The sequence below is a fragment of the Triticum aestivum genome, chromosome 6B (genome assembly GCF_018294505.1).
Source record: "Triticum aestivum cultivar Chinese Spring chromosome 6B, IWGSC CS RefSeq v2.1, whole genome shotgun sequence".
In the NCBI taxonomy this organism is placed as follows: domain Eukaryota; kingdom Viridiplantae; phylum Streptophyta; class Magnoliopsida; order Poales; family Poaceae; genus Triticum; species Triticum aestivum.
Genome location: NC_057810.1, coordinates 444,952,347 through 445,024,435, shown reverse-complemented (window position 1 = coordinate 445,024,435; position 72,089 = coordinate 444,952,347). Strand labels below are relative to the sequence as shown.

The window sequence follows — 72,089 nt, the reverse complement described above, 5'->3', positions numbered from 1 at the left end:
CACTATACACAAACAAGAAGTGAGCACAAAAGTTTTTCAAATGTTTATGAGTGACTCTACCTTTCGATATGCCGGTGAGAATTTTGTCAACATCCACACGACCGGCGACTCGAGGCATGATGGAGGTTAGGGTTTCTCTAGGTTCAGCTTCATGTCCATCATCCACGTCCTGAACATATGGATCATTAATGTGTGGTGGAAGATCTTCTTGTTCATATTGCATTTGTTGAGGTTCATCATCAATGATTGGACTTTCTTGTTCTTGCCCTTGATGATGATCTTGTTCTTGAAGATTATCATGAAGAGGAACTTGATCATCTTCTTGTACTTGGACTAAGGGCATCGGTTGAACAATAGGAGTTTGTGGTGGTATGGGTGTCGAAGTAGTTTGATGATGTGTGAAACTTCCATCTTCTTCTTCATCATCATGAGGTTCTTGTTCCATTGGAAGAAGTGCACCAACACCCATGGTCAAAATATCTTGAGAGGGATCTTCTTCACCTACATCACTTAGATCAACTTGCTCCCCATGAGAGCCATTAAATTCATCAAATACCACGTCACAAGTTTCTACAACACATCCATTGGATTTGTTGTAGACTCTATAGGCGTGAGAGTTTGATCCATAGCCAACAAATATGCCCTCAATTGTTTTGGATTGAAATTTTCCTAACCGTTCTCTTTTGTTGAGGATGAAACATTTGCACCCAAATACACGAAAGTACTTGACATTTGACTTGTTCCTAGTTAGGAGCTCATATGGAGTCTTTTCCAATATAGTGCGGAGGAAGTGCCGGTTTGATGCATGGCATGCAGTGTTGACAGCTTCGGCCCAAAAACTATGTGGTGACTTGTATTCATCCAACATGGACCTTGCCATCTCCACAAGTGTACGGTTCTTCCTTTCGGCTACACCATTTTGCTGAGGAGTGTATGGAGCTGAATATTGATGCTCAATCCCTTCATCACTAAGTAATTCTTCCAAGGTATAGTTCTTGAACTCAGATCCATTGTCACTTCTTATTGCCAAGATTTCTTTGTCAAACTTGCATTGTGCTTGCTTGGCAAAATCAATGAAGGTGATCTTCGTCTCGTCCTTGGACTTGAGGAAAAACACCCATGTATATCTTGAGTAATCATCAACAATGACAAGTCCATACTTTTTCCCACCAATACTATCCCATGAAGGAGGCCCAAAAAGATCCACATGAAGGAGCTCCAGAGGCCTTGAAGTAGACACAATGTTCTTGGGTGGGTGCTTTGATTGATGTTGCTTCCCGGCTATGCATACACTACAGACACGATCTTTCTCAAAAGAGACATTGGTTAGTCCAAGTATGTGATTCACCTTTAAGAGATCTTGAAGATTTCTCATGCTGACATGGGCTAGCCGGCGATGCCATAGCCACCCCTTGTCAGCCTTGGCCATTAGACAAATTGCATGGAATGTGCTCTCTTTCGAGAAATCAAGCATGTAAAGGTTGACATCCAACTCTCCAACAAAGGCCGCTTCAAGAGTATCTCTCTTAAAGACTTTCACATCTGTTAGTCCAAAGAGTGTATCATAGCCAATACAAGTCAATTGGCAAACAGAAAGCAAATGGTATTTAAGGGATTGGACAAGCATGACATTTGCAAGAGACATGTCATTTGTGATAGCCACCTTTCCCAACCCGAGTACATGTCCTTTTGAACCTCCACCAAACATAATACTCATGAATGGTTGAATAGCTTCCATGAAATCATAGAGCAATTTTCTATCTCCGGTCATATGATTGGTACATCCACTATCAATCACCCATTTTACTCCACTGGAGAAGGCAACCTACACACAATTATGACTTGATTAGAGGCACCCATTTTGCAATGGGACCTCTCAAGTTAGTCACAAGGGTCTTAGGAACCCAAATAGCATAGAATCGGAATGCATTTCGAGGACCAACAAATTTTGCATAAACTTCTCCATCCTTAGTCTTACGAAGAACATAGGATGGAGGCATGAACTCTTTTGGCTTGTTGAGAGTGGGCATGCCCCTTGTGGCCTTCCCACTAACAACCTTACCTTTCTTCTTGTGCCCTTCTCGCACAAATGTTTCCTTTAGAGGGGTTGCGCACTTTTGAGAGGACATCTTCTTCTTGCTTGTGCTTGGGTCAAACCCGAGTCCCTCTTTGGCAAACACCTCACTGTGTTGGCTCAATATCTCATTAAGGTTCTTTTGCCCTTGAGCACATGTCATGAGACCTTTCTCGATTTGAGCCTTGAGGAAGCAAGTTTCCTCAAGAATAGATGCTAGATCACTACTAGAGTTAGTAGTACAAGCATCAACATTGATAATAGGAGAAGAGTAAGCCTTGGCTAGAGTTTCAAGATAAGTAAGTTTGGTCGTCTCAAAACTCTTTGTAAGAAGGGTGAGCTCTTCTTCCTTAGACTTGAGGGACACGGATAGAAGCTCACAATCCTTAGAGAGAGAAGCATGATACTTCACAAGCGTAATTTTATCATTCATCAACTCTTCACAAGAGTCAATAGCTTTTTCAAGGAGGCAAGATCTTTAGTATGAACATCAATGTTTGCACCAATTTTTAAGCATAGTTCATCATTTCGTGCTTCCTCATATTGGACTTTCCGCTCAAGGATTTCACATTTTTTCTTTTCCTCAGTGACGAGGGTTTCGAGTTCCTTAATGGTGATGGTGTGCTTACTCACCATCTCCATAAGCATACGAAACATAGTGAGCTTCTTTCCTTTGAGGGAGCACATGAACTTATTAAGTTTAGCAAGCATAGGATCATCTAGATCATCATCCTCATAACTATCCTCTGCATCAAGATACTCATCATTAGGAGTAGAAGGAGTGAAAAGAGGAGGATTTTATCATGGGGTTACCTTGACCTTGTCAGGAGAGCTTTGGTCCTCTCCATCTTCTACCACGGCCTTTGCCATTAGGCACTTGTGACCGTTGCCCTTGTAGTCTTTCATGTAGTTGTAGGTGACCACATCACCACTCTTGTTCACTAACTTCAAAGTGTTTTGAGGGTCTTGAGCAACTCCGGCAACACCACTAACATCATCCGGATCGGATTCTTCTTGAGCAACCATTCTTTCCCATCTCTCTTCTTGAGCTTGGAGTTCAAAGGATTTGGCAACTTGTTCTTTGGAAAGGTCTTGGGAAACCTTGGTTTATCATCTCTCTTCTCATAAGGTCACTCATTGGAGAAGTGGTTGGTTTCTTCACAGTTGTAGCATTTTCTTACTTTCTTCTTTTGAAATTTTCCCTTGAATTTTCCCACGCTAAACTTCTTGACAAAGAGAGCCATGTCTTCATATGAATTTCCCTCATCGGATTCAATCTCGTCACCATCTTCATCAGCATCATCATCTTCTTCTTCTTCTTCACTTTGCTCATCTTCACATACATGTTTGGCCTTCAATGCAAGATTGATCTTTGATGTTGGAGTACCATGCATGGCAAGATGTTTTGTGGCATTTGCCTTTGACTCTTCAAATAGTTGGAAGGTGGATATGATGTCATATGTAGTCATTTCCTTGAAGGCATGGTGTTGTCTTATGTCCCACACCATTTGATGGTGATATGGGGCAAGAGCATGAAGTAACTTATCCACAAGGAATCGCTTAGTCATGTTGAATCCATCTTGTGTCTTGTCACACTCACACGACTCAATGTTAGCGGTGAGAGTCATGAGACGCGCAAGGAGTTGATTGGGGGTTTCACCTTTCTCCATAATTTTTTTTTTGCAATTGCCCCTTGGCAATTTCATATTGAGCACTCCAGAGGGTGGAGGTGCCGGTCTTGGATCTTATAATACTTTCCCATAGTTCCTTGGCACTTGTGATGTGTATGAACGGTCTCCTTTGCTTTTCAACCATACCTCTCCTTATACACATGGTTGCAGTGTCATTGAGATTTTTGTCATAAATTTCTCTTGGTGTAGGATTCTTTGGATCAACCACATGGTAACCATACTCCAAGATCTCCAGCATCTCATCGTTTCCATATCGAAGATGATCCTGCAGAGCAACTCTCCGCATGGCAAAACTGGAAGTGGCATCAAGTAAAGGAGGTTTGCGTTGAGGATTGTATTACGGTTTCTCAACATGGGGTCTTGCATAAAGCCAAGGAACACTGGAGTGTTCATTGCTAGGAGGTTGTTGACCAAGTGACGGAGCAGGCACAGTTGACCTCGAAGCCGCACCACCTGAGAGTGGTGCAAGCACCGTGGACAACGTGGCTAATCCAATTTGGACCAAGGCCTCAAGAGAAGCATCATGCTCCTCTTTTTGCTTAGCAAGGGCCCATTCCAGATCCTCGGAAGTAAAGAACTTGACTTCAGAAGAAGCCTCGCCTTTATCCTTTGGATCTGCAACAAGGGGAGTCCCATCGGGGTTCATCTCGCTCTAGGGCGGTTAAGCCACAAGAATAGAGCATGAGGCTCTGATACCAATTGAAAGGATCGAGATGGACCTAGAGGAGGGGTAAATAGGTACAATTATAAATTTTAATTATTACTTAGCAATTTTAGGCAATAATGCAGAATACGAAGGTGAGCCTAACAATTGCAAGTGTAGTACTAAGTACTAAGCAAGTAACACGAGTATGTAAGTAAGCAAGCACAATATGATATAAGTAAGTGCTAAGAGACAAGTAACCACAAGTAGAAAGTTAGGGTTAGGAATAACGGCAACTCCGGGAGACGAGGATGTATGCCGATGTTCACTTCCTTGGAGGGAAGCTAGTCACCGTTAGAGAGGTGGATGTTACCACAAAGACACACCAATGCCAGAAGGCTCACCCTATTCTTCCTTTGAGACAACACCACTGAGGCATTTCTCAACCACTAGTGGTAGACCTTGGGGTGGTCTCCAAACCCTCACAAACTTTTCCGAGGGTAATCACAAAGGTCGATTCCTCTTTGAAAGACTCCTACCGCCTAGGAGTCTCCAACCTCCAAGAGTAATAAGAACGATGGGGAAAAGCTCAAGACTTTCTCAAATCACGAATTCCTTTGGTGCAAAGAAGGGGAAGGAATGGATCTATCACTTGATTGGAGAACTTCTCTCAAATGTTCCCAAATCACTTGGGGATCTAGGATTTGGTGTAGAGGATTGAGAGAGAGAGAGAGTGAAAAGTGTTCTTGGCAAGCTCAAAGTGAATGGTCAACCTCATCCCGTGGAAGGGAGAAGCCTATATATAGTGGGTGTGGAAAAAGTAACCGTTTGAGCCACTTAAGTGCATAGAAGATGTCGGACGTCCAGACAACACCGGACGTCCGGTGGCACAAATATGTCCGGATGTCCGACAGATAACGGTCGTCCGGCTTCTGGGAACACATAAGCCACGAATCAGCACACAACACACGGATGTCCGAGACGTGCCGGTCGTCCAGAGCCCGGACGTCCGGAGAGGCCCGGAAATCCATAAATATTGTTCTGTGGAGGAAATACCGAACGTTCGAGACGTGCCAGTCGTCCGGAGACCGGACGTCCGAAGAGGTTCGGAAATCCTTGAATATCGTTCTATAAGAGAAACACCAGACGATCGTAGAGAGCCGGACGTCCGGACAGCTGAGAGGGATCGGACGCCCGTAGAGCACCGGACGTCCGAAGAGAAAAACTGGAGTTGGTGGGTTTGAGAAAATCTTTCACTAGATCCAACGATCCCCTCTTAATATTGCGGGATCCCTATACTCAAAAACAAACCATAAACAAAGCCAAAGCTAATGTCTTGTATCTCCGATCTTGAGTTATATGCATTTGTCCCTAGTCATGATCCACACACGGCCTTTGAGACATAATCCTGAGATATACTTGATAAACATGATTAGTCCCAACATGCATGTTGTCATCAACATCCAAATATGATTAAGGGCATGATTGCACTTTCATAGTTGCTTGGCAAATGTTAATCGCATGAACCCGAGTGGTTGCGGTGAAGGTGACTTGGTAATAATCATTTGCTCTTTATGAGTGCTTTCTCTACTTTCCGCAATTGTTGAAATGTTGACTAGTTTAATGATGACATGTTTTTCTTGTAGAAAATGATTGCGCAAGGCTTATTTCGAGAGAGGAAAACAAAGGAGAGAAGAGAAAGAAGAAAGGAAGGGCTTGCACTTTCCATCATTGGTTCAAAGAGCTCAAGGATGAGGAGAAGTGGAAAACTATAGAAGTTTTCGATGCTTCGAAGAAGAAGAGTTGGTGGCGGAGGATGAAGAAGATGTCCCCGGTGATGAGAGAGGGAGCCCCACCCCTCACTCGGTGACTAAATCGTATAGGCCCGATGGAACTAAGAAAGTGAAAGGAACCAAGGCGGGAGACAATGATCTCAAGGAAGGATTTGATGGCATCGTCATGGCGAGGAAAGAGTATGCGGAAGAAAAAAGATTGTTGAAGCTCAAAGAAATGGAGGAGAGGAGCGAAGCTGAGTGACGGAGGGCAGCGACTAATGAGAGAAAGGTTGAACTTGAGGAGAGAAAGGTGGCGGCCGAGGAGATGAAGATGGTGGAGGACACTCAAGTTTATGTTCATGGAATTATCTACTCTTGATGCCAAGGCAAAGGCATATGTCGAACTTTGTCACGATGAAATGCTCATGAAGAAGCAAATGCTCATGAGAAGCATGATGGGAGGAGGAATGGGAGGTGGAATGAGCGGGTACATGAACATGGTGGGAGGTGCCATGAATGGTGCATTTGGTGGAAACTGGGAGGTGGCTTTGATGGCAACATGGATGGTGGCTTCGGCGGCAACATGAGCGACATGGGAGGTGGCTTCGGCGGCAACATGATGAGTGGCATGGAAGGTGGATTTGGCAGCAACATGATGAGTGGCATGGGAGGTGGCTTCGACGACAACATGATGAGCGGCATGGGAGGTGGCTTCGACGGCAACATGAGAAGCATGACGTGACAATGAAGGTGCTTCCAGTGGAGTTCGCAGCAACGAGACTTCAACGCATGAAGACGTCGAGAAAGAAGTCATTGATGATGATCATACCACCGTCCACAATGGCACTAGTGACAACGGAGAGGACGCAAATTGAGTGATGTCTATGTGCATTTTCATTTGTTGGACCAACAACTTCGTTTGAGACAATTGACTTTTGCTTGTAGGATTTAAAACTTTGGTTCATGATGCACTTTTGTTGGTAGAATTATGAAAATCAAATGTGCAAATGTGGCTGTATAGCAGCTGAGATGCAAAAAGCTTTTTTTATCTTTGTTTTGTATCTTCTGTTGGAGTTGGCAATATTTTGGAGATGCAAAAAGCTTTTTTAATATGTAAAATTTTTACATCTCCAAATTTGCATCTTCTGTTGAATATTGAAGATGAAATTATCTCTTACTAATGTCTCCTGTTAGCAGGCACGCCAGGTTTCTGCTTTCCCTTCCTTTAACCATGTTCTTTGCATATGATATCTGGTACGACTAGTCTGACCATTTGCAGAAAAAGGGGCAAAAAGAAGCTACTCACACACTTTTTTCTCAAGAAGAAACAGTAGGAGAGTTTTCTACTACAATTTGTGGTGTAAGCACTGAGAGAGAACATGTGCTAATGCGGTTTTTGCACGATAAAGGCATCTATAGCCGGACCCCCATACCCACCTCAAATGCCCAGACGGCTTGTTTGGTTAGTGCCCGAACGAGTTTTGGCCACCCAACCGGGCTTTCCATAGCTGGGCCAAATGCCTGGACTGACTGGCACTCTTCATATAAGGCCCATATCTGGGGTGGATATGGGGAGGCTCGGACGCGCCTGGGCATGCCCGCCACATATGACTGAGTGATAGGGCCCACGCGGGGACGCAGAGAGACCGCTAGTCCGACAGGCGCCTCCTCCGCTCCACGCTGTGTGGAGTCGCTCCGGTGTGCCACCCGAGGGAGGAAGCCGGCTATTTAAGCCGGACGGTTGCAAGAAAAACCTACCCCGCCCATTTCTTCCCCTTTCTCCTCTCTACCGCCAGCACTTCCACTTTCGTCCGCCGCTTGCAATGTCGAGGCATCGAATCATCACCTACTCCATGCTCACTCCGGAGCGAATGGTGCAGCTGCTGGAGCAGATCCAGGCGAGACGGGCTGCTCGGTTCACCGCCGGCCTTCCTCCGGATTCATCGGAGGATCAAGAGGAGGAGGAGGCGGCGGGGGAGGAGGAGGAGGAGGAGCAGCTATCGGAAGCGGAGCCCATGTAGGAGGAGGAGGAGGTGTTGCCGACTGCGGGCTTTGCCATGGCAGACGCAGAGGTGGAGTACGAGGCCGCCCAAGCGATGAAGATGATAGAGCAGACCACCATCCTCGAGTCCATCCAGAACAAGGCCTGCGCCAAGGCCTGTAGTTCATCCGGTAAAAATAGACAGCGACAGAGGCGTTGTTTGCCGAACTGGACGTGGAGGCGCAGACAGAGGAGGTGCCAGAGCTTCCACAGGCGCAGGAGCTTCCGCACTTTCATGTCTACCCGACACCGGGCATGGAGATCGTAAAGATCTCTGATGATGAATAGTTTTACCTACGTAGAGTCTCTGGTGCAACTTCGTCTAAATCTCATTCCGATGGGACCATCCTAGTGAACACGGATGTTCGTTTTGTGGATGCCCAGAGAGTATGCTCGCACACACCCATGAGCACCATTGAAGAGTCACGTACAAGTAGCATTCCATCCATTGATGTGATATATGCAGATGAATTGGACGCAAGTATTGCTGACCATGGCAATGCACACGCAGGCCTGGACCTTCCCAGCCGAGTCCCTGCCATGCATCAGATTAATGGGGAGTTTTGCCCACCAGCTGCTGGCCTAGTGGAGACAATCGGCTCAGGTGCATGCCCAGCTGGTATGCATGAGGCTACATATCTCCGCTAGCGAATGGACGTGCCAGCTTAGCAGCCGGTTGTTGATGTGGTTAGCCCACCCACGCAGGCTAGTCTGCAGTCTCCGAAGTCGTCTCGCGATGCTATACCGATGGCGCCACGTATTCATCTCTCTGCACCGACTTCATCTTCAACACGTGTCATGTTCGCTGCTGCTTCATCACTGTCGACGGATCGTTATGTCTGAGGGAAGCTCTCCCCTTCGGCGTAGTAACCGTCACCCCGTCTCCATTGATGATTCTTCTCCGACCGACGAACATGCTATGGACAAGGCAATGCAACGTTAGGTTGCACGTAATTTAGACACCGCTCCATGTAACTTATCCGCAAAATCTTTTCTTTTCTTTTTAGATTCACGTATTTCTTCTAGATTAAAGAATGTTGGATGCTCTATCGGAAAGAATGATAATGAAATTAATATATCGGTTGGGGTGCTTAAACATATGGAGATTGGCCGATTAAAGGTTTCTCCGAAGTGTAATGCCTCCATACCTATCCCCGAGACAGAGGAGGAGGATGAAGCAGATGCCAAATATGATGGTCCGCTTATATCCCATTTGGTTGGTGAGGTTACCGAGGTTGGATTGGATGACGCAAGACCTAAGTCCATGTTTTGTGACTTCACAGCGTCCTTGCAGAAATGTAAATCACACTCCTCTAAAAAGAAACAAAACCCGCTCAACAAGCGAAGAGTTCCACACCGATCCGGGTTTTCCCATGAAAGGCATGTTTTGGAACAGTAGAGGTCTCACGGATTTGGCTAAACATAAACACGTCGGTGATTGTGTATGGGAACATGGATTGGATTTTGTGGCAATTTCCAAGGCTGGTAAGTGTGATTTTCGTTCGCATGTCCTCGATCACCTATCAGGTGGTTTCGACTATGCATAGCATAGTCTACCAGCTCGTGGAAGGACTAGAGGAATTCTTCTTGGTATTCTTACCACAGTCATGGACTTGTTGGCCTTTTCGATCAGTGCATTTCATATAAAATATCACCTAAGAAACAGAGCTGACAATTTTACGTGGACTCTAGTCGCAGTCTATGGGGCTGCCCAAGATGATCATCGACCGGCTTTCCTTCGGGAATTGGTAAACCTGGCTAAGGATAACCCATACCCAATGCTTATTGGAGGGGACTTCAATATCCTTAGGTACCTAGAAGAGAAAAATAATGACCGCTTCGACACTCATTGGCCCTTCCTATTCAATGATGTGATAGGTAGTTTGGATCTTCGGGAGGCGAGTATGTCGGGGCGTCAGTTCACATGGGTAATAACCGATCTATGGCAACATATGAGAAGGTTGATAGGGTACTCATGGATACCGAATGGGAACTAAAATTTCCTTTGATAACCATACGAGCCCTAGAGAGTATCGAGGCGTTATCGGATCATGCACCCATCATTCTAGATTCTAAGTCTATGAATCAAGCTGCACGGCGTCCTTTCAAATTTGAATTGGGATGGCTGCATCGGGAAGGATTTGTAGACATAATCAAGAATGTTTGGGAGAGGCCTGATGTTGGTCGTACACCTATTCACAGATGAAACTTTAAAATAAGGGCCATGAGGCAACACCTCACTGGATGGGTGAAACATACCAACGGGATATATAAAAACTAAAAACAACAGCTCTGTACCATTATTGATGACCTAGACAAAATTGCTGAGACACGCACCTTATCTCAACAAGAGATTGAATTGAAAAATCAATCTAATAAGAAGGTTGCATGTCTTTTGCAAGAAGAAGAGATCAAATATTACCAAAGATCTAAAGCTGATTTCATTCTGATGGGTGATAGTAATACAAGATACTTCCAATTGGTCACCAATGGGCGGCATAGGAAGAAATGTATTTATAGTCTCCAACAAGATGAGGGGCGGATCGAAGGTCAGTAGGAGCTCAAAAAGTATATCACCAACTACTACAAATATCTGTTCGGGGCGACGGCTGAAGGGAACTTCACCCTTGATTCGCCCCGAACAGATGATATTCCACAAGTCATGAAAGAAGAAAATGATATCCTTACAGCACCATTCTCTGAAGAGGAGGTGAGAGCTACGGTGTTCCAAATGGAACATAACAAAGCTCCATGTCCAGATGGTTTCCCCGTAGAATTTTATCATAATTTCTGGGATATAATCAAGTCTGACCTTTTAGAGTTGTTCAATTGTGTTAACACCGACAGACTTGACCTATTCGGACTTAATTTTGGTGAGATTGTCTTGTTGCCGAAGATTAAGGAGGCCGAACGGATTCGATAGTTCAGACCCATATGCCTCCTTAATGTTAGCTTCAAAATTTTCACCGAAGTGGCTACGAATAGGTTAAACTCGGTAGCTGACCATGTTGTCCGGCCATCTCAAACGGCTTTCATGCAAGGAAGAAATATACTCACGGCATAGTAATCCTGCATGAGGCCGTCCATGATATGCACCGAAAAAACATGAGTGGAGTAGTATTCAAGATCGACTTTGAAAAAGCCTATGACAAGGTCAAATGGTCTTTCCTCCAACAGGCCCTAAGGATGAAAGGTTTCTCCGATAAATGGAGCGAGTGGATCCATAATTTAGTAACAGGAGGTAGTGTGGCCATCAAGGTCAATGATGATGTAGGCCATTACTTTCAAATAAAAAAAGGACTACGACAAGGTGACTCCATGTCCCCAATGTTATTTAACATGGTCGCTAACATGTTGGCTATTCTGATTGAGCGTGCCAAGTAGGACGGCCAGATTGCAGGAGTAGTGCCACACCTTGTGGATGGTGGCCTTTCTATTCTGCAATATGTCGATGACACAATTCTCTTTATGGAACATGACCTGGACAAGGCTCGAAACCTGAAACTCTTGTTGTCATTGTTTGAGCAAATATCAGGTCTTAAAATAAATTCCATAAAAGTGAACTTCTATGCTTTGGAGAAGCCACTGAGGCGGCGGCCGAGTATGCTGGCCTGTTTGGTTGCGCACATGGCCAATTCCCGATTAAAAATTTGGGAATACGATTCATTATCGTCGTCTAACCATTGCGGAGTGGAATCATGTAAAGGAGCGGTTAGAGAAATGATTGAGCAGTTGGAAAGGAAAGTTGCTCTCAGTTGGAGGACGGTTGGTTTTGATTAACTCTGTCCTCACAAATATGGTTCTCTATATGCTTTCTTTCTTCCAACTCCCCAAAGGGTCCTGCAAAGACTGGACTATTTTAGATCTAGATTCTTTTGGCAAGGAGATGGTGAAAAGAAAAAAAAATACTGGCTAGCCAAATGGAGTGTGGTTTGTAGGCCGAAAGACCAAGGTGGCCTTGGAATTCATGACCCGCAGATCAAGAATGAGGCCCTACTTAGTAAATGGCCATTTAAAGTTCTTACTGAGGATGGTGTTTGGCAAACCTTGCCGCGCAACAAGTATCTAGGCCAAAAGGTGATGTCTCAGGCATATTGGACACCTAGCGACTCGCACTTTTGGGCTGGCCTAATGGTGGCAAAGAAACATCTCTTTCACTTTGGCTCTTTTGCGATAAGGGACGGGTCGGGGGTTCACTTCTGGGAAGACATCTGTCTAGGCAATGCCAGTCCTAGAGAACAATATCCAGTCTTATACAACATTGCTCGCGAAAAGAATAATACTATTGCGCAAGTGCTCAGTTCATCCCCACCCAACATTTCGTTTAGGCGGGATTTGATTGGCCCCCGACTTATGTCATGGCATAATCTTTTATCCCCTCTGGTTTCGATTAATCTTAGACAAGGCCGGGATGTGTTTCACTGGAACCTTACTACATCAGGATCATTGACAGTAGACTCTATGTACCGTGTACTCACTCATTTCGAGGTATTAGTGAGTAACAAGAAAATCTGGAAGTCAAAGATTTCACTGAAAGTTAAAATCTTCATGTGGTATCTTCGTAGAGGAGTTGTTCTAACCAAAGACAACCTCGCACGATGCAACTGGCCAAGGAGTAAGAAGTGTTGTTTTTATACTCATGAAGAGACAATCTAACATCTCTTTTTCCAATGCAAGTTTGCATGTTCTATGCGGTCACTCATCCAAATATCGTCAAATTTGTATCCGCCCACAAGTATCGCCAATAATTTTGGTCATTGATTGGACGGTATTTCAAATATATTTAAAACGCTAATACGGGTGGGAGCGTATGCCTTACTTTGGTCGCTTTGGCTATGTAGAAATGATTTGGTTTTCAATGATAAAAGTGCTTGTCCTTTTGCAGGTTATTTTTCGTTGTACGCACTCGCTTCGTATGTGGTTTACACTACAACGAGCGGAGTACCAACCGTTGTTCAAGACGGTGTGTACGCGGTTGGAGTAGGTGGCTATGATGGTTTTTGCCCAACATGAGTGGCAGCATAATCTCCGGATCGGTCCACCATCCCTTGCGACATAGGCATCGTGTCGGTCTATAGGCTCTACTATCGCCGATTTGTCGTTCTTTCCTTTCATTTTGTCAGATTTTAGGTGTTTGGTTCTGTGTATGCTAATTATGCAGAGGTCGGGTGTTACTCATAATGCTTTGTATCCGCTTGATGCTACATTTCGAGATAATAAAAGCGCCCTTTATCAGAAAAAAAATGTATGTAGTACGTAGTTTTCTATTTGCATGGGTATTATGATTTTGATGTATGAAATTTGAATTTCATGATTGTGGAAGACATTTTGGTGTGATGTCCGATCACTGCCCGTGGCGCGACCGTTGGCGTTTCGAGAGCCGGCTTTTAGGTATTGTGATTGCAGATGCTTTAACCACGGCGAGGCGGGACTAGAGGTCTTGCTCCCAAAGTTCCAATCCTTCCTGGCTTGTTCGATCAAGCTAACTGCCTCCCTCACACACAATAGGGTCGAGGCGTCCAGCTATGTTACATCTGAACGTGAGATAATACCTTATATCTAAGTATCATGCCAGCGCCATCTTACTTGCTCATTGTTTGTTTAATTTTGATTTGTTAAAGCCCAAAACAAATAAACCAGGTCGTCCGCATGTCCGCTTGGGTAGGCCTATATGTTCAACCACTGGTATGTGCTAGTAGGCTACCGGCAAGCACAAAGCTAGCTAGCGGTATCTAAAAAAAAAAAAGTAGCGCTACCACACATTTGTTCGTCTTTGCGTTTTATCGTCATCTTTTTACCCTTTTTTTTTCAGACAACGTCATCTTTTTACCTGCTAGCTTTTAGAAGGCTACTGATGTTTTATTTTTTTTATTTTTTTTTAGTTTACATTTTACACATTAATTTTAAATAAAAAGACAGAGTTTTGATCAAAAACATGTTCATGAATTCAAATAAGTGTTTTCAAATTAAAAAAATGTCAACGAATACGAATCTAATATATGGTGAACAATTCTTTAATATGTAATGATCATTTTCTGAATGCACACTAATTTTCTGTAATATACTTTGAATTTATTTATACACTGACATTTTTTATTACACACTAAAATATTTTTAATACACACTTAACCTTTTTATAATATACGGTGAACTTTTTTTTAATAGACGGCGAACATTGTTATACTATACACTAAACTATTTTACAACACATACTGAACAATTCATCGTGCATTCAAGAAAAGTTTATGGATTAGAAAATATTCATGATAATCAAAATTTGTTTGTGGATTCAGAAAATGTTCGTTGATCCAATATTCACAAATTTCCAAAATGTTCAAGAATTAAAATGTGTTCAAAATTTTGAAAAGGTTTAGAAAAAGGCAAAGGAAAAGAAGAAGAAAATTGAAAAAACAAACATAAAAATAAGCAAAAGAACTAGAAAACCAATAGGAAAAAATAGTTAAAAGGAAAAGACAAAAAGGCGGTTGCAACCATCACAAAACCACTAGAAAGGTTCCTAAATACTGGATCCCCGAACCCCAGATCGCTCTCAGGTATCCCCTAATCGCTTCGCAAAAAACCACTCGCTAACAGCGCAAACGGTCCGGCCCGCTAAGAGCGAATAGTGAGCGATTGCTACGCTTAGCAATTGTATAAGCCCCCTCCCCCCGAGAGGTCCTTGTTCTAGGTATTAGTGGGCTTCTTGTCTTATTAATGACATGCAAATAGGACAACTACGAAACTACGAGCTGAGTTACGAGTCAAGGGCAGGCTTGCAACTGGGATGAAACAAAGTATGGGCCTAGTTGCAAGTAAAGGGCCGACCTGCAACTAGGACAACTACATAAAACTATGCTACCATTTGTGAGTCGAGTGTGGACTTGCAAATGGGACACTAACAAATTGCAAGCCCAGTTGTGAGTTGAGCGTGGACTTGCAACTGGAATGAAAAACAAAACAGATACCCAGTTATGAGACCAGGGTGGACGTGCAATTGGGACAACTACGAGCCAATTTGCAAGTAGAGGGTGAACTTATAACTCGGACAACTACAAAATTACGAGGTTAGTTGCGAGTCAAGGGTCGACTTGCGACTGGGATGAAGCAAATCATGGAGCTAATTGCAACTCAAGGGTGGACTTGTAACTGTGGTGAAAAACAAAAACATAGCCTCCAGTTGTGAGACAAGGGTGGGCTTGCAACTAGGACAACTATGAGCTCAGTTGCGAGTCAAGTCTGCACTTGCGACTGCAACAACTACAAAGCTAGTAGCCTAGTTGTGAGTCAAGGATCGACTTGCAGTTGCGATGGAACAAACTACAGAGCACGGTTGCGGGTAAATGGTGGACCTATGCTACTTGTGATCTGTGCTGGTATTTCCCCGAAGAGGAGAGGATGATGCAATACAACAGAGGTAAGTATTTCCCTCAGTTATGAAACCAAGGTTATCAATGCAGTAGGAGAACCAAGCAACACTATGTAGGCAACACATGCACACAAACAACAAATACTTACAGCCCAACGCGTAAAGGGGTTGTCAATCCCTCAATGGTTACGAGCAAAATTAAATTAGGATTTGATAAATAGATCTAACTAAATTGCAAAATAAAATAAATAAAAGAAAATTTCAGCAAGGTATTTTTAGGATTTTTATATGATAGAAGATAGATCCGAGGGCCATAGTTTTCACTAGAGGCTTCTCTCGAGAAAATAGCATACGGTAGGTAAACAAATTACTGTTGAGCAATTGACAGAAAAGCAAATAATTATGATGATATCCAAGGCAACGATCATATATAGGCATCACGTCCAAAATTAGTAGACTGACTCCTGCCTTCATCTACTATTATTACTCCACACATCGACCGCTATCCAGCATGCAGCTAGTGTATTAAGTTCATCAAAAAACCGAGTAATGATTAGGCAAGATGACATGATGTAGATAAGATAAACTCACATATGAATAAACCCCATCTTTTTACCCTTAATGGCAATGATACATACGTGGCATGTCTCTTTCTATCACTAGGATTGAGCACCGCAAGATCGAACCCATCACAAATCACCTCTTCCCATGGTAAGATAAATCAATCTAGTTGGGCAAACCAAACCAATAAATCAGAGAAGAAATATGAGGCTATATTAATCATGCATAAAAGAGTTCAAAGAAAACCCAAATAATATTCATGGATAGATCTGATCATAAACTCACAATTCATCGGATCTCAACAAACACACCGCAAAAGAGAATTACATCAGATAGAACTCCAAGAACATCAAGGAGAACATTGTATTGAAGAACATCGAGAGAGATGAAGCTATCTAGCTACTAACTATGGACCCGTAAGTCTGTGGTAAACTACTCATGCATCATGGGAGGGGTAGCAAGGTTGATGAAGAACCCCTCCGTGGCACTACTGCAGGATACTGCTAACGCAACACTACAATCAGAGACCCTTCGATGAAACTGTGTGCGATGCATTAATCGCAAATGGTGATGTAAAAAAACCGTCAAAAAAGATGCAAAACGTTTGCTATGGTGGATACATGAAACACGGTTCAGAATTTAGTTGCGTGTATGATGCGGGGCATACGATTTATTTCAATGAACTGTTTGCGATGAGGAAGAAGAACAGAAACGGGTAGCCAAATGAAGGCGTGTGTGATTTATGGCATACAGTTCAGTCGGATTAACTATTTGTGATAAGGCGGACCAACAGAAATGGGCAGCTAGATGAAGGTGTGTGCGATTGAGGGCATACACTTTCGATGGATGAACTGTTTGCGATTAGGTAACACAACAGAAACAGTCAGCTAGATCAAGGTGTCTGTGATTGACGCCATACACTTCACACGGATGAACTGTTTGTGATTAGCCACAACAAACAGAAACAATTAGACACATCAACATGTGTGCGATAGATGGACACACATTCTAATTAAAAGAAGCGCGTGTGATGGTAATTAATAACGGGCGTGCACGGTTGTTGGAACAAGACGTGTGCTGACGTTGCCTATTGCGCTACACCCTATGGTGCAAACACCACGTACGCGGCGGAGAACGCGTGCCCACGTTATGCTGTCCGGGAATAGTGCCGCATTTAGAAATTATAGAACCGTCAATAAATTTTGAGCCTGCGTCCCGTCACATTCCGAATTACTACCACGCTATATTTAATTGCAAACTTGTTCACACCGATTGAAACCTAAACGGTTTCCCATTTAGGAGCGTATTAGTACTCGGTTATAAATACTACATACTCCAAGATGGTTGCGCATTCCTCCTCAACTCTTCATCCACAAAAACAAACAAGTCATTCATTGTCGTTCCCTTGCGTCTGTCATGGCTAGCGTGAGTTCTAGGTCGAGAGATTACTACCAGGGAGAGGCGAGCATCGAAGCGGAAGCACGAGAGATGTCCCGCCTCACCGCGAAAGCAGACGACATGTCCCACCGCACGGCCATAGCAGCACAGAGGTCCCGCTGTGCCGCTAAAGCAGCACAGAGGTCCCGCCGCACTGTCGATGCAGAAGACTGGTCCGGCCGTGCCGCGGAAGCAGCAGAGATGTCCCGTCGCACCGAGAATGCAGCAGAGATGTCCTCCCGCACCGTGGAGGCCTGGGAAAATGTCTCGCGGGCAGGCGAGGACTCTCAGAGGTGCATGTGCACTATGCTCGATGACCTGATGGGTCGGATCTCTGACTGGATGAAGCTATAGGACGAGATGAATGCCTCATTTGAAAATGCTACCAGCGTCATCCGGGGACTAGGGGAGGACAAGGCGAAGCTCCACACCGAGCATGACCTGCTGACGGCGAAGATCGCTGGAATGACGGCAGCACGAGGAGACCACCGACTTGTTGAATAGGAGCAGCATCATCGTCAAGAAACTTATGGACGTGAATCCCATGCTCCGCATCGAGCGCCAAAGGCTGGTGGAGGAATCCGTGGATGCTCTCAAGCAGTGTCTTGAGGACACGAAAGAGCTCATCACCGTGAGAACTAGTCTCTGCGGCCTACAGCAACACATCAAGAAAGTAGAGATCAGCGAGCCAGATCGTTATCTGCATCTTCCTTCTTCTTTTTCTCTTGTGTATTTCGGGCATTGCCGCATGTGGCTTTTTCAGTTATCTTCCTAAATATGCAAGGCAATTATTATCCACTGTCATCATCCTTATATTCATCAGTCTTGCTATAAGTCGCAGTCGATGCTATATAGGTCCGTCGGATCTTACATCAAGATCCGTGCAAAACTTTCTTTTCATATTTTGTTTTTTCTCTCTTAAATCTCAATCGAGTGAGACATAGTCATGCCATATACAGGGGCTCGAGCGCCATTAATGGAGACGTTGGGAGAGAGGTGGGCGGCGGATAGAGGTCAAAGGGCTCTCCTCTGATGAGCATGCGCAGGGGTTTGATCGCACGCCTCCCGTACTCAAATAGCTACCCCGCACGATACCTCCTAGCCAATAAAAAAAGGGGACACGTGGCGGCACGTAAATGGTAAGTAGAACGCCCACGGTTTCAATAATACTTGTGTTTCCGATTTGTAAAGTGACAACACTTGTTCCAAAATGACTTTGTTGATTGTTAATGTGTGCGCCTTTGCAAATCGCACACATTTTTTTACCACAACATGTTGGTTCCATGTCATGACACCATGCCAAGTTTCATGATTTTCACGCGAGTTTTGGATTTACGAGAATTTTAAAATCAAGTTTCTCGATGTTTCCGGCTGAGGCAAGACGCCCAGATGTTTGAATTCCATTCCCATTTCTTGCATGGGACCTAGAAATTCACCCAAGTACACATAAATAATTTTACATTTAACTTTGGCGCACTGGAGCATGTGCTTGTAGTTCAAATTTGAATTATGTGCATTAAATGCCTGGAAATTCAATTAATGTATAAAAAAGGCAAAACGAACCCAAAAAAATCCAAAATTTAGCATGAAACTCCTATTTGGTCTAAGTTGCATGTGTAAAAAAATCAAGGCAGGAGAAGGCAGTGTATGTCGTTTCGCACACGGAGGTGACACGTTCCCACTCGAAACCACGAACCTTCTTGAGAAAAGCTCCGATTTGCTAGAAGCTTATACCAAAGCCTGTCCCAATTCGACCAAAAAAATTACCACATCATGTTGGTTCCATGTCATGACACCATGTCAAGTTTCATCATTTTCATGCGTGTTTTGGATTTACAGGAATTAAAAAACCAAGTTTCTCGATATTTCCAGTCGAGCCACGACGCCCAGATGTTTGAATTTCATTCTCATTTCTTTCATGGGACCTAGAAATCATCCAAGGACACACATGTGATTTTTCAACCAACCTTAGTGCACTCAAGCACGTGCTTCTAGTTCAAATTTGAATTATACACATTACATGCCCAGAAACTCAATTAATGTATAGAAAAGGCCAAACCAACCCGGAATAATTCCAAATTTTAACATGGTACTCATATAGTTCTATGTTGCCTCTGCAAAAAATCAAGGGGGGAGGCAGCGTATATTGTTTCGCACACAAAGGTGACATGTTCCCCCTTGGGAACCACGAGTCTTCTTGAGAGAAGCTCCGGTCTGCAAGAAGCTTATACCAAAACTTGTCCCAAGTCGGCTAATTTTTTTACCACAGTATTTTGGTGCCATGAAATGACACCATGCCAAGTTTCATGATTTTCAGGCGAGTTTTGAATTTACTGGATTTTAAAAAGGCAAGTTTCTCAATGTTAACGCCCAAGCTACGACGCCCAGATGTTTGAATTTCATTCCCATTTCTTGCATGGCTAGAAATTCACCCAAGGACACACATGTGAGTTTTCAACCAACCTTGGTGCACTGGAGCATGTGCTTGTAGTTCAAATTTGAATTATTCACATTAAATGCCAGAAACTCAATTAATGTGTAAAAAAGGCCAAACGAACCTGGAATAATTTCAAATTTTAACACAACACTCATATATTTTTGTGTTGCCTCTGTAAAAAATCAGGGGGGAGGCAACGTATATTATTTCGCACACAAAGGTGACACGTTCCCCCACGGGAACCACGAGTCTTCTTGAGAGAAGCTCCGGTTTGCAAGAAGCTTATACCAAAACTGGTCCCAATTCGGCCAATTTTTTTACCACAACATCTTGGTGCCATGAAATGACACCATGCCAAGTTTCATGATTTTCAGGCGAGTTTTGAATTTACAGTAATTTACAGAACCAAGTTTCTCAATGTTACTGGCCGAGCCACGACGCCCAGATGTTTAAATTTCATCCCCATTTCTTGCATGGGACCTAGAAATTTACCCAAGGACACACATGTGATTTTTCAACCAACCTTGGTGCACTAGAGCATGTGCTTGTAGTTCAAATTTGAATTATTCACATCAAATGCCCAAAAACTCAATTAATGCATAAAAAGGGACAAACGAACCCGGAATAATTCCAAATTTTAACATGACACTCATATAGTTCTATGTTTGCTTTGTAAAAAAATAAAGAGGGGGGGGGGAAGCGTATGTCATTTCGCACACAAAGGTGTCACGTTCCCTCTCGAAACCACATGCCTTTTTGAGAGAAGCTATAATTTGCAAGAAACTTATACCAAAACTTGTCCTAGTTCGATAAAAAAAATTTACCACAACATGCTGGTGCCATGAAATGACACCATGATAAGTTGCATGATTTTCAGGTGAGTTTGGGATTTAGAGGAATTTAAAAACCAAGTTTCTCAATGTTTCCGGCCGAGCCACGATACCCAGATGTTTGAATTTCATTCTCATTCTTGCATGGGACCTATAAATTCACTCAAAGACACACATGTGGTTGTTGCACTGGAGTATGTGCTTGTAGTTCAAATTTGAATTATGCACATTAAATGCCTAGAAACTCAATTAATACATAAAAATGCCAAACAAACCCGGAATAATTCCAAATTTTAACACGACACTCATATAGTTGCATGTTCACTTTAGATAAATGTTCTAGCAAGTCAAACACCATCCTTTCCCTCCGTAACACCATTTTGTCTTTCAAAACAGAATGAAAAATCAGGTATACCACAAACAGTTTACTAGCAAGAATCATGTGGATGCGATATAAAATATCTCGGCGCATCGTCTTGTCTGGCTTACGCAGGAAGCTTCGTCGTCTATAGTCCATCGCCCGCGCTTGAACCACACTTGCTCGCCAGTTTCTCGCGACACCGAGCGAAATTTTTCTACCACCGCGGAAATATCTATCTCCCCTCCCCCTCCCACCAAAAGCCACATTTCCACTGTTTCTCCTTGCTTTCCAAGTTCAAACCTTCACTGCTGCTTACTGGCAGCTCAGCCTCCTTGCCGGCGACCCTTCTTCCTGCAGCGCCACCTCCTCGCCGGCGACCCTTCTTCTTGCAGTGCCACCTCCTCGCTGGTGACCCTTCTTCTTGTTGCGCGGCCTCCTCACCGGTGACCCTTCTTCTTGCTGCGCGGCCTCATCGATATGGTCAGGTAATCCACACCCCACCCACACCATCCTCCTCCTTCCCCGTCCCACATGCCCCGACCGATGGTGCGACACCTTCCGTCGAAATCACTGGCCCCGTCCTCCAATTAAGCGCCGCCCACAGCCATTTTGCACACAGCATAACGTGGAGCTCGGTAGCATCTGGTATCGGAGAAGCAAATCGCGGCCGCACGCGCGAACGAGGTCGCTATGGCTGACATGCGAGCCGACCGCCAGATCTTGGAGGAGCACCTCGTCTTCGAGGCCACCGTCGACACAGCGGCACGGTTGTCTACTTTAAAATACAGCTCGTGCTGTTTTCTCGAGGCCACCGCTAGTGCCTTCTGGTGATTTGTCCTCGGTAATGTTAATATGCAATCTGATATTCTGAAATGTAATGTTCAGTTACCAGTTTGGTCCAACAGTTGCTCCATTTCATAGTACTGTTCTCAAGCATTCTTGGTTTCGTTAATTGTCTTATCTTCTCGTACATGTTCTATTCTGCAATGTCGTCCTGAGCTAACTGTTTTGGTTCATTTGGTCTGCTGTCCATTTAACTGTTTGGTTCAATTTTGCAATTTGATTTTCATTTGTTGTGGGTACAATTTTGTATGTTATGCATGTGAGAAATAAATCAAATTTGGTCGTACTCAATACATATTCTACTGATAGTATGGCAACTCTCAGTTAACCTGATCAAGATCCTCCTTATATGTGTTGCAGGGAAACAATGGGAGACACTATGGTTTACCATCGAGGTTTGCTCATGCATGGTCCTTTCGCTAATAACACATTATTCTGCAGTTGCAGGAATCATTCAAATATTTAGGTTTCCTACAATTTGGTCTTGCACATGTAGGTCCTGCTGTCAGAGGCTTAGACCCACTGTTCGACCTATTTTTCATATCGGGAAATGAGATGTCCATGAATACCAGTCAAGTCAAGAAACTCAGAAAGATTGTTAGGATGAAGAAACTTGCGACAAATAACAGCAAGATCTTTGTTTTCACAATGAAGAAGACATGGTCAACTATAGGATGGTACTAACTCTTTTACCTTGTTTTTTACCCCTTGCACCATTTCAAAATTAATAACAACGATTTATGCATATCTTTGTTTTCAGTACTTTTCAAATCAGTTCACCGATGATTACCTCTCAAACCACCTACATGGTCAAGAGGCGAGGAAGGTATTCATTCAACACCCACGGTACAATATTGAAGTCTTCCTGAACATGATGAAGGTTAGGTGGGCAATTATCCATAGCCACTGGCCTAAAGTTGCAAGGACATTCAACATCACTGAAGGCTCAATATTCACCTTCCGCTTCTGAAGTTTCCCAGATGAGATTCATCTATCTATTTACCGTGTATGATGCTACTTTTCCAAAGGTTTTTGATGTTGCATGTGAAACTTGGTGCTGTTCTGTAATGGCGTAGCTAGCTATATCCCTCTTTGGTGCAACTGAGTGTTGAAGCTATCTGATGTAATTTGATTATGAAATCCTGGTTGCTGTTATACGGATATGAAATATCTTGTGTGTCTTGTAAGAAATGTAAATTTGATTACCACATGGATTATCAATAATAAGCTAATTACCCTGCTTATTCAGGTTTTCTGTTGCAGACGGTTACTCAGACAACACCGTGCGCGATGAACTCAAACAACCCACACGGTTTCTAGAAAGTAGGCGTATTGGATCAACTAACAATCACACACAGTTTCCGGCAGAGAACTGTTTGCGTTAGGCCACCTTGCACAAATGTTTCCACACAAAAAACTGTGTGTGATATACATACGAACGGAAACGTTTTTCTGGGATTCACTGTGTGGGATGTGCATACGAACGGAAACGATTGGGCTTCAATGCCTCGTCTGATCACACACGAGTTTACTTTGCCCCGCGTATTTGGCCGGTGGGCCTATCCCCGATGGTTTCTGGGTCGTATGGGAAGGACTCCCCTATCGCACCCACCCACTTGGTGATGGTTTAAAACCCCGTCACGGAATGGGGGTAAAAACCGTTTGTATAGCACGTCTCTGGACTAGTGTGATCGTTTCCCCTCCGGCAGAGTGCCGGAAAAGGCCTCTAGATTGGATCTCGTGGTTCTGGAACTTGCGGCGTCGGAAAAAGTATTTCATGGACTCCCCTGAGGGTTTGGGGATTTATGGGTATTTATAGAGTCGGAATTAGGACAGACGGAGCTTCAGGGGGGCCCACCACCATCAGAGCGCGCCCTGGTGGGTAGGGGGGCATGCTGCCACGTCTGGTCTTCTCCTGAAGCTTCTAGTGTTCATTATGTCTAGAAAAAAATCTCCAAAAAGTTTTGTGGCATTTGGACTTCGTTTGGTACTGATATTCCGCGAAACCAAAAACAAACAAAAAATAGCAACTGGCATTGCTCACTAGGTTAATAGGTTAGTCCGAAAAAATGATATAAAGTTGCTCGTAAATGTATATAAAACATCCAAGCTTGATACTTTAATAGCATGGAAGAATCAAAATTTATAGATACGTTGGAGACGTATCAACCTACAACTGGGAGGAAAAGAAAAACATAGACCGGGCTGCAAACAAAGTACGAGCCTAGTTGCGAGTCAATGGTGGACTTGCAGTTGGGACAACTACAGAAAATTATGATACAAGTTGTGAGTCGAGGGTGGACTTGCAACTGGGACAACTACACAAAACTAGGATACGAGTTGTGAGTTAATGATGGACTTGCAACTAGGATAACAACAAAACTCTGGGCCCAATTGCGAGTCAACGGTGGACTTGCAACTGGGACAACTACAAAACTACGAGCCCAGTTGCGAGTCAAGGATGAATGTGTAACTAGGATGAAACAAGCTATGTGCCTAGTTGCGAGTAAGAGGGTGGACTTGCGACTGGGACAACTATACAAAACTACGATACCATTTATGAGGAGAGGGTGGACTTACAACTTGGGACAATAACAAACTACAAGCCCAGTTGCGAGTTGAGCGTGGACCTGCAACTAGGATGAAAAACAAAAAAACACATTCCAAGTTACAAGTCGAGGATGGACTTGCTACTGGGACAACTATGATCCCATTTGCAAGTCGAGGGTGGACTTGCAACTGGGACAACTAAGAAATTATGAGGCTAGTTGTGAGTCAAGGGTTGACTTGGAATTGCGATGAAACAAATCATGGAGCCAGTTCCAACTCAAGGGTGGACTTGCAACTATGATGAAAAACAAAAACAGAGGCTCTAGTTGCGAGGCGAGGGTGGGATCGCAACTTGGATAACTATGCACTCAGTTGTGAGTTGAGTCTGGACTTGCAACCGGTACAACTACAAATATAGTAACCTATTTGCGAGTCAAAGATAGACTCACAACCTGGATGAAACAAACTATGGTCCTGGTTGCGGGTCAATGGTGGAGCTACAACAGGAACTAGGAGGAAATGCAAAATATAGGCCAGGTTGCAAGTCAAGGGTGGGCTTGCAACTGAGATGAAACAAACTACGAGCCTATTTGCGAGTCAAGGGGGGACTTGCAACTGCGAAAACTACACAAAACTATGATACGACTTGCGAGTCGAGAGTGGGCTTGCAACCGAGAGAACTACACAAAATTACGCTACGAGTTGTGAGTCGAGGGTGTACTTGCAACTCGTACAACAACAAAAGTATGGGCCCGATTGCGAGTCAACGGTGGACTTTCAGCTGGGGCAACTACGAAACTAAGAGCCCCAGTGTGAGTCAAAGCTGAATGTGCAACTGGGATGAAACAAACTACGAGCCTACTTGCGAGTCAAGGGCGAACTTGTAACCGGGAAAACTACATAAAAGTATGATATTTTTTATGAGTCGAAACCAGTTGCGAGTCGAGTGTGAACTTGCAACTAGGATGAAAACAAAACACATGCCCAATTGCGATCCAAGGGTGGAGCTGCAATTGGGACAACTACGAGCCCATTTACGAACCGAGGGTGGAGTTGCAACTGAGAAAACCACGAGTCGAGGTTGGTCTCTATAAATTCTTCACTAGGCCATGAAAAAAATGCATAATGAAAAGAAACAAGCGAAAAAGAAATGGGCCACGCTCCCCAAACGACGACATATATGGGATCATGTAAAAAGAAACAAGAGAACTAGCCGATAGAAAACAAAATGTGACAAGAGGATAGAGACAAAAAAGAATGAGCTAAGATGGGCACGAGTTTATGCAAACATTAAAACAAGCAAATCGAACAGTTATAAACTTAGATGAGACATCACAAAATCTCATTTAGATGAGATTTAGCAACTCAAAGCAAAACACAAATCTACTTATGCTCTCCTCTAGCTACACAGTTGAACCGAAAATTAACAAAACAGGAAATAAAAAGACACACAAGCCTCCATGAAAAAACTAGAGAAAAAAAAACAGGAAAAATGACCCACTCAAAAAGGTCATATCGGTCTTCACTGCTTCACGAGGGACGAACAAAGAACATGACACAATGACAGAGAGCCTCAGAAGCATGTATATCTAACGTTATATGAGTTAGATGAGATATTGTTAACTCTTATCCAGATGAGAATTAGCAAAATCAATCCGAAACATGACGCCAAATCACGCCGTGAAAACGACCCAACGAAAGATGCACGTGCGAGCAGGCCGGCAAGTAGACACCAGACGCAATACGTGACATGGAACCCGCGCGACCAAACAACGCGCGATCATGATTTACATGACATTTAGACAAAATACACGATAGAGTGAAAATTAAATTTGAAACAAATAAATAAAGAATAAAACAGAAAAAAAATGAAAAGGAGAAAATAGAAAATATAGATAAAAGACAAAAATCTTGAATTTAAAATACTTCATAATTTAAACAAATAATGAAACAGAAAAACAAAAATGGAAAGAAAAACCGACCACAAAAAGAAAAGAATGCAACGCCCATCGAGAAACAGAAAAAGAATACAGCCCATAAGTCGGGTGGGCTATGTGTAAAAAAACATGGACAAGGTGTGTATTGAGGACGGACATGGAACTAAGTTAGACGAGTTCTGTGTCAAAAAATATACATGTGACTAGACTAGATGAACATGTAACTGACCACAATTTCCTTTTGCTTCACTAGGTAACACAAAAGGTTCATTTATCCATTTCTTACTATGGAAAATATATATTCTAACAATGCTTGTGAGTTTGAAAATTTATTCGCAAATTTGTAAATATTCACCTATTTGATTTTCTTGCAATTAAAAAAACATAAATTCAAAACAATACACAAGAATTAAAAAATTAAGTTCAGGAAAGTTAGAAACAGTCACAGATTGAAAAATAATCAAGATTAAAAAAAGTTTAAGTACTGGAAAAATTCATAAATTTAAAAGAAGTTAATAACTTTTAAAAGCCCAAAGCCAAAAAAACAAACAAACAGCAGGGATGAAAAACGAGGGAAAAAGAACGAAGAAAAATATTGGTCCATTTGCATGTTGGAGGTTGACATGGAACTGGGACAAGCAGGTGCGGGCCTCTAGTTATGTGTCGACGATGGACGTGTAACTGAGACAAAAAATGTGTCGGGCCAAGTTGCATGTCGAGGGTGGACGTGCAACTTGCACAAAAAAGGTCACCCCCAAAGTTGCGTGTTAGTGGACTTGCAACTATGACGAAAAATAGGTCGAACCCTTATACATGTTGGTGGTGGAATTGCTACTACCACAAAAGTGTCAGGCTCTCCTTCTTCCCTAATTTCATATCAAGGATGGACTTGCAACTGAAAAAAAATGGGCACAACAACATGTCGGGAGTGGAGTTCCAACTGGGACAAAAATAGTTTCCCCTCCCATAGTTGCGTGTCGATGGTGTACTTGCAACTAGGATAAAAAAAGGCGACCCAACAATTGCATGTCGGGGGAGGATTCACAACTAGAGACAAAAGTTGGTCGCCCCCTAGTTGCCTATGGAGGGTGGACTTGCAACTAGGAAAAAATAGATCTGGTTGCATGTTGAGAGTGGACTTGCAACTTGGAACAACAAAAGGCGGGCCCGCAGTTACATGTCGGGGGTGGAGTTGCAACTGGGATAGAAAAGGGGCAGACCCCCTGTTGCATGTTGGGAGGGTACGAAACTAGGACAAAAAATGGATCGGACCCAGTTGTATATCGAGGATGAACTTGCAACTGGCACATAAAAGGCAAACGAATTGCATGTCAGGAATAGAGTTGCAACTAGGACAAAAAAGACCACTCAATGAAAATCATAAAAATCACAAAATCCCTAGATGAAAATTGGGGAAAGAGTAATAGACAAAATGGATACAGGTCACTAATCGCATCATCACTAACTACCATCTTCTTATCGCGAGGACAAAGATTAAACTCCTAGTCGATTGCCTTCTTCCTGCTCGTGTCGGCTCTACTGGATGACAACCGGACACAGGACGTACGACGAGACAAGAGACACACATGATAGAACAACCCGCTAGCAAGATTTGCACAATATTTAAAGAAAACATGCTCAACGGTCATGAACTTAGATGAGACATTGCTAAATCTGTTTTTAAGAAACACAAATTGGAAAAAAATGGAAACAACAAAATAAAAAAAAATTAAGAATCACGAATTTTGAAAATAAATGAAAAAGAAGAAAAACAAATTTAGTCAAGGTCGGTTGAGCTATAGATCAAGATGGACGACTGGTTCGGGTGAGTTATATGGCAAGGACATACATGGAACTCAGTCGGTTGAATTTCAGATAAACAAAAAAAGACATGTAATTGGGTTGAGTTGCATGTAAAAAATGAACATGGAAAAGGAAATAGAATAAAATATTCACAACAATCCTAGAGCACAAACTAGCGTCCCTTGCGTGTCGAGTGTTTAACTGGAGTGAAATAGAAAAACGAGAAGCACTTATAAGAAAGAAAAGATTTGACACCGCCCACCTTACAAAAATAAGCCTGCATGTTCAAGGCCCTATGCAAAACAGTTAAAAAAAAGGCCTGATGCAAAAGAAGGTCAAGCAACAGCAACACATGACAACGATGCACGACAAGGCCCGGAGTCGCGAATTTTGAAGACAAACAATTGAAGAATGGATGACTTAGATGTGAGATCCTACATTACATCTAGATGTGATATAGCAAATCTAAAGAAAAGAACATGAAAAGGTTCCCGCACATAGGTCTGCCTTTGCTTTGGATATACTAGCACATATGCCCGTGTGTTTCAACGGAAAAAAAATGATATTTTATGCAAGCATAATGTCCCACAGTAGCGGACTCACAATGAAGAACATGCTGCAACGCCACATCCTTCTACAAAATGAACATAAAAAAATACGATGAAATTTAGCCGTGTTCATATTTTATTTGACAGGCATAATCTTCCATTGATTTTATTTAAATAATCCTTACTTTAATTACCATGACGGTGTTCTCTTTAATAGTAGGTATAGATATGTTTGGTGTTCTCGTGACGGTTGTTGGACAGTTGGAAGCCGGAGAAGCACACGGGCAGAGCTGTGGCATTGCTCTTTACTGACGCGGACGTGGCCTCGGGTCGGCCCGGAAGGCACACAGGTCACACGTGAGCAGGCAGGCGGCGTTGCAAGGTAACCATCGTCAGGACGGAGGATGCTACAAGATAGAGCTGTGATTTCACGTGCCGTGAATGTTGTTCAGGCCCTTGGGGGATACGTATTGATCCTGCTGCAGACGGACCGGACGTCGCCCTCTTCTTGCTCTTGTTTTTCCCCCACGTCCGTTGCCGTTGTGAGCTGCTGTGCCGTAACCTTCGCTCGTGAGCTGAGGCTACGAATTTTCCAGAGAGAACACGCCCCAGGCCCCTAGTAGCGATCTTGTTAATTTAAGGAAAGGCCCATGCTAGTGACGAACGTTGTAAGGTTCTAAACCCAAACCCCGACACTAGCTTCGCTTCTGCGTCGCGCCCAGTGCAGTGCATGCTCGCGCTCCTCGATTCAGCTCTGCTTCACGCCGCCGCGTGACATGGTGAGCACGGCGCCCATGCCGCCGCCGCCGCCGCAGCTCAGCCTGGCAGACCTCAGGGCCATGTCGGTGCTTGGCCACGGCGCGAGGGGCGTGGTCTTCCACGTCGTGCCCGTTGTGGCGGCAGCTGCAGGCGGGGGCTGCTCCGCCGACCAACCCATGGCCCTCAAGGCCATGTCCCGCGCTGCCGCGCGCCAAAAGAGCGCCGCGGGCGAGCCAGCACCTGGCGGCGACGGCCTCCGGAGGATCTGGTTCGAGCGCGACGTCCTGCTGGCGGTCCGCCACCCGCTCCTGCCGTCGCTCCGCGGCGTCGTGGCCACCGAAGCCGTCGTCGGCTTCGCCATCGACCGCTGCGCCGGCGGCGACCTTAACTCCCTCCGCCGCCGCCAGGCCGGGCGGGCGTTCTCCGACGCCGCCATCCGTTTCTACGCGGCAGAGCTGGTGCTGGTGCTCGAGCACCTCCACGGCCTTGGTGTCGTGTACCGTGACCTCAAGCCGGACAACGTCCTCATCCAGGGCTCTGGCCACATCATGCTCGTCGACTTCGACCTCTCCACCAGCCTACCCCCTCCGTTGCCACCACCGCCGCCTGACACTAGTTCTCCATCTCCCAGCAGCTCGCTTTCGCCTAATTCCTCACGTCGCTGCAACTGCAAGCGCAAAAACAACAAGACACTGATTTTCGGACACTTCTCCTCTCGACGGGCAGCCTCGCCGGAGTCGTCATCGTCCTCCTCCACCACCTCCAGGGCGGCCTCTCCCGCCTCGTCGTCGTCTTGCTGCTCGTCGCCAGGCGCGCGGACGAATCCGGCGAAGTCGAACTCGTTCGTGGGGACGGAGTACTACGTGGCGCCCGAGGTTGTGGCCGGGAGCGGGCACGGCAAATTTGACAAATTTGACCTATAGACGAAATCAAATCATAGAATGAATTATCCGTAAAACTATTTCACGTGGCTGACCTTTTTGTGTGACGCCTGCCACGAAGGCGCCACACTACACTGTGTAACGCCTCAGAGATAGGCGCTACACGGCCAGCGTCGCACACGTGTGATCAGAAAATTACTAAGTGGTGTGCAGCGCCTGAGAGCTAGGCGCCACACTATACAGTGTAGCGCCTAGCTCCTAGGCGTTGCACTAGTGCAGCGCCTAGCTCCCGGGCGTTGCACTAGTGCAGCGCCTGAGAGCTAGGCGCCACGGGTCAACCGAGTGAAATAATTTCACGGACAGTTCATTCTGTGATTTAATTTCGTATATAGGTCAAATTTGTCAAATTTGCCAGCGGGCACGACTACGCGGTCGATTGGTGGGGCCTCGGGGTGGTGCTCTACGAGATGCTGTACGGGCGCACACCGTTCCGTGGCCGGAGCCGGCGGGAGACGTTCCAACGCGTGCTCACAGTTAGAATACTGATGTGTATTGTACTGTGTATTGTACGAGTGCGTGTAGTTTTCCGTGTCAACACGCACGACCTCCACTCAGTGGCGGCGCCAGGAATTTCTTCCTTGGTATTCATTTGTGCAATTTTATAGCAATATAACAACAAATATACAGCAAGCTAGCAGCAGTATACCAATGGATTGGCAATTCTTTGGTATTCCATGGAAGTCCAGGGAAGACCCCTGGCGCCGCCACTGCCTCCACTCCTCGTCATGGCCTTGCCACGATAGTGATCGTGGGCTCGCCTCCCCTGTATAAGTTCAGCCGAACCCTGTGAATACAAGTGTGTTCGATCTCTTCCTCTCAAACATGGTATCAGATACTTCCCCTTCCGCTGCTATGGACACCAACCCCGTCTCGTCTCCTCGTTCCTCCCACGACGGCGACGGCGTTCTGCACGCCGCCGCCGGCGCTACCCCCGGCGACGGCGTTCTCCACGACGCCATCCTCCCTGATGCCGCGGCAGTTGCCGCCGCCACAGCTGTCGCCCGGTGCCTCTGGCCCTTCGTGCCTTCCCCTCGTCTGTCCTCCAAACGATCGACATCCGCCATCACGTGCCCGTCGTCCTGGATCTCCACGGCGGCAACTACACCCAGTGGCGCCGGTTCTTCAACACCGTCGTCGGCATGTTCGGCGTGCGCGAGCACATCCTCGCCGAGGCTGTTCCTCTCCGCCAGCGCCGTGACCCTGAATGGGACATGATCGATCACTGCATCGTGCACTGGTTGTACGCCACCATCTCGCCGGAGCTCGTCGACGCCGTGATGCAACCGGAAGACACGGCGGCCACCCTCTGGGCCGCGATCGAGAGCGTCTTCCGCGACAACCAGCTCTCGCGTGCGGTCTACCTCGACGCCGAGTACCACGCCGTCGTCCAAGGCGACCTCACCATCATGCAGTACTGCGCCCGCTGATGAAGTCACGTACCTAGGGTAGGGTCACGGACCTGGCCAAAGTACCCTCCCCAAGGACACCTTCAGAAGAAACTGCCGTCCAGTCGACCAAGAGGGATTCCACTCGACAGACTCGAAGGCACTCGACCATGAAGATTCACTCGACCGCCAGAAGATCAAGAGCCACTCTGCATCCGAACGGTCTTTAATTAAATAGCCTTTTTGGTCATGATGACGCTTTATGTAAGACGTTACCAATAACGCCCATCTTTATGTACTTTAAACCCTGCATAACTGAGGGCCGGAGGGGTCTGGCAGACACTATATAAGCCACCCCCTCCTCAGTGTAAAGGGTTCGCACCCCTGTAATTCATACGCATATAATCCAGTCGACCGCCTCCGGACTCCAAGACGTAGGGCTGTTACTTCCTCCGAGAAGGGCCTGAACTCGTACATCCCTTGCGTATACAACTGCTCCATAGCTAGGATCTTGCCTCTCCATACCTACCCCCCATTCTACTGTCAGACTTAGGACCACGATAGTTGGCGCCCACCGTGGGGCAGGTGTCTTAGCGATTTTTGGAGAAGTTGCAATCGTTCCGATTGTTTTCATCATGGTTTCGGGTGGAGTTTTGGTCGAGGGACGCGAGATCCGTCTCGGTGCGCTCACCTTCATCGCCGAGGACTCCGCTTGGCTCCAGGAGGCTCCACTCGACATCGACGCGCTCCCTGTCCGCGGCGTGACGCATTTTCAGGCGTGTGTCTGCGGCGTTCTGCTGCGGCAACCGTCGACTCCGTATCGGACGACTTTTGTGTCATCCTCCCTCCCGGTCTCCCGCCAGCGCAAGCGCACTGGTCGGTCGAGGCTTCAGTGGTGGGTGAGGCACGCTGTGGCTCGCCAGTCGTCCACTACCCAAGTCGCGGCAATTGAGCCCGACGAATCTCTCTACGGCATGTTCAATCTGTCGACTGGCTCCGTAGAGACTGCATCCGAGTGCGATAGCAGTGATCCAGCGGCGGAGGTCCTGATGGTCAACGGGCCTCGTAGCCCTCACGGCTTCCCCCGTGACGACGGGGTGGACGGTGGGGGCGACCCCGCTCAGGCGCATGAGGAGTATCAACCCGAGCCACTTACTTCTCTGCAAAGAGAAGAACTTCGCCGCAGGAACATGGATGCCCTGCATACTCCCATCGCAGGAGAAACTCCCGAGGCGCGAGCCTTGGAAGAGGCGCATTTGGCCAACTTGGCTGAACGCACTCGACTGGAGAACCTCCAGCGAGCTCTTGACGAGCGTGCGCGGCAATGGGTACCCGACTCCAGTCGACGTCAACTCTTTCCGCAGCCGACTCAGGTATATCGAACCCCGATTCAGAATTTAGCAGCTGCAACCCATATAGCAGAGTCAATTCAGCCCTCTTAGTCAGAGGCTGGTAGAGGCTTGATGCAGATCAGAGACTTGCTTAGAGCAGCAGGAGATCAGAATTCAATCGTGTCACAGTCGCGCAACAGGATTCACAGTAGATCTGTCGCTGCGAATACTGTTCAGTCGGCTCACAGCCCAAGGTCACCTCCGAGGCGCGTGGGACGTGAAGGCCAGCGGGATCACTATGATGACCGATTTGATCGTGATGATAGGCGTCGGGTGCCCACTCCTCCCCCGAGAGGAGGGTCTAATGTCCATCGACAGCAAGATGACAAGCGCCAGCTCAGTATTGGGCGGAGAGCTCCGGTTGATCCCAGGGAACCAGGCTTTGACGCGAGATCCATCATCGTGCAGGGTTTGGTCGACCGGAACAGAGCTCACAGAGGTGGCCATGATAGAGATGTGCCCACTAGCAGTTGAGTCCATGTTTCGGGTCCAGAATGCTTTAGCAGAGCCATCAGAGCCGTAGTAATACCCCCCAACTTCAGGTTGGCGACTGGGGTAAGTAAGTTCACCGGAGAGTCCAAACCTGAAACTTGGCTCGAGGACTACCAGGTGGCGGTACAGATTGGTGGCGGTAATGATGAAGTGGCCATGAAGCATTTGCCACTCATGCTAGAGGGTTCGGCCAGGGCATGGTTAAACCAGTTAGCTCCTAGCAGCATTTACACTTGGGAAGATCTTTCCCGAGTGTTCGTCAGGACATTCGAGGGAACTTGCAAACGACCGGCCGAATTAACGGAGTTGCAAGTCTGCGTGCAGAAGTCGAGTGAAATGTTGAGAGATTACATCCAGAGATGGATCACTTTGCATCATACCGTGGAGAATGTGTCGGACCATCAAGCGGTCTGCGCCTTCAAGGATGGCGTCAAGAACAGAGAGTTGATCCTGAAGTTCGGTCGGACCGGAGATATGACCTTGAGTCGAATGATGTAAATCGCCTCAAAGTACGCCAATGGTGAAGAAGAGTACCGACTCCAGAGCGGCAAGTACAAGCCGAGTCAGTCGGAGAAAGGAAACTCCAATCGGAAGCAGAAGCGGAAGGCCGAGCCAGCTGCTCCTGGAGAGGCTCTGGCCGTGACTCAGGGCAAATTCAAAGGAAAGCCCAAAGGATCTTGGAACCCCAAGAAGGTAAAAGATAAAGAAGGAAATGACGTGATGGATCTGCCGTGTCACATCCACACGAAGAAAGACGAAGAGGGTAACTTCATCTACCCTAAGCATACCACTCGCCAGTGTCGGCTCTTGATCCAGCAGTTTCAAGGCAAGCAGCCCAAGGACAAAGAGAAGGAGTCGGACAAGGCCGAGGACAAGGAGGACAGCGATGGAAGTTACCCCCATGTCAATTCCACCCTGATGATTTTTGCTGATGTAGAGAGCAAAAGTCGACTGAAAGTGATCAACCGTGAGGTGAATATGGTCGCCCCGACGACGCCAAGCTATTTGAGATGATCGCAAACTCCCATTACATTCGACCAGTCCAATCACCCCACTCATATTGCCACCCCTGGGAGGCAAGCGCTGGTGGTCGACCCAGTCGTCGAAGGCACTCGGCTGACGAAGGTATCGATGGATGGCGGCAGTGGATTGAATATACTGTATGCAGAAACGCTCAAGGGAATGGACATTCCGATGTCCAGGCTCAGCTCCAGTAACATGAGTTTTCACGGAGTCATTCCTGGAAAGAAGGCTGAGTCACTCGGCCAAATAGCTCTGGATGTAGTGTTCGGCGACTCGAAGCATTTCCGCAAAGAGAAGCTGACTTTTGAAGTCGTAGATTTTCAGAGTGCTTACCACGCTATTTTGGGGAGACCTGCTTATGCACGGTTCATGGCTCGACCGTGTTACGTGTACCTCAAACTGAAGATGCCCGGCCCCAAAGGTGTGATCACTATCACTGGCAATCGGAAGAAAGCAGAAGAGTGTTTTCAGAAAGGCTCGAAAATTGCCGATTCCCAGATAACAATGGTAGAGCTGGAAGGATACAAGAAAAATGCAGATCCGAGTGAGTTGTTGCGGGCCAAGAAGCCTGCCACAGAATCAGCATTTCAGTCGTCTGGAGAGACGAAACCTGTTCACATTCACCGACCGATCCCAACGCAGCTCCGACCCATATTTCCACAACACTCGACTCCAAATAGGAAGAAGCGCTCATCCAGTTCCTCCGTGAGAACTGGGATATCTTCGCATGGAAGCCAGCTGACATGTCGGGTGTTCCCAGGGGGCTGGCTGAGCATCGCCTTAGAGTCGACTCAAAAGCGAAACCTGTTAAAGAACATCTTCGACGGTCCGCCGTTCAGAAGAAAAAAGACATTGGCGAGGAGGTGGCTCGACTCCTTGCAGCAGAGTTTATCCGAGAGATATACCACTCCGAGTGGCTCGCCAATGTCGTCATGGTTCCCAAGAAGGACAACTCACTTCGCATGTGCATTGATTTCAAACATATCAATCGGGCCTGCCCGAAAGATCATTTTCCTCTCCCTCGCATCGACCAAATTGTCGACTTGACCGCGGGGTGCGAGAGATTGTCTTTTTTAGACACCTATTCCGGGTATCATCAGATCCGTCTGTATGGACCTGACGAAATCAAAACAGCTTTCATCACTCCATTCGGGTGCTTCTGCTATATCACCATGCCATTCGGTCTCAAGAATGCCGGAGCCATGTTCATGAGGATGATTCAAAAGTGTCTACTCACTCAAATCAGTCGGAACGTGGAAGCGTACATGGATGATATCGTGGTCAAGTCACGAAAGGGTTCCCACCTGTTGACTGACCTAGCCGAAACATTTGCCAATCTCAGGAGATACGATATCAAGCTTAATACTTCAAAGTGCACACTCGGAGTACTTGGCGGAAAGTTACTCGGTTTTCTCGTTTCAGAATGAGGAATCGATGCTAACCCAGAAAAGGTTGGCACCATACTCCGAATGAAACGCCCTGTGCGCGTGCACGATGTCCAGAAGCTTACTGGATGCTTGGCCGCGTTAAGTTGATTCATCTCTCGCCTCGATGAAAAGGCGTTGCCTCTTTACCGACTGATGAAAAAGGCAGACAAGTTCGAGTGGACTCCAGAAGCTGATGCAGCGTTTGCCGAGCTAAAAGCTCTGCTCTCCACCCAGCCGGTGCTTGCTGCTCCAATCAGTAAAGAGCCTCTGTTGCTTTACATTGCAGCCACAGGACAGGTCGTCAGTACAGTACTTACGGTCGAGCGGGAAGAGGAAGGTAAAACCTTCAAAGTTCAGCGCCCAGTGTATTATCTCTCGGAAGTTTTGACAACATCGAAGCAAAGATATCCTCATTATCAGAAGCTCGTATATGGAATCTACATGACCATGAAGAAGGTTGCTCATTATTTCTCTGACCATGACATTACAGTCGTCTGCGACGCACCATTGTCAGAGATTCTGCACAACAGAGATGCAACTGGTCGAGTGGCTAAATGGGCGATTGAACTTCTTCCCCTTGATATCAAATTTGAGGCAAAGAAAGCCATTAAGTCCCAGGCTATAGCTGATTTCCTTGCCGAGTGGATTGAACAACAGCACCCGACTCAAGTTCACTCGGAGCATTGGACCATGTTCTTTGATGGCTCTAAGATGTTAAATGGTTCTGGTGCTGGGGTTGTTCTGGTTTCCCCCCGAGGAGATAAGCTCAGATATGTGCTCCAGATCCACTTTGATTCCTCCAACAATGAAGCAGAGTATGAAGCACTCTTGTATGGGTTGCGCATGGCCATCTCACTCGGCGTCCGTCACCTTATGGTTTATGGCGACTCAGATTTGGTGGTCAATCAGGTGATGAAGGAGTGGGAAGTTAGAAGCCCAGCCATGACTGGATACTGCAATGCAGTGAGGAAGCTTGAAAAGAAATTCGAAGGGTTGGAGCTCCATCACATACCCCGATTGAAGAATCAAGCGGCTGACGATTTGGCAAAGATAGGTTCCAAGAGAGAAGCCATTCCTAGTGATGTGTTCTTGGAGCATATCCATACTCTGTCAGTCATAGAAGATCCTTTTACTAAAGAAACTCTGCAGCCCAAGAGTATCACAGACCCGACTGAGGTCGAAGTGCCGACAGTGGTCGACCTGATCATGGAAGCTTTGGTGATCACTCCCGATTGGACAGTACCATACATCGGATATATCTTGAGGAAAGAGCTCCCGGAAGACGAAGAAGAGGCTCGGCAGATTGTCCGACGATCTAAAGCCTTTACTGTGATGAGGGGACAGCTATACAGAGAAAGCGTGACTAGAGTCAGTCAGAAATGCATAACACCAGAAGAAGGTCGAATAATTCTGGATGATATCCACTCGGGGACCTGTGGCCATCATGCGTCCTCTCGGACCATCGTGGCCAAAGCATACCGAGCCGGATTTTATTGGCCAAGAGCGAATGAGATGGCAAAGGAGATAGTCAACAAGTGCGAGGGATGTCAATTTTACTCCAATATGTCACACAAGCCCGCATCAGCTTTGAAGACCATACCACTCGTCTGGCCCTTCGCTGTATGGGGGTTGGATATGGTAGGGCCCCTGAGAACAGGCAGAAGTGGTTTTACGCATGTGCTGGTAGCAGTCGACAAGTTCACCAAGTGGATCAAGGCTAAACCCATCAAGAACCTTGATGCCGGTACGGCTGTCAGCTTCATCAGAGAATTGATATTCAGATATGGAGTCCCGCACAGCATCATCACCGACAACGGGTCAAACTTTGATTCAGAGGAATTCAGGGCGTTCTGCACTTCTCAGGGCACACGAGTCGACTATGCTTCAGTCGCTCATCCTCAGTCGAATGGACAAGCAGAGCGGGCCAATGGCTTGATTCTCAAAGGGTTGAAACCCTGACTGATGCGTGATCTCAAGCATGCGGCTGGAGCATGGGTCGACGAACTTCCCTCGGTGCTTTGGGGGTTAAGGACCACGCCTAACCGGTCGACTGGGAGAACTCCGTTCTTCTTGGTCTACGGAGCCGAAGCGGTCTTGCCGAGTGATCTGCTCCACAACGCTCCTCGAGTCGAGCTCTACAATGAACCTGAAGCAGAACAAGCACGACAGGATTCAGTCGACCTCTTGGAGGAAGAAAGGGAGATGGCTCTGATCCGTTCGACCATTTACCAACAAGACTTGCGTCGCTTCCACGCCAAAAACGTGAAGAGTCGAGCCTTCCAGGAAGGAGATTTGGTTCTCCGAGTGCATCAGCAGAAACCCCATAAACTTTCTCCTTCTTGGGAAGGCCCCTTCGTCGTCACCAAGGTTCTCCACAACGGAGCGTACCGTCTTTACAACGTCGAGCACAACATCGACGAGCCCCGAGCCTGGAACACGGATCTTCTCCGCCCCTTTTACACTTAAATCTTCACTCAGATGAGTTGTAATAAAAGTACTTCTGTAGTTTATTTATCAAAGACAAGAGCTTTATAATTTTCCCAGTAATTGTTATTACTTTTGTCCACATAAAGCAATCCCCCAGTGGGTGGCTTGGCTACGAATCTGATTCGCCTAAGTCTGTAAAAAATCCTAACCGAGTGGTGCGCCAGCCTCCCACTCGGGGGCTTAGCTGCGAAATCTGTTTCGCCTAAGATAAACAAAATCCTACCGAGTGGTAAGCCAGCCTTCCACTCAGGGGCTTAGCGGCGAAATCTGTTTCGCCTAAGATAAACAAAATCCTACCGAGTGGTAAGCCAGCCTTCCACTCGGAGGCTTAGCTGCAGTCCAAGTACTCGCCTAAGTTAAACAAAATCCTACCGAGTGGTAAGCCAGCCTTCCACTCGGAGGCTTAGCTGCAGTCCAACTACTCGCCTAAGTTAAACAAAATCCTACCGAGTGGTAAGCCAGCCTTCCACTCAGAGGCTTAGCTGCAGTCCAAGTACTCGCCTAAGTTAAACAAAATCCTACCGAGTGGTAAGCCAGCCTTCCACTCGGAGGCTTAGCTGCAGTCCAAGTACTCGCCTAAGTTAAACAAAATCCTACCGAGTGGTAAGCCAGCCTTTCACTCGGAGGCTTAGCTGCAGTCCAAGTACTCGCCTAAGTTCACGAGGTGCAGATCGACTGCTACCCTCTCCCTCCGAGCTACGCCACAAATACAACATGCGCTCCGCAAGGAGGACGAGGTGCAGGTCGACTGCTACCCTCTCCCTCCGAGCTATGCCACAAATACAACATGCGCTCTGCAAGGAGGACAAGGTGCAGGTCGACTGCTACCCTCTCCTTCAAAGGTACGCCACAGAAATCCTACCGAGTGGAGAGCAGACCTCCCACTCGGGGGCTTAGCTGCAGCCCAGTGCTCGCCTAAGTTTTTGAAAATCCTACCGAGTGGAGAGCAGACCTCCCACTTGGGGGCTTAGCTGCAACCCAGTGTTCGCCTAAGTTTTTGAAAATCCTACCGAATGGAGAGCAGACCTCCCACTCGGGGGCTTAGCTGCAGCCCAGTGCTCGCCTAAGTTTTTGAAAATCCCACCGAGTGGAGAGCAGACCTCCCGCTCGGGGGCTTAGCTGCAGCCCAGTGCTCGCCTAAGTTTTTGAAAATCCTACCAAGTGGAGAGCAGACCTCCCACTCGGGGGCTTAGCTGCGGCCCAGTGCTCGCCTAAGTTTTTTGAAAATCCTACCGAGTGGAGAAGCAGACCTCCCACTCGGGGGCTTAGCTGCGGCCCAGTGCTTGCCTAAGTTTTTTGAAAATCCTACCGAGTGGAGAGCAGACCTCCCACTCGGGGGCTTAGCTGCGGCCCAGTGCTCGCCTAAGTTTTTTGAAAATCCTACCGAGTGGAGAGCAGACCTCCCACTCGGGGGCTTAGCTGCGGCCCAGTGCTCGCCTAAGTTTTTTGAAAATTCTACCGAGTGGAGAGTAGACCTCCCACTCGGGGGCTTAGCTGCAACCCAGTGCTCGTCTAAGCATATTGGGGAACAAGTCGATTGCAATGAGCGCTTCGCTTTAACCTGCAAAAGACACCTCAAACCGAATGCAAACATATCAACGTCGAATCTAGGTTCAGATAAAGCCTAACGGAACCAAAAGTGCTCAGGCGCTAAAGCCTGTTAAGGTTTGTCGGTTACAAAAATCACTCGGCATACCGAGGCAAATTTAAAGTATCGAGCTTAGAAGTTTTTTACCCCTCCTGTGGAGGGCTGGAAGGTGCAACGAACTTGTCCAGGTCGATTCCATCTGCAATCCGAGTGGCAGCGGCGATGAAGGTCTCCATGAAAGATTGGAAGTCATACTTCTTGGTGTTAGCCACCCTGAGGGCCGCTAGCTTGTCCTTGCGCGCATCCTTGCAATGAACGCGGACCAAAGACAGAGCAACATCCGCACCGCACCTGGCAGAAGACTTTTTTCACTCCTGCACTCAACTTGGGACCTCGTTCAGTTGAGTCATCAGGGACTCGAGGTCATTCTGGAGCGTCTCTCTTGGCCAGAGTGTTGCGTCGATGCGGGAAGTTGCGACCTTCAGCCTGGCGAGATAGTCGATGACGGCGGCAACACGAGATTCAAGCCGAAGCACGTTCATGGCGACTTCATCTTTCACGGGAGAATTGATGGGATCCAAGTTTACTTCCAGTCGGCCAGTCTCCTCTTCAAAGTTCTGACAAAATTCTGCAAGCACAACCACCGAGTCAAGACAACAGTCGAATGGGAAGATCACAGTTAAAATGTCTGTTTGATGCAAAAGATAACCTTCAAGCATGAGGAACAACTTTTTGGCGAGTCCACCCAGATAAGCCTCAAGATCATTCTTCTTTCTTGCCAACTCGCTGGCCTTATCATTCAGGGCAATCTTATCGCTTTTCAGTCGACTGACCTCCTGGTTGGCAGCGTCAAGAGCAGCTTTCAGATTGGTGTTTTCTTCTTCAAGCTTGGTGACTGAAGCCAACTTCTCATCTGCGAGCTTGGTCTTCTCTAAAGTTGTTTTCTACATCTCAGCCAATTCAAGGTCTTTCTTCCTCAGAGCATCCTTCACTTTGTCTGCAAAATTACAGTGAGATCAGACTCCGAAACAAACGAGAAGCAAAGGCAGTCGTCAAGGGCCTCACCAAACATACCTTTAGCTTCCTCCTTCGCTTTCGCTAAGTTCTCCTGGGCCAGTTTCAGATCAAGCTCGAGCTGGATGTGCTTGTTCTCCATCTCAGTATAGCGAGCCGCAAGGTCGCAAGATTTCTACAAAAAACCAGTCGACAGATGTCAAAGACAATTCACTTCCGAGTGACTAAGGAAAAATTATAACGTTTTCTAAGACTACGGCCGAACACAAACGTTCAACCATAGTCTCGGGGACTACACCCAGTGGGTGCACTCAGCGTGCCCCCACTAGTTTTACCAGCTAGAGTCAACCAGTCGACCCAAAAAAACAGGAGGTGTTCTTCAGACTATAGTCGACTGCCAGCAGTCGACCATAGCCTCAGGGGCTACACCCAGTGGGTGCACTCAGCGTGCCCCCACCGGTCTATGAACCCATTCGACCTAGTCGAGTAAAAAATAAACTTAAGACATAAAGACTATAGTCGACTGCCAGCAGTCGACCATAGCCTTGGGGACTACACCCAGTGGGTGCACTCAGCGTGCCCCCACTAACTTGGAATTTCAATCGACACACCTAGTGGGTGTAGGACAAACCCTAGGAATTTCAGAAAGAATGATTTTTCAGATATCATATCCTAACAGAACAGGCAGTGACCGACTGACCTGAACATTACTCTGAAGAGCCGAACTGGCGTCATAGGCTGCTTGGCTGGCTTCTCGGATCGCCTTCACTTGCTCCATCATGACCCCCGCCTGGCGTATTGCTTCTTTAGCAGCGCTAGCTTGGTCTTCTGGGACGTGGTGGGTTGAGAAAAGTGAAGGTTGTGCAGCACTCGACGATGAAGGGCGAGCACTCATCAACGGCACCGCAAAGGACATGGAAGGCCGAGTGACATTGTCTCCCTCCACGGTCAACGTCTCGGGTGCTGGCACATCCTGAGTCACCTTGCCAGCAAACGCTTTCCTGCTCCTCCTCTGCCTCAGGGGCTCCTCCTCGTCATCATCAAGAAGGTCAATAACGACATTAGACGAAGCTGCAGAAACAAATCAAAATTAGAAACAAGAAGTCAATCGACTAAGGACAGAACTACCGGAGTCATACCAGGTCTTGAAGTAACAACATCCTCCATCTCGTGGTCTTCGGCCCTGGCCGAGGTATCAGAAGTAGCAGCGCTGCAGTCCCATAAGTCAGTCAGTTGGCTCATGGGTCGACCAAGAACAAGTTCATGAAACAGGAAAGCTCAAGTTGCAACATTACCCTGAGATTGTGGGGATCACCATCTTCATCTTCGGCAAGACTTTTGCCGGCTTCGGCGGCACCACTCGAGACTGCTTCAGAGCTTTCTCAGTCAGTGCCGAAGAAGTAGTTCGTGGGCGCTTGGTCGATTGGGTGACGGTTGTGACCCCCTTGCCGCGCTCGACCGCGGGATCATGGGCAAGCTTGGAACGTCTCTCCGAGCGGGGAGGTACAACTTCCTCCTCCTCCTCCTCCTCCTCTTCCTCCTCGCCAGAGTCTTCACCATCGTCATCGTCGTCAGCATTCGATTCCCACTCCTCCGGGCTTTCACCCCCACTTCCCTCCTCCTCTTCAGTCGGCGTTTGCGCTCCATTGGGCATTGAGTACAACTCAGTGGTAGCCTGACAGACAACAAAACAAAACAAAGGTCAGTCGACCGATTCACACCAAAGCAGAATGAATGAAACAAGATTGCAATCAGAGATAAGCGGTCATACCGTGTCCGGTGTGTAGGAATGGTCGAGTGGTGGGATCCTCCTAGCCCCCCGTGGGTTGTCCTTATTCCCTGTGATAGCAGCCACCCACCTCTCCAGTGTGGCGTCGTCGACTGCCTTTGGATGGACCCGAGTGGTGTCTTCAGTTCCATAGTACAGCCACATCGGATGGCCTCGGTACTGAAGCGGTTGGATACGCCGTCTCAGGAAGACCTCCAGAAGATCCATACCCGTCACTCCGTCTCTAACAAGCTGGACCACGCGCTCCATCAACATTCTTACTTGAGGTTTCTCTTCAGGATGCACCTTCAGAGAAGAGGGTTTGTTCACTCGGTCCATGGAGAACGGAGGGAGACCGGTCGACTGCCCCGGCGTCGACTCGTCTCGGCAGTAGAACCAAGTCGACTGCCACCCTCTAACCAACTCAGGAAGGGTCATGGCCGGGAAAGTGCTCTTACTCCTCATCTGAATCCCTAAACCCCCGCACATCTGGATAACCCTAGTCCTATCATCGTCAGGACTCGCCTTTTTCACTGTCTGTGAGCGACAAGTGAATATGTGCTTGAAGAGACCCCAGTGTGGTTGACAACCCAGGAAGTTCTCGCAGATAGACACGAAAGCAGCAAGATAGGCGATGGAATTGGGGGTGAAATGGTAGAGTTGCGCCCCAAAAAAGTTCAGAAACCCTCGGAAGAAAACACTCGGCGGCAGAGAAAACCCTCGATCTACATGGGTGGCCAGGAGAACGCACTCACCCTCCTGTGGCTGCGGTTGCCACTCGGACCCTGGGAGCCTGGCCGACCCATGGGGGATCAGACCCTTGTTGGCCAGATCATTGAGATCCGCCTCGGTGATGGTCGAGCGGATCCAATCCCCTTGGACCCAACCTTGCGGCAGGCGAGACCTCGATGAAGATCCGCCCCAACTGGACGGTCTCCCCTTCGCCTTCCCCGTCGTCGTCGCCTTCTTCGTGCACTCTAAACCCGCCGTCTTCTCCTTCACCATGGTCGCCGGCGAGGCACGTGAGGAGTGGGTGGGCGGAGGCGAGAACAGGCAGAGCGGGCGGAGACGAAGAGGGCGGAGAAGAAGAATGAGAAGGCACTTGTCACGTCCTAGCTAGCCATGCATTAGAGTGTTGCATCATGTTTCCTCTTTCATCAGAAACTTGAAATGGGGATCTGTGAAACCCTCAGAATCATTTTTTGAAAATGATCCAAATAAAAATTTCTCCAAAAAGGTCCAAGAAAATGCTCATGTTGCTCTCTGAAAATATTGGACAGAGATAAAAATCAAACCAATATTTTTAAGAGCTCATAGGTATTTATTTTGGGCATTTGGAATTAATGCATAAATATTTGCATTGGAAATATATTAATTATATATATTAATATATGTCCAATATTATGCCATTTATAAAGGAGCTCTGAAATAATATATCTAACTCCTGCAAAAATTGGCATAAGGAAATAAAATGATTTAATATTTTATTTAAATCAAAACAAATGTCAGAAATTAGAAAACAGAAAAAAAATAAAAGGGAGAAGCTTACCTGGGCTCCTCCCTGTGCAGCCTAGCCAGCAGCCGGCCCAGCCCACCTCCCTCCTCTGTCGTCTTCGTCCCGACAGAGGGAGGGGAGTGTGGTCGGCGCGCGCGCGCGCCACCGCGCCACACCACCTCTCTCCCTGCCTGCCTGCCCTCCCCTCCTCGCCTCGATGCCCTGGACGACGCCACGCCTCCCCCCTGCTCTCTCTCACTCTCCCTCGGCTCTTCCCTCCTCTCCCTCGCTCTCTCTCTCACACGGCCGAACACCACCGTCGCCGCCGTTCGCCACAGCAGCCGTCTCCGGCCACCCCTCGCTCCCCCGACTAGCTCAGAAGCTCCGCCACGACCCCCTCTTCCTCCCCACCGCTCCACAGCTCCCCGGAAGCCCTGCATCGCCGCCACATCGCCGTTCCCCTCTTCGGGCTCCGACCATCGTCGCCGTCGAATTCGTCATCTCCAGCGCGTCCCCGAGCCTGCTAACCATCCCTGCAGCTCCGCGGTGAGCCCCCAGATCGTTTCCCCCTTCTCCCCTGGTCTCTCCCGACCTCTAGGCCCTAGCCCCACCTTGGCCGAGAGCTCCACGCCGCCGGCGATGTCGCCGTCGTGGCCACGGTCACCGTAGCACCCAACCGAGCACACTATCATGCTCCACACCTCACTAGGATCACGCAGCACACACTAACGCCTCCCCAAACCCCCTGCAACATCGATCCCGACCGCACCCGAACTCCGGCGGCCGCAGCCGAGCTCGCCGCCGTCGAATCCGGCCACCCCAGGCCCAGCCACGGCCACCGTTCGACGCGCGGGAGCAAGGGCTCTCCAACGAGCCCAAGCACGGCCTTGCCCGTGCCCTGTAGCGCGATCCCGCGTCGCGCCGCCATCTCGGGCCTCGCCGGCGTCACATCGCCGGTGGGTTTGACCCACTTTGACCACGGCAGGACACCCCCTGAGTCCCTGACAGGTGGGCCCAGCCCTGTAGCTAATTAGGATTAGTGCTAACCACTGTTAGTTAACCCCTGACACTGACCAGTGGGCCCCAGTGCCACTAATCCCTAATTAGGATTAATTTAAACCTGTTAAACCCCCCTGTCACTGACGTGTGGCCCCCACACGTCAGGTTTGACTCCAGACTGCCGCAGTTGACCACTGACGTCATGCTGACGTCATGCTGGCGCAATAATTATAATTTCTGGATTTAATTTAAATCAGGAAATTCCAGAATATTATTTAAACTTCAAAAATTCATAACTTTTATTCTGTAACTCCAAATTGGACAAATTATATATGAAAAATGATCAGAAAAATCCAATCTATCCATCTGTACTATTTTCATGCATGATCAAACAAGTTAAATTGATGTTTCAAGCAGAACAAGGAAAAGCACTTTAAGAGGCCATGTTTGAGTTTGAAATTTGAATCTTTGATTCAAATTTGTTCAAACCCTTCTGGTTTTAGTTGCATTAGTCCAACACACTCATATTGCCATGTTTCATGCATGCATCATATTGTTGCACATTGTTTGGTGATGGTTGTGTATCGGTGTCCTTGCGACAGGTTCTGCCTCCGAGGAGTACCGTGATTACCCTAACGAAGAATCATATCCGTGCATCGAACCATCAGGCAAGCAACCAACCATTTGATCATATCGATACAATCCCATGTTCTCGCTCCTGCTCTCTTTTACTGCATTAAGACAACGCGTTTCAAACTGCTGTGTGCTACGGTAGTTGAACCCATTTCCTCTGCATGACCTGTCATTGCCACAGTAACTAGATGAAACCCACTAGCATGTGTAGGAGTTGATTGAGCCATATGTATGTGTTGTTCCTACCTTGCTATGCCTGCTATGCTTAGAGTCGTGTCAGGTCTGGTTCATCTGGGTGATGGGCTAGAGTGAAATGATTATGTCAGTAATGAGAGTGGTGTGGTGAACACGATTTGGTAAAGGTATCGATGAGAGGCCATGTAGGAGTACATGGTGGGTTGTTTCATTGAAGCCGACCTTAAGCACTGAGATCTGTATGTGTGATTTAAGATACAGCTACTACCATGCATTGGGCCCTGAAATATGACCCCGCTCGACTTCTTATTCACCCTAGCCCTCTGTCCAGGAGTTGCACGTAGTTTCTGGTGTTTGTAGCCTACTGGAGGCCGTGGACAGCGCTAACCGTAGGGGTGGGCTGTGATGCGGTAGGTACGTGGCACGGTGTACCGTATACCCATTAGGTATCTCGGGAACCCTGTTCACATCGTTCGGGGCCGTATGGGAAACCTCGGCCGGACTCCCTGCGGATGGAACCTGAATAGGCGATAAACCTGGACTAGAGGCTTAAGTGTTTAGGTAGGTCGTGGTCTACACCCACATCGGCTTTCGCTTGAAGTCTGCCGAGCACATGTCGTGTGCAGACGCTAAGTGGTGGAAACATGTATGAAGAAGTACACCCCTGCAGGGTTATCATAATCTATTCGAATAGCCGCGTCCGCGGTAAAGGACTACTTGGTTGCCTATACAGTTCATAGACAAGTAAATGGAAACTACTAAAAGCCTCAAGATAAGTGTGAGTGCCGAGGATGGCTCTTCCGTAGGAAGACGGAGGTGGATCCTCGGTAGTGTATTGAAGTGGTGAGTAGTGGACTCGTGTGCGCAAAACCATTTCAAGTTGGAGTATCGTAGGATAGTCTAGCCAAGAGTCAAAGCTGGCTTGCTGCAATAACTCCACCAACCCTTCTTGATAATATGCATGTATGTAGGATCTGATGTAAGTCTTGCTGAGTACCTTTGTACTCATGTTGCTATAATCTACATTTTTACAGAAGACGCTGCAACCCCTTCTGATGGGTTCTATGTAGACGTTGACATCAACGAGTAGGCTAAAGACCCAGGTGGTGACCCTGAGCTTGTGATGGACCACGTAGTATAGCTAGGCTTTCCAAGCCTCTTTTATTTTACTAGTTGTCTGTACTCAGACAATGTACTTCCGCTGCTGGTTTGTATGACTGTATGACTTGTATGTTGGGTCGTGAGACCCGTACCTTTGTGTATGATATGTATGGCTCCCTGAGCCTTAAATAAAGTACTTGTGTCGTAGAGTCATGTTGTGATGCTTCGTTGTATTTGCACATATCGAGCATATTGTGTGTATGATTGAAATGCTTGGTATGTGTGGGATCTGACTATCTAGTTGTTTATCTTTAGTAGCCTCTCTTACCGGGAAATGTCTCCTAGTGTTACCGCTGAGCCATGGTAGCTTGCTACTGCTCTGGAACACTTAGGCTGGCCGGCATGTGTCCTTCTTCGTTCCTGTGTCTGTCCCTTCGGGGAAATGTCACGCTTTGAGTACCGGAGTCCTGTTAGCCCGCTACAGCCCGGTTTACCGGAGTCCTGCTAGCCCAGTGCTACAGCCCGGACCCACTTGCTGATGACCGACACGTTCGAAGCTGGGTCATGGATGCCTGTCCCTGTAAGTCTGTGCCTCTTTGGGTTTACGACTAGTCATGTCAGCCCGGGCTCCTTATCATATGGATGCTAGCGACACTATCATATACGTGAGCCAAAAGGCGCAAACGGTCCCGGGCAAAGGTAAGGCGACACCCGTGGGAATACCGTGCGTGAGGCCGCAAAGTGATATGAGGTGTTACCGGCTAGATCGATGTGACATCGAGTCGGGGTCCTGACAGCGTTGGCATCAGAGCCGGACTGCCTGTAGGTTCTCCAAGCCAAACTGGTCGATGTTGAGTCTAGAAATTCTTTAGTTATATGTAGGGGAATTGTTTGTGGGTTGGAACGTAAGGCTCTTTTTACTCCTTTATCTTATGACATTCTGATCTGAGTCATTCCATTCTTCCACCGGGGGTTAAGGAATTAGGATCTGTTCTCTCTATCAGGATCACGAGTTACTAATCAGTAGTACCTTATAAGTTGATGGATTCAAGCCTAGTTCAGTTTTACTACCACATGATGTTGTTAGAATGGATTCAGAACTTTGATATGATGATGTTGAGTGTGTACGAAATCCTTTGTCAAATGTCTCAAAATCCTTTTTGAGCATTTACAGCTGTTATGCTGCCGAAATTTTGCTAGAAATTCTAATGCCCTTGCATTATGATTGTGCTTTCAGATGGCCACTCGCGACCTCAATCAAGTGGTTCGCCTGACTCGATGCCTAGATGTACCCGGCCATACTGCCAAGTTGGTCAGGGTAATGACTGAGGCTGGATACCGTTGGTATCCTGAGTACACGGTCGAAGAGCAATTCCGAGACTTTAATCAAAGCCAGTATCTCTGCACTGTCAGGATATTTCCATCTTATCCTGGATCCACCGAGCCTCTTCACTGCTCCTATGGACTCGGGGTTACTATTGAGATGGCTGTGCAGGACGCCGCCTACTCTATGATGACCATTATGCGAGTCAGATCTGGTTTATTTCGGGACTCTGATTTCCGGTATATGCCAGGATCACTTCCGGGAGCACAAGGGTATCTCCAGGCTATTTATGCTGACCCCACTCAGGAGGATTCACGGACTCGCACCACTGCTGAGATGCTCGAGGATAAGGACCGTGAAAATCGGGCCTTAAGGTTAGAGCTCTTCAATACCCGTGCTGACCACTGGGCCACTTTGACTCGGTTCGCACCGGCGGTGCAAGCTGGATATTCAGATATGCGCGATCTCTATCCTGTGAGATCTGCTCTGCCGGACGTGATGGTTTGGCGTGATGTAGGAGGCATCACCCCACCTCGCGGTCCCCGCAGGCCACCGTCTGTTGGTCCAAGGCCTCATCCTAGCCCCTATGGTCCACAAGCTCCGCGAGACCGTCTGTTTCCGGATGATCATGTTGAACTTCCAGGCTATGGAGGCGACTTCTATGAGGACTACTACGGATCGGTCTGAGTTAGTGGTAGTATCACTAGTTCGCACTAGCTGTGTCTTCTATCGTCCCGCGTGACTCGTGGGATATGACCTAGTTTGTACTCTTTCCGGAGGTGTAGAAAAATAATGTATAGGAGCTTGGGATGCCTCCGATGAGATGTAATCCTCTTTTCACCGTATTAGTACTTTGTTTGGTCTTGTACTAAACCCTGTATGGTGTGTATGGCGATGGAATAAAAGAAGCAGTTACTGTATCTACCATGTCATACGGATGATCATCTTGCATTCCGAGTTATTCCTTACATTATGTATCATATGTCGGAATTTTATCATCCTGACTACATCATTGTCTTGTTTACCTAGGATGGTCAACACGCGCACTAACCCTGCTCCTCAAGAGCAGGCCGAAGGCAGTGAAGTCAGGGATGCAAATCTGCCTCATCCTTCTTCACTAGCCGAGGTTATGATGGAAGCTAAGAGAAACAAGCGGGAGACCAACCGTTTGTTGGAGCGTATTGAACAGAACACAGCACACCATCAGAGGACTAACGTGGTGTCACTCAGTGATTTTATCAAATTACATCCACCCACGTTCCACCACTCCGTCGAGCCTCTCGACGCTGATGACTGGCTTCGCAGTATCTCTCACAAACCGCGTTCCGCGCTGGTAGCGGAGGCTGACAAGGTCACCTTTGCTGCATATCATCTTGAAGGCCCCGCCAGTCTATGGTGGGAGAATTATGGAGCTATGCGCCCAGCAGACCATGTCACTACTTGGGCTGAATTCAGCGAGGCTTTCCGTGAACATCACATTCCGGAGGGTCTCATGGACCGTAAACGTGAGGAATTCTACAATTTCACCCAAGGCCGACTTTCTGTGGATGTTTATAGCAGGGAGTTTGGTAATCTCGCACGATATGCAACCGAGGAAGTTTCTACTGACGCCAAGAAGCAAGCAAGGTTCCGTAAGGGACTTAGTCCTGAGCTTCGCCGCGACCTCCGTCTGCATGAGTGCACATCTTTTCAGAAACTTGTCAATAAAGCCATCAGTGCTGAAACTGGTCAGACTGACTATGACGCAACACGCAAGCATGGCCGTGATATGGGTTCCTCATCCGGTGCTGGTCCTCAGAAGCGCCGCGTGTGGGTACCCAACACCGCCCTGCCACCCAGGTTCACACCAAGGCCATCTTTCCAGGCGCCTCGCCCTGTTCAACAGTCTGCACCGGCCAAGCCCTATGGGGGTCCATCTAACAATGCTCCTCCACGTACCAGTTCCGTGACTTGTTTCAAGTGTGGGGAATCTGGTCACTATATGCGTGAGTGTCCCCAGACCAACCCCAATCAATCTGCCAAAGCTGTTGGCCGTGGCAAGCCGACAGGGAAAGTGTTTCATGCTAAACCGGTCACCGCTTCACGTGGCCATGTCAACTGTATCTCTGCCGAAGAAGCTCAAGAGGATCCCAACATCGTTCTCGGTATGCTCCTTGTTAATTGCCACCCGGCATCTATTCTTTTCGATACAGGAGCCTCTCATTCTTTTATATCCGAAAATTATGCTCGTTTGCATAACGTTGCATTCTGTGACATGCCAACCTCTATGGTAATTCAAACTCCGGGATCCAAATGGCAAACTTCTAGAGTAAGCCATGGAAACGAAATCCAAGTCGACAGACTTGTTTTTCTCGCATCTTTGATAGCCCTTAAATCTTCAGATATTAATATCATTCTGGGTATGGACTGGATGTCAGCTCATCATGCCCAAATTGATTGCTTCTCTAGGACTGTTCAACTTACCCATCCTTCGGGGAAGATAGTCAATGTCTTGACCCGAATAGCCAAGCGACAATTATATTCTCTTAACGCCAGCCCCTTGCCAGACCTTGAGGACATTCCGGTAGTCCGTGATTTCCCGGATGTCTTTCCAGAGGAATTGCCAGGTGTTCCACCTGACAGGGATGTTGAGTTCGTAATCGACCTCATCCCCGGAACCGTTCCGATTGCTAGAAGACCTTATAAGATGGCACCACTAGAACTAGCCGAGCTTAAGAAACAACTCGATGAATCCTTGAAAAAGGGTTTCATCCGCCCTAGTTCATCTCCGTGGGCTTGCCCCGTCCTATTCGTCAAGAAGAAGGATGGTACGGACCGGATGGTTGTAGATTACCGACCCGTCAATTTGGTCACAATCAAGAACAAATATCCACTTCCCAGGATCAACGATCTGTATGATCAGCTCGCTGGATCCTCAGTCTTCTCCAAGATGGATTTGAGGTTGGGCTACCATCAAATCAAGATCAGAAACGGGGACATTCCTAAAACGGCCTTTGTTACTCGTTATGGCCAATACGAGTACACCGTCATGTCCTTCGGTCTAACCAACGCTCCAGCCACCTTTTCTCGGTTAATGAACTCAATCTTCATGGAGTATCTGGATAAATTCGTCGTAGTTTACCTCGATGATATACTCATCTACTCCAAGAACGAGGAAGAACATGCTGAACATTTGAGGCTAGTGTTGAAGAAACTTCGAGAGCATCGCCTTTATGCCAAATTTTCTAAATGTGAATTCTGGTTGTCAGAAGTGACCTATCTAGGTCATGTAATATCTGGTAAAGGTATTGCTGTTAATCCTGAGCGAGTTCAAGCCGTCCTTAATTGGACTCCACCTGAATCGGTCAAGCAAGTTCGGAGTTTTCTAGGCTTAGCGAGCTATTGTCGTCTCTTTGTCGAGAACTTCTCCAAAGTTGCTAAACCCCTAACCGAACTCCTCAAGAAAGATAAGAAGTTCGAATGGACTCCACAATGTGAGCACAGCTTTCAGGAACTGAAAAGACGCCTGACCTCTGCTCCCGTACTGGTACCGCCAGACTTTTCCAAGGACTTTGTTATCTACTGCGACGCCTCGCGACAAGGACTAGGTTGCATTCTTATGCAAGATCGACACGTAATTGCTTACGCTTCATGGCAATTGCACCCACATGAGGAGAATTATCCTACTCATGATCTAGAGCTTGCAGCCGTAGTCTATGCACTTAAGACCTGGCGACATTACCTCCTCGGTAATCGTTGCGAAATATTCACTGATCACCAAAGTCTGAAGTACATTTTCACCCAACCGGATTTGAATCTCAGGCAGAGACGTTGGGTTGAATTGATCACAGACTTCGACTTAGGAATAACTTACACCCCAGGGAAAGCCAACGTCATGGCTGATGCGCTAAGTCGTAAATCTTATTGTAACAACTTGATGTTACAACAAAGTCAACCGCTCCTCCATGAGGAATTTCGGAAGCTTAACCTTCACATTGTACCTCAAGGTTTTCTTTCCACCTTGGTAGCAAAACCTACTCTTACGGATCAAATCATCGCTGCCCAAAGGCGAGATAAGGGAATATCTAAAATCAAAGAGAACATTGCTAGCGGAGGTGCTAGTTGTTTCTCCACAAATGATCATGGTGTTGTGTACTTTGAGAACCGTCTAGTGGTTCCCAAGAACCAGCATCTACGGCAATTGATCCTTAAGGAAGCTCATGAATCTCCTCTCACCATTCATCCTGGTAGTACTAAGATGTATCAGGACCTACGCCAGAGGTTCTGGTGGACTAGGATGAAGAGAGAAATTGCTCAGTATATTGCAAATTGCGACGTCTGTCGTCGTGTAAAAGCAGAGCACCAACGGCCTGCTGGCACCCTTCAACCCTTAGCTATTCCTGAATGGAAATGGGATAAAATTGGTATGGATTTCATTACCGGTTTTCCCAGGACCAAGAGAGGGAATAATGCTATTTTCGTCGTGGTCGATCGTCTTTCCAAAGTAGCCCATTTCTTACCTGTTCGCGAGAGTATAACCGCTAGTCAGCTGGCAGATTTGTACATCTCCCGAATAGTGTCTCTCCATGGTATTCCTTTGGAAATTAACTCGGATCAAGGAAGTCTTTTCACCTCTCGATTTTGGGAAAGTTTCCAAAATGCTATGGGGACTCGTCTCTCCTTTAGCACCGCCTTCCACCCTCAGTCGAGTGGTCAAGTGGAACGCGTCAACCAGATTCTAGAAGACATGCTTCGAGCCTCTGTTATCTCATTCGGAATGGACTGGGAGAAGTGCCTTCCATTTGCCGAATTCGCTTACAACAACAGCTATCAATCTAGCTTGGGTAAAGCCCCTTTTGAAGTTCTCTATGGACGACGGTGTCGAACACCCCTTAACTGGTCAGAGACCGGGGAAAGACAATTCTTTGGCCCGGATATGATTCAGGAAGCAGAAGAACAAGTTCGCATCGTTCGTGAAAAGTTGAAAACAGCCCAATCTCGTCAAAAGAGTCAATATGACCGAAAACATAAGGCTATGACTTTCGAGGTTGACGAGAAGGCTTATCTTCGGGTCACCCCTCTGAAGGGAACCCATCGTTTCGGTATCAAAGGCAAATTGGCTCCTCGTTACATTGGACCTTTTCGCATTCTCGCCAAACGAGGAGAAGTTGCCTACCAGTTGGAACTACCTCCGCACCTCTCCAGAGTCCATGATGTCTTTCACGTTTCTCAACTCAGGCGTTGCTTCTCGGATCCTATCCGTGAAGTGGACCATGAAACGCTTGATCTTCAGGATAATCTTACATATCGAGAGTACCCCATTCGTATCCTCGATCAAGCCGAACGTACCACCCGACGTCATAATATCAAGTTTCTCAAGGTTCAATGGTCGCACCATTCTGAGGATGAAGCAACTTGGGAAAGGGAGGATCGTCTTCGACTCGAGTATCCCGCCTTCTTCCCGGAGGAACCCAAATCTCGGGACGAGATTCTTTTGAGTGGGGGTGAGTTGTCACGTCCTAGCTAGCCATGCATTAGAGTGTTGCATCATGTTTCCTCTTTCATCAGAAACTTGAAATGGGGATCTGTGAAACCCTCAGAATCATTTTTTGAAAATGATCCAAATAAAAATTTCTCCAAAAAGGTCCAAGAAAATGCTCATGTTGCTCTCTGAAAATATTGGACAGAGATAAAAATCAAACCAATATTTTTAAGAGCTCATAGGTATTTATTTTGGGCATTTGGAACTAATGCATAAATATTTGCATTGGAAATATATTAATTATATATATTAATATATGTCCAATATTATGCCATTTATAAAGGAGCTCTGAAATAATATATCTAGCTCCTGCAAAAATTGGCATAAGGAAATAAAATGATTTAATATTTTATTTAAATCAAAACAAATGTCAGAAATTAGAAAACAGAAAAAAAATAAAAGGGAGAAGCTTACCTGGGCTCCTCCCTGTGCAGCCCAGCCAGCTGGCCGGCCCAGCCAGCAGCCGGCCCAGCCCACCTCCCTCCTCTGTCGTCTTCGTCCCGACAGAGGGAGGGGAGTGTGGCCGGCGCGCGCGCGCGCCACCGCGCCACGCCACCTCTCTCCCTGCCTGCCTGCCCTCCCCTCCTCGCCTCGATGCCCTGGACGACGCCACGCCTCCCCCCTGCTCTCTCTCACTCTCCCCCGGCTCTTCCCTCCTCTCCCTCGCTCTCTCTCTCACATGGCCGAACACCACCATCGCCGCCGTTCGCCACAGCAGCCGTCTCCGGCCACCCCTCGCTCCCCCGACTAGCTCAGAAGCTCCGCCACGACCCCCTCTTCCTCCCCACCGCTCCACAGCTCCCCGGAAGCCCTGCATCGCCGCCACGTCGCCGTTCCCCTCTTCGGGCTCCGACCATCGTCGCCGTCGAATTCGTCGTCTCCAGCGCGTCCCCGAGCCCGCTAACCATCCCTGCAGCTCCGCGGTGAGCCCCCGGATCGTTTCCCCCTTCTCCCCTGGTCTCTCCCGACCTCTAGGCCCTAGCCCCACCTTGGCCGAGAGCTCCACGCCGCCGGCGATGTCGCCGTCGTGGCCACGGTCACCGTAGCACCCAACCGAGCACACTATCGTGCTCCACACCTCACTAGGATCACGCATCACACACTAACGCCTCCCCAAACCCCCTGCAACATCGATCCCGACCGCACCCGAACTCCGGCGGCCGCAGCCGAGCTCGCCGCCGTCGAATCCGGCCACCCCAGGCCCAGCCACGGCCACCGTTCGACGCACGGGAGCAAGGGCTCTCCAACGAGCCCAAGCACGGCCTTGCCCGTGCCCTGTAGCGCGATCCCGCGTCGCGCCGCCGTCTCGGGCCTCGCCGTCGTCACGTCGCCGGTGGGTTTGACCCACTTTGACCACGGCAGGACACCCCCTGAGTCCCTGACAGGTGGGCCCAGCCCTGTAGCTAATTAGGATTAGTGCTAACCACTGTTAGTTAACCCCTGACACTGACCAGTGGGCCCCAGTGCCACTAATCCCTAATTAGGATTAATTTAAACCTGTTAAACCCCCCCTGTCACTGACGTGTGGCCCCCACACGTCAGGTTTGACTCCAGACTGCCGCAGTTGACCACTGACGTCATGCTGACGTCATGCTGGCGCAATAATTATAATTTCTGGATTTAATTTAAATCAGGAAATTCCAGAATATTATTTAAACTTCAAAAATTCATAACTTTTATTCTGTAACTCCAAATTGGACAAATTATATATGAAAAATGATTAGAAAAATCCAATCTATCCATCTGTACTATTTTCATGCATGATCAAACAATTTAAATTGATGTTTCAAGCAGAACAAGGAAAAGCACTTTAAGAGGCCATGTTTGAGTTTGAAATTTGAATCTTTGATTCAAATTTGTTCAAACCCTTCTGGTTTTAGTTGCATTAGTCCAACACACTCATATTGCTATGTTTCATGCATGCATCATATTGTTGCACATTGTTTGGTGATGGTTGTGTATCGGTGTCCTTGCGACAGGTTCTGCCTCCGAGGAGTACCGTGATTACCCTAACGAAGAATCATATCCGTGCATCGAACCATCAGGCAAGCAACCAACCATTTGATCATATCGATACAATCCCATGTTCTCGCTCCTGCTCTCTTTTACTGCATTAAGACAACGCGTTTCAAACTATTGTGTGCTACGGTAGTTGAACCCATTTCCTCTGCATGACCTGTCATTGCCACAGTAACTAGATGAAACCCACTAGCATGTGTAGGAGTTGATTGAGCCATATGTATGTGTTGTTCCTACCTTGCTATGCCTGCTATGCTTAGAGTCGTGTCAGGTCTGGTTCATCTGGGTGATGGGCTAGAGTGAAATGATTATGTCAGTAATGAGAGTGGTGTGGTGAACACGATTTGGTAAAGGTATCGATGAGAGGCCATGTAGGAGTACATGGTGGGTTGTTTCATTGAAGCCGACCTTAAGCACTGAGATCTGTATGTGTGATTTAAGATACAGCTACTACCATGCATTGGGCCCTGAAATATGACCCCGCTCGACTTCTTATTCACCCTAGCCCTCTGTCCAGGAGTTGCACGTAGTTTCTGGTGTTTGTAGCCTACTGGAGGCCGTGGACAGCGCTGACCGTAGGGGTGGGCTGTGATGCGGTAGGTACGTGGCACGGTGTACCGAATACCCGTTAGGTATCTCGGGAACCCTGTTCACATCGTTCGGGGCCGTATGGGAAACCTCGGCCGGACTCCCTGCGGATGGAACCTAAATAGGCGATAAACCTGGACTAGAGGCTTAAGTGTTTAGGTAGGTCGTGGTCTACACCCACGTCGGCTTTCGCTTGAAGTCTGCCGAGCACATGTCGTGTGCAGACGCTAAGTGGTGGAAACATGTATGAAGAAGTACACCCCTGCAGGGTTATCATAATCTATTCGAATAGCCGCGTCCGCGGTAAAGGACTACTTGGTTGCCTATACAGTTCATAGACAAGTAAATGGAAACTACTAAAAGCCTCAAGATAAGTGTGAGTGCCGAGGATGGCTCTTCCGTAGGAAGACGGAGGTGGATCCTCGGTAGTGTATTGAAGTGGTGAGTAGTGGACTCGTGTGCGCAAAACCATTTCAAGTTGGAGTATCGTAGGATAGTCTAGCCAAGAGTCAAAGCTGGCTTGCTGCAATAACTCCACCAACCCTTCTTGATAATATGCATGTATGTAGGACCTGATGTAAGTCTTGCTGAGTACCTTTGTACTCATGTTGCTATAATCTACATTTTTACAGAAGACGCTGCAACCCCTTCTGATGGGTTCTATGTAGACGTTGACATCAACGAGTAGGCTAAAGACCCAGGTGGTGACCCTGAGCTTGTGATGGACCACGTAGTATAGCTAGGCTTTCCAAGCCTCTTTTATTTTACTAGTTGTCTGTACTCAGACGATGTACTTCCGCTGCTGGTTTGTATGACTGTATGACTTGTATGTTGGGTCGTGAGACCCGTACCTTTGTGTATGATATGTATGGCTCCCTGGGCCTTAAATAAAGTACTTGTGTCATAAAGCATGTTGTGATGCTTCGTTGTATTTGCACATATCGAGCATATTGTGTGTATGATTGAAATGCTTGGTATGTGTGGGATCTGACTATCTAGTTGTTTATCTTTGGTAGCCTCTCTTACCGGGAAATGTCTCCTAGTGTTACCGCTGAGCCATGGTAGCTTGCTACTGCTCTAGAACACTTAGGCTGGCCGGCATGTGTCCTTCTTCGTTCCTGTGTCTGTCCCTTCGGGGAAATGTCACGCTTTGAGTACCGGAGTCCTGTTAGCCCGCTACAGCCCGGTTTACCGGAGTCCTGCTAGCCCAGTGCTACAGCCCGGACCCACTTGCTGATGACCGACACGTTCGAAGCTGGGTCATGGATGCCTGTCCCTGTAAGTCTGTGCCACTTTGGGTTTACGACTAGTCATGTCAGCCCGGGCTCCTTATCATATGGATGCTAGCGACACTATCATATACGTGAGCCAAAAGGCGCAAACGGTCCCGGGCAAAGGTAAGGCGACACCCGTGGGAATACCGTGCGTGAGGCCGCAAAGTGATATGAGGTGTTACCGGCTAGATCGATGTGACATCGAGTCGGGGTCCTGACAGCACTGTTCAAAAACCCTCGCCCGGCGCCTTATATAAAGCCGCTTCCAAGTGGCTGACAAGTAGGCCCGGGCAATCCTGTCACATCCCGAAACAGTCGCGCACGCACGATACGTGGCGAAAAAGGCGGCGCGGAAATCGAGGCGTCCACGCCCTAACCCATCCGAGTACAGCGGGCCGCCCCGCTTTGCGCGCTTCCCAAAATTCGGATCCCGCAAAATCCGCCAACAGCAGATCAATCTGTCAGACGATAAGATTTCCTGCGATCCGTCGCTCAGAAGTTCAGTGAGTTCAAAAGTTCACTCGACAGAAGAAAGGAATGGATCAAGTCGACTGAAAGAAAAGTTGCTGCCGTCATTGCAAAGACTTATTGGTCCAAGATGAGACATGTTCAGAACACAAAAACGGGTCGGAAAGATTACCAACTCCTTCCTCACTCAAACCTCGATCCATTCGGGGGCTAATGATAAAGTCACGTACCTAGGGTAGGGTCACGGACCTGGCCAAAGTACCCTCCCCAAGGACACCTTCAGAAGAAACTGTCGTCCAGTCGACCAAGAGGGATTCCACTCGACAGACTCGAAGGCACTCGACCATGAAGATTCACTCGACTGCCAGAAGATCAAGAGCCACTCTACATCCGAACGGTCTTTAATTAAATAGCCTTTATGGTCATGATGACGCTTTATGTAAGACGTTACCAGTAACGCCCATCTTTATGTACTTTAAACCCTGCATAACTGAGGGCCGGAGGGGTCTGGCAGACACTATATAAGCCACCCCCTCCTTAGTGTAAAGGGTTCGCACCCCTGTAATTCATACACATATAATCCAGTCGACCGCCTCCGGGCTCCGAGACGTAGGGCTGTTACTTCCTCCGAGAAGGGCCTGAACTCGTACATCCCTTGCGTATACAACTGCTCCATAGCTAGGATCTTGCCTCTCCATACCTACCCCCCATTCTACTGTCAGACTTAGGACCATGACACCCGGCTCAAGTCCTTCACCGACCAGCTCCGCGACCTCGGGCAACAGATCACCGACACGCAGCAACTATTCAACATGCTGCGCGGCCTCAACACGCGGTACCACCATGCCATTCCCCACCTCACCTCCCGTGTCCCGTTGCCCACATTTCTGCAGGCCCGCTCTTTCCTCCTCCTTGAGGAGCACCATGCGGAGCAGTCCACACGCCAACAGTCTGCCCACGCTCTCCTTGCAGCACGCGCCCCGACTCCGGCGCCTGTGCCGCGCCCTGCCTCCCCAATTCCCGCTCCCTCCTCACCAGCAGACTCTGGGCGTGGCCGCGGACGTGGCCGTCGTCGGGGACGGGGCTCCGGGGGGGCGCCACCTCCCGCCCCGCCACCAGCGCCGCCTGTAGCTCTTCCTGGTGCAGCACCCGTCGCCAACTCCTGGACGGGGATGGTCCAGGCATGGCCCATGCCATGGCATGCCCCGGGCGCCGGCGTCCTCGGCCCTCGCCCTGGCATTCCACACCAGCAGGCGTACCTCGCCGGGCTTGCGCCAACGCCACCCAACCCGTACGGCTACTTCCCCTACGCCAACCCCGGCTACACCTACGGTGACCCTGGTGCGAGCTCCAGCACCGGGCCCCAGCCTCCTCCGCCACAGCCATGGAACATGGGGCCACTGCAGGCTACTCTGCACACCACGTCCACGTCCTCTCCACCATCTGGGAGCACGACGGACTGGTACATGGATAGTGGCGCGACGGCGCACATGACCTCGAACTCGGGTAATCTTCACTCCCTGCATCCTTCCACTTCTCTTCAGATTGTCGTAGGCAGTGGTGACTGCATTCCGGTCACTCACGTCGGGCAGGGTTCTCTCATCACCACCTCCAGCCCTCTCACCCTCCGCAATGTTCTACTTTCCCCTTCCATTCTCAAAAACTTACTGTCTGTCCGCCAACTCACCCGTGAAAATCCAGTTACAGTTGAGTTTGACAAATTTGGCTTTTCTGTCAAGGACATCCGCACCCGCCAGGCGATTCTGCGATGTGATTCCACTGGTGATCTCTACCGTGTGGCCCTTGGCTCATCTCCTCACCCCGCTCCTCCCTTCGCCGGCGTCGCCACCGTTGAGCTCTGGCACCAACGGCTTGGGCATCCTGGAGCAGAGGCACTGCGGCGAGCCCTTCGTCACACATCGTTCACCTGCAGTCCGTCGACTCGTCACAGCTGCCGTGCCTACCGTCTGGGCAAGCACGCCCGGCTGCCGTTCTCCGACTCGACGCATCGTAGCTTTTTCCCTTTTCAAATTCTGCATTTAGATCTTTGGACATCGCCTGTCAGTAGTGTTTCAAGTTTCCAGTATTATCTTGTAGTGCTCGACAGTTGTACTCATTACGTGTGGACATTTCCCATTTGCAACAAGTCTGAAGTCATTTCGGCTCTCACTGCATTCTATGCGTATGTTCAGACCCAATTCGAGCGCCCGATCCTCGCTCTGCAGACTGACAATGGGCGAGAGTTCGACAATCTCCCTCTCCGCTCTCTGCTCACTCAGCACAGCACTGTCTTCCGCCTCTCGTGCCCTTACACAAGCCAACAGAACGGCAAGGTGGAGCGCGTTCTTCGAACCCTCAACAACAGTGTTCGCTCGCTGCTTCTCCACGCCGCAATGCCAGCGTGATTCTGGGCAGAAGCCCTTGCCACAGCCACCCTGCTCCTTAACTACAAACCCTGCTCCGGCACGTCGCCGCGGTCACCACATGAACTGCTGCTTGGCACCGCTCCTGACTACTCCACCCTCAGGGTTTTTGGGTGTCTGTGCTATCCCAATACAACCTCCACGATACCCCACAAACTTGCGCCGTGCTTGCTGCCATGCGTTTTCCTCGGGTACCCTCATGATCACCACGGCTATCGGTGCTACGACCCTGCTACCCGCCGCGTCCTTACCTCACGCCACGTCCGGTTCGACGAGCAGATTTTCCCCTTCGCCCATGCTGTCGACACCGTTTCTCCCTCCCCACCTCCCTCCCCTCGTTTGGTTCCAGTGCCCATCCAATCAACGGCCTCGATCGCGCCCGCTTCGCGTGCGCTACCTACTGGTTCAAGCACAACCGCAGGATCTTCATCGGGCGGCTCTCCCTCCCCAACACTTGGTGGGGGCTCAGGGCGTTTGAACGCCTCTGTTGGATCTTCATCCGATGGCACCCCCCCTCTTCGACCAGCTGCGGTGCCCCGGTCTCCCCTATGAGCGCGCCATCGTCACCCTCCTCGGCTTCGGTGTCTTCTTCAGCAGTGGTGCCTTCCTCCCCCGCCCGCCCGTCCATTGTTACACGGGCGCGCGCTGGGGTGGTCAAGCGCAACCGCAAGTACGATCGCAGCTACGTCTGCATCGCCACCACCGCCGCCACCAACCCCTCGCCGGACATCTCGCCGCTCCCGCGCTCTGTTCGCGAGGCCCTTCGCGATCCCAACTGGGTCGCTGCCATGCAGGAGGAATACGCGGCGCTCGTCAGCAACCGCACCTGGGCTCTCGTCCCGCGCCCCGCTCGAGCCAATGTGATCACGGGGAAATGGATTTTCCGACATAAGACGCGTGCCGATGGCTCCCTCGAACGGTACAAGGCATGCTGGGTCGTCCGCGGCTTTCACCAGCGCGCGGGCGTGGACTACGGCGAAACATTCTCCCCCGTCGTCAAGCCCGCCACCATGCGCACCGTCCTCATGCTAGTTGCCTCGCGACAGTGGCCTGTGCACCAGCTCGACGTCAAGAATGCGTTCTTGCACGACACGCTCCAAGAAGAAGTTTACTACATGCAACCCACTGGTTTCGTCGCCGCTGACCAGCCCGATCATGTCTGCCGCCTGACCAAGTCCCTGTATGGACTTAAACAGGCCCCGCGGGCCTGGTTTCTCCGGTTCGCCACCTTCCTCACCACCATCGGGTTCACGGCGACGCGCTCGGATAGCTCTCTATTCGCTTACGCTCGCGGCTTCGACGCGGCGTACCTCCTCCTCTACGTCGACGACATCGTCCTCACCGCCTCCTCCGACGCGCTCCTCCGACAAGTGATCGCGCGTCTCACTGGCGAATTCTCCATGAAGGACCTCGGCGCCCTCCACTACTTCCTCGGCATTCATGTCACACGGACGCGCTCCGGCTTCTTCCTGTCTCAGGCTCAGTACGCGGAGGACATCCTGGAGCGGGATGGCATGGACAATTGCAAGCCATCACCCACTCCAGTAGACACCAAGGCCAAGCTGCCATCTGCCGACGGCCCTCGGGTTGATGATCCTACCCAGTACCGCAGCCTCACCGGTGCTCTGCAGTACCTGACCATCACCAGGCCGGAGCTCTCCTACGCCGTTCAACAAGTCTGCCTTCATATGCACGACCCGCGCGAGTGCCACAACGCACTGCTTAAGCGTGTGCTGCGCTACGTGCGTGGGACGCCCACGCTTGGTCTTCGTCTCCGGGCGTCAACATCGCTGGATCTCCGCGCCTACACCGACGCCGACTGGGCCGGCTGCCCCGATACCATATGATCAACCTCCGGCTTCTGTGTTTTCCTCGGGGACGCTCTTGTCTCCTGGTCATCCAAACGCCAAGCCACCGTCTCCCGCTCCAGCGCTGAGGCGGAATACCGCGGCATCGCCAATGCCGTGGCAGAATGCATCTGGCTCCGGCAACTCCTCGGTGAACTTCGATGCACGGTGCACGCGGCGACTGTCATCTACTGCGACAACATCTCCGCCGTCTACCTCTCGAGCAATCCTGTTCACCATCGCCGCACCAAACACATCGAGCTCGATATCCTCTTCGTCCGGGAACGCGTGGCTCTCGGTGACTTTCGCGTCATGCATGTCCCGACCGCGCAGCAACTTGCCGACGTGATGACCAAGGGGCTGCCGAGCTCAGTCTTTGCTGATTTCCGCTCCAGTCTCTGCGTCTCTGACAACAACGCCAAGACTGCGGGGGGGGGGGGGGGGTGTTAGAATACTGCTGTGTATTGTACTGTGTATTGTACGAGTGCATGTGTGCGTGCGTGTAGTTTTCCCTGTCAACACGCATGACCTCCACTCCTCATCATGGCCTTGCCACGATGGTGATCGTGGGCTCGCCTCCCCTGTATAAGTTCAGCCGAACCCTGTGAATACAAGTGTGTTCGATCTCTTCCTCTCAAACACTCACCGCCCAGCCGGAGCTACCGGGCGAGCCGACGCCATTGCGCGACCTCATTGCCCGGCTTTTGGAAAAGGACTCCAGCAAGCGGCTCGGCGCCAATGGCGTGAAGCGGCACGCCTTCTTCCGTGGCGTGTGCTGGGACCGCGTCCTCGATGTGGCACAGCCTCCGTTTATCCCAATGCCGGACGACGACAGTGCAGGCTCGGGGGCAGACGCGGAGACGCTTGACGTAGAGAAGGTTGTGCGTGAGACGTTTGCCTTGAGTGTCACTGGCACGTCTGAGGAAAAGCCTGACGGCGGCGACAACGATTTCTCCATATTCTTTTAGTTTAATTTCAAATGAACACTGCCAGTGGAAGCACCGTTATCCTTGTTTAAGTTTTTTTATTTAAGAATTGCTGTTTAAGTTTATTGGTTTTTATATTTTATAAAGATAAAAATAATAATTGCTTCTACATCCTCATTAAGAACTCTATGATGTTCAAAGCTGTGGCCGAGGCCATCCCAACCTTTGTTATTCTATTTTTCTTTCCAAGGAAAAGGAGTTTTATTCCATATTAATAGGCTTGCAATCTGCTAATACAAGATGACTAAGAAAAGGCGGAGCACGATGTAACCAACACGTGGTACTATGCTCCATCCAAGCATAATTAGCTAAACATTGAGAAACCATATTATGTGATCTTGTTATCTTCATTGTAGTAAACTCCCGTTCTTCCATCAAAGCCTTAATTTCCTTCATCAAATTACCATAGATAGATTTGGCTAGTGAGTCATCTCATGACGCTGACAGAGCATCCATTGAATCAGATTGCACGACGATCGGCAGGGTAGACCATTGCAAAGCAAGATTCATACCCCTTTAATATTGCCTGTAGCTCAGCTTCGAGGGCCTCATTGCAGAAAAATAGAACGTGACACCTCCTTGACTATCTTGAAGTACCATCCTAGCCCCCGCTGTTCCCTCATCCGGTGAAAAAGATCCGTCAACCGATAGGGCCAGACTGCCCATGGGAGGTGGTTCCCAGGGGAGAACAGGGAGTCGGGCCGCGTCACTGCAACCATGTATGAGAGAGTTGGCCGGTGTCTTCCCTTTAATGACTTGCTCAACTGATAGATGATGAACATCACGAACTGAGTTCAAATATGAACATAGAAAATTCTTGGACACCTCCGTAGGTGGGATATACTTTCCATGTGTCAGATCATTACAGAGGTTCCAAATTCTCCATAGTAGCATAATAATCATCTCTCTGGTGATAGCTGGGTGAGAGCTAAGTAGATGCAGCAACCACTCCTCTCCCGTGTTGATGACTTCTTCCTTCGTCGGGATTGTCCACATAGTTTTCATAGTATCCCAAAGAATGGATGCGTTATCACAAACTGGACATGTAGCTCTTTTAGCAATGTGGCGGTCTCTTTTTTCCAGTTTGTGGCAAGAGCATCAGTAGCAACCTTCCATGTGTGGATACACATTAACAGGCCGGAAATACAGCGGGCCGTAATTTCGGCCCAAATACTTAGCGGACTATTAACGGGACAGAAGTGACCATGGGCCGCGATGATGACAAGTTTAGGACAGGCCGTTGATGGGCCGATTTGACACTAGCTGTATGGGCCTTAACAGAGAATGTTGGGCCTTTAGCTGGGCCGACCCATTATGGTCTGCAAAATCTTGTGGGCCTTTAGCTGGGCTGGCCCATTGTGGTCTGCTAAATCTTGTGGGCCTTTAGCTGGGCCGGCCCATTATGGTTTGCAAAATCTTGTGGGCCTTTAGCTAGGCTGGCCCATTATGGTCCGCTAAATCTTATGGGCCTTTAGTTGGGCCGGCCCATTTAAACTTTATGGGCCACTTTTGGGCTCGTCCACGTGTCAACATATCATAGGCCCATCTCGACCGTTGGATGAGTGACACCTGTGCCAACGCGGAGCTAACGCGTGGTTCCGTCGGCTAATGAGAATTTTACACATGGAAAATCGGCATTGGTCGTGGCTGTTAGCGGGTTATCGGATCCAAAACCGGACCCGTTAGCTTAACGACACTTAACGGCATCCCATTACGGTGGATGCCACGTGTCGATCACCCTTGACGAAAGCACTTCTATGACGCGCGATTTATCGTCATGGATGTGGACATTTCCGTGATGATAATTTTGGTAATGTCATGGAGCACTTCTACGACAACACATGTATGACTATCTTGATTCTGTCATAAAATCGTCATGGATGTACATGCATGACAAAAAACGCGACCTACTGTGACAAACACGTATCATCACGGAAGTGTATTTTTTTGTAGTGGAACCTGAATGGATTCAAGCTATGCAAGAAGAGCTTCATCAGTTCGAGCTGAACAATGTCTGGGAACTGGTCAAGCGTCCTAATCCTCACAAGCACAATATCATTGGCACCAAATGGATCTATCGCAACAAACAAGATGAGCATGGTCAAGTTGTCAGAAACAAGGCTCGTCTAGTTTCTCAAGGCTACACTCAAGTAGAAGGAATTGACTTCGATGAAACATTTGCTCCCGTGGCAAGGCTTGAAGCCATTCACATACTGCTAGCCTATGCCAACCACCACAACATCCTTCTATACCAAATGGATGTGAAGAGTGCCTTCCTCAATTGCAAGATTGAAGAAGAAGTGTATGTTGCACAACCACCTGGCTTTGAAGATCCAAAACATCATGATATGGTATACAAGCTCAACAAGGCACTGTATGGCCTCAAACAAGCTCCTCGCGCTTGGTATGACACACTCAAAGGCTTCCTGAAGAGCAAATGCTTCAAACCTGGTTCTCTAGATCCGACACTCTTCACGAAGACATATGACAGTGAACCGTTTGTGTGCCAAATCTATGTGGATGACATTATCTTCGGCTGCACTGACAAGAGATACACTGATGAGTTTGGGCACATTATGCAAGAGCAATATCAGTTGTCCATGATGGGTGAGCTGAAGTTTTCCTTGGTCTTAAAATCCGTCAGCAGAGAAATGGCATCTTCATATCACAAGAGAAATACCTCAAATATTGCCTGAAGAAGTTTGGAATGCAAGACTGCAAAGGATACATGATGCTAATGCTAACCAAAAGTCATCTGGGTCTTGACGACAATGGTAAAGAGTTCGATGTGACGCCCGGGTAGTTAAGCTACAGTAAACCTCTGTTAATGTTGCCACGTCACGATGGTTACTGTTGGTAATCCCGTGTTAGTTCGAGACCGATTCAAATTTAAATTCAAAATCAAGTCAAACGGTAAATTTTTCAAACGTTAAAACTCAAATGTCCAAAATGGGACAAATAAATCCTATGTCATAATGGTGGAGGAAACACATTTTTATATAATGCCTAAATGCTCCAAAATAAACAAAACAACAACAAAACCAATTAATTAAATGCCTTTGATAAAGTTATAAAAATATAAACTAATATTTGGAGTGCCAACCTTTTTGTGGCAGCACCTAATATTGCAATACTAATTAGGTGTCCATCTCCACAATTTACGGAACTCATTTGCTAATTGGTTTAAGTGCAAAACATAGACTAAAAAAAGAAAACTTTAAAAAGAAAATAAATAAAAAGAAATTAGATAAAACAAAACAAAAGAAAAACTAAAAAAACCCATTGGGCCAACCGTGGCCCAAGCTGGCCAGCCCAACTGGGCAAAGGCCCAGCCGCCCCACGCACTGCCTTATCCCCCCGGGCACCGAAACCCTAGCCCACCACCCGCAAGAACTCCCACTCCCCCCCCACGATCCCCGCGCTCCTCTCCTCCTACCCCCGATCGAGATCGGGATTGTGGCACTCGCCTCCGCCGCCGCCGCCCGATGCCGCCCCGGCCCCGTCGCCGACCACCGCCACTTGCCGGACGCCTCCCCGCTCCTCCCTCAACCCCTGGATTGCATCGGGGAATCGACCCCATCGCGCCTGGCTCCACCTCGCCGGAGCCCTGCCGCCCGCCACGCCATCTCCATCGCCTGCACCTCGACGTCGCCTTGGACCGCCCCGACATCGTCGGTGCCACCTTGCTGGACGACCCCGACCTCGTCGCTGCCGTCCGTCTACCTCAGGCCCTCCCCGAGCACGCGATTGCACAACGACAGGCTTGATGTGAGCCTCTTCTCCTCCCCTCTCGTGCCTTGGTCGCGCTCGCCGTGACCCACGTCCACCTACGCGCACATGCCACCACTCCCCGCGCGGCTGCTCGCTTCTACTATCGCCGCTGTCGAAGCCCACCCCCTCGATGTCGATTGCTGCGCCCTACGGCGTCCGACGCCCGCCGTCTACCACGGCGCCCCAAACTCCTTCTGTCGCCTGTGGCTCACCGCCTGACTTGTTGGATTGCCCCGCTTTGGTGCCGCCAGCGCTGCCATGCTGCTGCTCCTTTTCCCCTTCGGCTACTGCAGCTGGCTACGGTGGTCTCCGGCGCCCTGCTGCGCCGGAGATGGCCTGGGCGAGCACCCTACTGGGCTGGCGCCCACGCGCCCTGTGCCCGTAACCCACTAGCACCGGCGCCCGCAAAAGACCCCCTGCCCATGACAAGGGGGCCCCGCCCCAGAACGTTTTTGTTAAAAAAGAGAGGAAAAAATGTTAGAATAAATAAATTATTAATTAATTCATTCATTAATGAGTTAATTAATCCTATTTAACTAATCTAATTAAAATAAGTTAGCCTAATCACTTAGTTAGTCTAATTAACCCGGTTTAGATAACCTGAGTCTATGACCAATGGGACCCACGTGTCAGCTTGACCAGTCAACGGTCAGAGTTGACTGCTGATGACATGCTGGCGTCATAAATGTAATTTCGAATTAAAATAAGCTGTTACTTCCAGAAAATGATTTAAAACTTTAAAAATTAATATAAAATAATCCATAACTCGGATGGATAAACTTTGTACATGAAAGTTGCTTAGAACGACGAGACGAATCCGGGTACGTAGCCCGTTCGATCGCCACGCGTCCCTAGCATAGTGAACCTGCAACATTTCACCTCCGGTTCATTTGTCTGAAAACGTGAAACACTGGGGATATTTTCCCGAATGTTTCCCCCTTTCGCCGGTGCCACCTACTACCGCGGTAAGGCACACCTAACACCGCTTCTTGTCATGTCATGCATCGTCATGCTTATGTTTGCATTGTATTTATTGTTTCTTCCCCCTCTTCTCTCCGGTAGACTACAAGACCGATGCTGCTGCTGCCCAGTTCGATTACGGAGTTGATGACCCCTCCTTCTTGCCAGAGCAACCACGCAAGCCCCCCCTGATCACCAGATATCGCCTATTCTTCTCTATACTGCTTGCATTAGAGTAGTGTAGTATGTTACTGTTCGGTTACTCCTATTCTGTTGCATAGCCTGTCATTGTTGCTACAGTCATTGATACCTTACCCGCAATCCTAAATGCCTAGTATAGGATGCTAGTTTATCATCATTGGCCCTACATTCTTGTCAGTCTGCCTTGCTATACTATCGGGCCGTGATCACTCGGGAGGTGATCACAGGTATATACTATACATATATACATACTATACAGATGGTGACTAAAGTCAGGTCTGCTCGTTGAGCACCTGCAAGTGATTTCGATGTGGGGGCTGGAAGGACAGGTGGCTCCATCCCAGTAGAGGTGGGCCTGGGTTCCCGACGGCCCCCGACTGTTACTTTGTGGCGGAGCGACAGGGCAGGTTGAAACCACCTAGGAGAGAGGTGGGCCTGGCCCTGGTCGGCGTCTGCGGTTACTTCAAAATAACACGCTTAACGAGATCTTGGTATTTAATCTGAGTCTGGCCACTGGCCTATACGCACTAACCAACTACGCAGGAAAGATATGGGCACTTGACGTCGTGGTATCAATCGAAGCCTTCGTGACGTCAGCGACTGAGCGGCGCGCGCCGGATTGGAACGTAAGCCTGTTCTTGTATTAAGGGGGCTAGTTCTGCTTCCGGCCGCCCTCGCAACATGCAGGTGTGCAATGGGCGATGGGCCGAGACCCCTGCGCGCATAGGATTTAGACCGGCGTGCTGACCTCTCTGTTGTGCCTAGGTGGGGCTGCGACGTGTTGATCTTCCGAGGCCGGGCATGACCCAGGAAAGTGTGTTCGGCCAAAAGGTGCACCCCTGCAGGGAAGTTTATCTATTCGAATAGCCGTGTCCCTCGGTAAAAGGACGACCCGGAGTTGTACCTTGACCTTATGACAACTAGAACCGGATACTTAATAAAACACACACAGACAAGTTCCATAGACAACCTGGTGATCGCTTTTCCATAGGGCGACGAGGGGAGGATCGCCGGGTAGGATTATGCTATGCTATGCTACTTGGAGGACTTCAATCTACTCTCTTCTATATGCTGCAAGACGGAGGCTGCCAGAAGCGTAGTCTTCGACAGGATTAGCTATCCCCCTCTTATTCTGGCATTCTGCAGTTCAGTCCACTGATATGGCCCTTTACACATATACCCATGCATATGTAGTGTAGCTCCTTGCTTGCGAGTACTTTGGATGAGTACTCACGGTTGCTTTTCTCCCACTTTCCCCCCTTTCCTTTCTACCTGGTTGACACAACCATATGCTGGAGCCCAGGAGCTAGACGCCACCCTCGACAACAACTCCTACTACACCGGAGGTGCCTACTACTATGTGCAGGCCGCTGACGATGTCCAGGAGTAGTTTAGGAGGTTCGCAGGCAGGAGGCCTGCGCCTCTTTCGATTTGCATTCTAGTTTGTGCTAGCCTTCTTAAGGCAAACTTGTTTAACTTATGTCTGTACTCAGATATTGTTGCTTCCGCTGACTCATCTATGATCGAGCACTTGTATTCGAGCCCTCGAGGCTCCTGGCTTGTAATATGATGCTTGTATGACTTATTTATGTTTTTAGAGCTGTGTTGTGATATCTTCCTGTGAGTCCCTGATCTTGATCGTACACGTTTGCATGCATGATTAGTGTACGATTGAATCGGGGGCGTCACATTCGATCAGAAGGTATACCGCTCCATGATTGGTTCTTTACTTTACTTATGTGCATCTAGGCCAGATATAATGCTTAGCGTTTGCATGTGCGCACGATTCCAAGCGGCACCAAAGGAGTCGCATCACCTTGCGGTGAAGCGAATACTTCGGTATTTGGCTTACACCCCAATGATAGGATTATGGTATCTGAGGGAGTCCTGGACTAGGGGGTGTCCGGATAGCCGGACTATCATCATCGGCCGGACTCCAAGACTATGAAGATACAAGATTGAAGACTTCGTCCCGTGTCCGGATGGGACTTTCCTTGGCGTGGAAGGCAAGCTTGGCGATATGGATATGTAGATCTCCTACCATTGTAACCGACTCTGTGTAACCCTAGCCCTCTCCGGTGTCTATGTAAACCGGAGGGTTTTAGTCCGTAGGACACACAACCATTACAACAATCATACCATAGGCTAGCTTCTAGGGTTTAGCCTCCTTGATCTCGTGGTAGATCCACTCTTGTACTACCCATATCATCAATATCAATCAAGCAGGAGTAGGGTTTTACCTCCATCGAGAGGGCCCGAACCTAGGTAAAAACATCGTGTCCCTTGTCTCCTGTTACCATCTGCCTAGACGCACAGTTTGGGACCCCCTACCCGAGATCCGCCGGTTTTGACACCGACATTGGTGCTTTCATTGAGAGTTCCTCTATGTCGTCACCGATAGGCTTGATGGCTTCTTCAATCAACAACAACGCAGTCCAGGGTGAGACATTTCTCCCCGGACAGATCTTCATGTTCGGCGGCTTTGCACTGTGGGCCAATTCGCTTGGCCATCTGGAGCAGATCGAAAGCTATGCCCCTGGCCGTCAGGTCAGGTTTGGAAGCTTAAACTTCACGGCTGACGTCCGTGGAGACTTGATCTTTGATGGATTCGAGCCACAACCAAGCGCGCCGCACTATCATGGTGGGCATGATTTAGCTCTGCTACGGGATAGTGCCCTGGGGGCCACACACGAGTCCGCTCTGACCCATAGCTCGGAGCCGACCACGCAAATCGAGGATGGGTGGCTGGACACCGCCTCGGGGGCTGCAATCTCTACGGTGATGGAGCCGAATACTGACCTTGTCCCTTGCAAAGCCCGTGACTCCAAGGTGTCGGACTCCTTGCCGGACTCCGAACCTCCTGCGCCCCCGCCAATCGAATCCGATTGGGCGCCGATCATGGAGTTCACCGCTGCGGACATCTTTCAGCACTCACCCTTTGGCGACATCCTGAATTCCCTAAAGTATCTCTCGTTATCAGGAGAGCCCTGGCCGGACTGCGGCCAGGACGGTTGGGATGCGGACGACGAAGAAATTCAAAACCCTCCCACCACCCACTTTGTAGCCACTATCGACGATTTAACCGACATACTAGACTACAACTCCGAAGACA

At 48.4% G+C, this 72,089-nt stretch overlaps 1 protein-coding gene across 1 annotated transcript; it reads left to right on the top strand.

Annotated features, from left to right (window-relative positions):
• Positions 1-29,459: 29,459 nt before the first annotated feature.
• LOC123134213 (serine/threonine-protein kinase OXI1-like) lies at positions 29,460-64,027 on the top strand. Its single transcript, XM_044553496.1, has 4 exons — positions 29,460-30,548; positions 30,953-31,070; positions 37,973-37,978; positions 63,713-64,027. Exons 1-4 carry the CDS (start codon positions 29,674-29,676, stop codon positions 64,025-64,027), a joined length of 1,314 nt encoding a protein of 437 aa, XP_044409431.1. The 5' UTR covers positions 29,460-29,673.
• Positions 64,028-72,089: the final 8,062 nt, after the last annotated feature.

Bases quoted from the DNA above. Each gene is read 5' to 3' on its own strand.
- LOC123134213 (XM_044553496.1), top strand. From the start codon at position 29,674: ATGGTGAGCACGGCGCCCATGCCGCCGCCGCCGCCGCAGCTCAGCCTG. The intron at 30,549-30,952 runs GCACGGCAAATT...CAAATTTGCCAG, and splicing joins GAGGTTGTGGCCGGGAGCGG to CGGGCACGACTACGCGGTCG.